This window comes from Hemicordylus capensis, chromosome 6 (assembly GCF_027244095.1).
Source record: "Hemicordylus capensis ecotype Gifberg chromosome 6, rHemCap1.1.pri, whole genome shotgun sequence".
Lineage (NCBI taxonomy): Eukaryota > Metazoa > Chordata > Lepidosauria > Squamata > Cordylidae > Hemicordylus > Hemicordylus capensis.
In genome coordinates, this window is record NC_069662.1 from 10,286,055 (window position 1) to 10,341,500 (window position 55,446).

Sequence of the window (55,446 nt, forward strand, 5' to 3'; positions counted from 1 at the left end):
CAACAACAGTTTGGAATGGGTCTAGATAATCAGTTTCCTCCAAGACCACCTGGAGCTGAGGGGCCTCCACCCTCTCAATTACCTTGCCCAGTCATGGGAGGTTGGAAACAGGCCTATAGTTGCTCAACTCTGAGGGATCTAATGCAGGCTTCTTTAGAAGAGGTCTAATAATTGCCTCCTTAAGACAAGGAGGCATCCTGTCCTCCCTCAGAGAAGCATTTATGATTTCTACCAGGCCTCTTGCAACAACCTCCCTGCTAGATCGAACAAGCCATGTTGGACAAGGGTCAAGAGAACAAGTGGTAGGCCTCACCATTCCAAGCAGCTTGTCCACGTCCTTGGAAGTCACAAACTGAAACCGGTCCAGTTTCAGTTGAACCACATAATCCAGGTGATCCAGTCAAACCACATAAGAGGAGTTGCTGGACACCTCCAGTTCAGATATCAAATTAATTGTGGAGTCTCCATCTAAGTTGGCCCAAACCCGAGAGATTTTATCTGCAAAAAATTCTTTAAACACATTGCAGCGGGTAATGGTGGCTCCAAATTCTGATTCAAGAAAGTGGGGGCACATACTAGCCCCCTCACAACCCTGAACAACTCCGCTGGATGTGAACTCGCAGATGCAATATGGGCAGAAAAGAACCACTTCTTAGCCACCCGTATTGCCTGAGCATAGATCTTTAAATGTGCTCTTTGTCGTAATCTGTCGGATTCGAGTCGAGTCTTTCTCCACTTGCGCTCCAGTCACCTACCTTGCTGCTTCTGCCCCCGTAGATCTTCCGTATACCAAGGGGCCTGTTTTGAAGTCGGTCGGAGGGGACGCTTAGGAGCAATCATATCTACTGCCCTGGTGAGCATGTTATTCCAGTTTTGCACCAGGGCATCAACAGGATCACCGGCAAAGCCAACATTAAATCCTTCCAAAGCTTCTTGGAATCCTATTGGATCCAATAAACTCTTCGGGTGGACCATTCTAATAGACCCCTCACCCCTGCAGAGATGGAAAGTGGTTGTAAGCCTAACCTTAACCAGATGGTGGTCCGTCCATGACAATGAGGAGATCACAGGAGTCCCCACCCATGGAACACCACTCTGATCAGAGTAAAATACCAACTCAAGTGTGTGACCTGCAATGATCATTGGTCTGGAGACCACTTGCGATAGGCCTATGGTTGTCATGGCTGCTATGAACTCCTGAGCTGCCCTGGACAAATTGGTCCCAAAATGAACATTGAAGTCCCCCAGCACCAAAAGTCTGGGAGACTCCAACGTACGTTCCGCGACCAAGTCCGAAAGCTCAGTAAAGGATCCTCCATTGGGCAATGGGACGATCGGTACACCAACAGAAGTCCCAATCTATCCCTGGTCCCCAAACATAGATACACATATTCAATATGGTCAGATATCTCGACAGGGACCCTGTTAAGGGAGATATTATCCTTATAGACAACAGCCACTCCACCTCCCAGCCCACGTCCCTTCACCTGCTCCCCTACAGAATACCATGGAGGAAGAAGCTTGGACCAAACTGAGCCACCAGCCTCCCTGCCAACCAAGTCCCAGTGATACACACCAGGTGAGCCCCTTCATCCATAATCAAATCATGGATGAGCTCGGGTTTATTGTGGACCAACCTGGCATTGCAGAGGAGCAAGGTAAGGCTATATGGGTTGTTGGCAGTGCTCCCCGAGGTCACAGAGCTGGCAGGACAGCCGGAATGGGAGACAGCTATTAAATTTCTGACTACCCTTCCCCTGGAACGGCCTGCTGACCTGCCAACATTACTTCGTCTATTCCCCACCACCACCAGAAGAGCTGCCCCACATTCAACCAATGCGCCCCCTGTCTCCCCATCTCTAGACAAACCCAAACACATTACAACTACTTCAACCCAATCTCACCAACAGTGAAGTGAGCAAGAATCTTCTATAGCCGTTCAAGTTAGTGTGTCAGCCACAGCGCTCAGTCCCACCTCTGAAGGCCGCCCCCTTTTCTCAGAAGCCCAATGGGTGTATCTCACAACCACACCAATCAGGCACTTTGGCCAGGTGCAGAGTATATCTGAACACAGTTAGAGTTAGTTGAGCCCCTGATAGCAAACAGGCTACAGCAAGGAGGACAAGAGCAAAGAAGAAGCCTTGGCCCTTCCCCACCCAGAGGAGAGCGGAGCGTAGAAGCCAGATAAGAACTCCTTACCCCTACAGCCATCTTCCAGTCACCCTTCTGCTTTCTCACCACCGTGTCACTTTCAGCACCGTAGTAGACCTCAGGGCTGTTCTTATGTTCAAATTTACCTTATATGGTAAGTGCATGCAAAGAATGAGGAGACCAGACTCGAACTATGGTTAAAGGGAACTGGCAAATAGCCTGTCCAACTTTTATTAATAGCAACAACAGAAATGTAAGTTAATGTAGCATGGTGTCTGGTGCAGATAAATACTTATTTTGCCAGGTGATGCACCACTGAGAGCCAGGGTATGAGGGGACAGGAGAGCTGGTGCAAACAAGGCCTATCCCCAGCACACCCCTCTGCAAAATTGGCAGAAAGTGTAACAAGATAAGAGTGACTCCCATTAATGGAATGGGAATCCTCCCAATTCAAAAAAAGGGGGAACAACTACTAAATTTAAACCCCAGCTGTCCTGAGCTTCCACTGCCACAGGAAGGCATGCAACTGAACAGCATCTGACCTGCCACTCAGATGCCCTGACAAAACAAGAGCAGACTGGCTATGTAAGCCCTGCCAACCAGCTGGAACATATGAATGCTGTCAGGACCAAAAAATTCACTTTGCACAAAGAGTCACTCAGGTTGTCGAATGAAAACATCCCAATACCCATAAAGTGTCTTGTCAAAATAACTCTAACCCAACAGGAGTCACGCGATATATGCTCAAATAAATGAATAATACACCGTGACTGAATATATTGAAAGAGGAATGCTCAAGACATAAACTAATCATCCCCCAATTCTTTAATATATTAGACATATCAGAGCTAAAGTAACATTCCCACTTGATGTAACAAAGTGCATGAAAATATAATCCAAAATTCTCAAACGGATGTATAGTTCAATAGGCACTTGGGTGGAAACAGTTATTATCTGAGCCATTTTTGGGAGGGCGGTATAGAAATAGAATTAATAATAATAATAATAATAATAATAATAATAATAATAATAAGCGGAAGAATGAAAAAAACCAAACAGTATCTGATCCAAAAATACCACCTAGATTCAAGGAAAATTAGAGAAGTCCTGGAAATAATAAAGCAGCAAATAACAAAGAAGATTAGCAGATATGAAGCCAGAATTACACAACACAGGCAGAATCTCCAATTCCAGTAGAATCAGAGGCGTTTCTACCAAAGCATAGAAGGAGAAACTGCAAGAAACATAGAAAAACCAAATAAAGAAGAAACAGTGCATTTATGGAGAAAATTATGGGATAATCCAATAGATTATAATAAAAAACCAGGCTGGATGAATGAGGTCAAAAAATGTAACCAACAAATGCAAGATCTAATAATAACACCAGAATTAATAAGTGAAAGAGCAAAGAAAATTAAAAATTGGACTGCTCCAGGTGATGATGAACTGCATGGCTTTTGGCTTAAACACCTAACAAGCTTTCATAAACAACTATCAAAACAGTTCAGTCACATTTTGCAAGGCGGTGATATTGAACAATGGCTAACAACTGGGAAAACTCATCTCATCATGAAAGACCCAGCAAAAGGTGCAGTTCCAAGTAATTATAGACCGATAACTTGCCTGCCAACCATGTTGAAATTATTAACTGGAATAATAGCAGATAAAGTCATGCAAAACTTATTAACTAAGAAACAGCTTCCAGTTGAACAGAAAGGAAATTGCCCGAACACCAGAGGCACAAAAGACCAGCTGCTGATTGACAAAATGATTTTAGAAAATTGCAAGAGAAGAAAAACCAATCTAAGTGTTGCATGGATTGACTACAAGAAAGCCTTTGATTCATTGCCTGACACATGGATACTAAAATGTTTAGAAACAACTGGTGTCAGCAAAAACATTCAGATATTTATTAAAAAAGCAATGAGCATGTGGAGTACACAGTTAACAATCAATGGCGAGGCACTTGGACAGGTTAGCATTAGAAGAGGCATTTTCCAAAGGGACTCACTATCCCCTCTGTTGTTTGTAATCGCAATGACCCCACTTTCACAAATACTAAACAAAACAGGCCCCAGATACCAAACATCTAAAACATCAAGTAAAATCAACCATCTGCTGTACATGGACGATCTGAAGTTGTTTGGAAAGTCCCAGTCAGAAATCGAATCACTGCTAAACACTGTCCGTATTTTCAGTAGCGATATAGCAATGGAGTTTGGACTAGACAAGTGTGCTGCATTAATAATGAAAAGAGGAAAAATAACAAAAACAGAAGGAATAGAACTGCCCAATGGAAGCAACATCAAGAAACTGGAAGAGAAAGAACGTTACAAATACTTGGGCATTCTCCAGGCTGATAACATCGCACACACTGAAGTTAAAAGAAAAATTGGAAGTGAATACATCAGGAGAGTTAGAAAAATTCTCAAGTCCAAACTCAATGGCGGGAACACCATACAAGCCATAAACACCTGGGCTATACCTGTTATCAGATACACTGCAGGAATAATAGACTGGACCCAGGCAGAGCTAGAGACGCTAGATCGTAAGACCAGGAAAATCATGACCATCAATCATGCTCTGCACCCCCGCAGTGATGTAGATAGGCTCTATCTCCCTCGCAGCTCAGGTAGAAGAGGAATGCTGCAAGTCCATCAAACAGTAGAGGAGGAGAAAACAGGCCTTGAAGACTATATCAAGGACAGTGAAGAAGATGCACTTAAAATGGTCAAGAACGAGAAACTATTCAACACCAATGAAAGAAAGCCGGCCTACAAGAAAGAACAAGTCAAGAACCGAGCAGAAAAATGGAGGAAAAAGCCCCTGCATGGTCAATAGTTGCACAATATAAGTGGAAAATCAGACATCACCAAGACCTGGCAATGGCTTAAGAATAGCAACTTGAAGAAAGAAACAGAGGGTTTAATACTGGCTGCACAAGAACAGGCACTAAGAACAAATGCAGTAAGAGCAAAAGTAGAAAAGTCAACAACAAACAGCAAGTGCCGCCTTTGTAAAGAAGCAGATGAAACAGTGGACCACTTGATCAGCTGTTGTAAGAAGATCGCACATGACAAGGTAGCAGGGATGATACACTGGAACATCTGCAAAAAATACAAGCTACCTGTAGCCAAAAATTGGTGGGACAATAAAATGAAGATGTAAAAATATTATGGGACTTCCGACTACAAACAGACAAACATCTGCCACACAATACACCAGATATAACTGTAGTTGAGAAGAAAGAAAAACAAGTCAAAATAATCGACATAGCAATACCAGGGGATAGCAGAATAGAAGAAAAAGAAATAGAAAAAATCACCAAATACAAAGATCTACAAATTGAAATTGAAAGGCTGTGGCAGAAAAAGACCAAAATAATCCCCGTGGTCATTGGCGCCCTGGGTGCAGTCCCAAAAGACCTTGAAGAGCACCTCAACACCACAGGGGCCACAGAAATCACCATCAGCCAATTACAAAAAGCAGCTTTACTGGGAACAGCCTATATTTTGCGACAATATCTATAATAACCAACAGTATTGATGATAAAATTTTGGCATCTCAGGTCCTTGGGAAGGACCCGATGTCTGGATAAAACAAACCAGTCAATAACACCTGTCTGACTGTGTAAACAAGAAATAATAATATCTTGTAGTTCAATACCAGTTGAATCCAATAGGGAGAAAACTTCTCATCATGACGTAATAGTGCATTCTCATTCTCAGTAAAGCATTCTCATTCTCAGTTTGTTCAAGATGGAGATAATATAAGTAATACAACTGTGCATTTTAGGGACCAAACAAGGTACAATATCCCAAACAATGTACAATATGAATAACGTACAGTATAACAAACAATGTACCATTACAGATTTTCCGGATACTGCATTGTATTATTGTTTTTTAAACAAAAACAGCCACCAACAAAGCCTGCCTAAAAATGACTTTGCCGAGTTGATTATTATTATTATTATTTCTTGTTTACACAGCCAGACAGGTGTTATTGACTGATTTGTTTTATCCAGACATCGAGTCCTTCCCAAGGACCTGGGATGGCTGAATTTTATTGTCAATGTTCTTGCTGTTGTTATAGATATCATCGCAGAATATTATTATTATTATTATTATTATTATTACTATTTTACATTTAGATCCCGCTCTTCCTCCAAGGAGCCCAGAGTGGTGTACTACATACTTGAGTTCCTCTTTCAAAACAACCCTGTGAAGTAGTTTAGGCTAAGAGAGAAGTGACTGGCCCAGAGTCACCCAGCTAGTTTTTTATGACTGAATGGGGATTTGAACTCGGGTCTCCCTGGTCCTAGTCCAGCACTCTAACCACAACACCACACTGGCTTTTTGTGAGCACTCTAACCACTAGTGCAGCCATTCTCCCCACATTCCATGTAAGGTCACTAAGTCAGCTGACTGATTTAACTGTCACTAAGTTTAGCTTAGCCTTTTGCTTGCAACAAATTAACCATTATGTGTATCAATCACCTCTGCTTCCCATGAGAAAGAAGGAAGAAAATGGTTCTTTGTTCTGTAAATGCAAGAGATAACAGACTGCACAAACATGTTATACTAAAAGCTCAGAGGGATCATGTATGCTAAAGAATGTTTGCCTATGTTTATCTAAGTGCTCCAAGACTAGCAGAAAGGGAGGGGGACTAACGGAGTACGATAAAGCTGAAACTTTGTGTAACTTCTCCTATATAACGCAGATGCTGAATTTGCTGGGTGTGCTTTGCTTTGGGGACAATCCCTGGCACTGATTGCTCTGTGCAGCATAAACTTTAAAAGATTTCCACCTCTGGCATGTTTATTGACGTTTTCATGCCAGGCAAGAACCAACTTTTTGGGACAACACTATTACTACAAGGCTATGCACACGATGGGAGGAAACAGGGCTAGCAGAGGTTCCTCCCATAGTGAGAACCACCGGGCTCGGCTGCGAGCCTTGTGGTTCTTAACCGGGTCACCTGCTTAAGTAGCCCTACAGTTAAACCAGGTTTGCAGAGCAACTGCTCCACAAACCAGGTTTTTCTGCTTGTGAGTTGTTGTGGTGTGGCTCCACGCCACGGCTACTCACGAGGAGACCACCGACCGGGAGGCTGAAAAGCAGCATCCCAGCTTGGGGGACTCTCCAGCATGCCCTTCACGCTCATGCTGGGCATGTTGGAGCTTCCAGGGGCCGCGCAGCCCCTGAACTCCCCAGCCCCTGACAGCTTCGAGACAGAGCCGGCAGTCATTTGGGCAGCCGCTGTGGCTGCTGGGACAGACTGACTGCTCGTCTGCGGGGAGAGCGGGCTTAGCCCGCTCTCCTCGCAACCCACACATGGTTCTTCTCACAAATTGTGAAAAGAGCCTCTACTTCTTCTTCCCCTACTGCTGCTGCTGCTGCTACTACTGCTACCGAGTCCACCACCACCACTACTAAATATAATAATCAGTTAAGCTATACAATTAAGACATAATACATGTCTTAACTGTAGACCAATCAGTGGGATACTCTCAGGGGCACAGGGCTTGTGCGGCCCTCTTCCCAACCCACTATGCTTCACAATACCTTAGAAGATAAAGAGCCAATCTGGCCAAAGCTCCCAGGTTCCAAAGCTCCCCGCCACCATCTGTTATGCAGAATGGGTTATTCAGAAATTATTCACCACAAGTAACGATGGTCCATGTTTGTGCTTCAAAAATGGTTTCCTTCTACTTTAAACAAGAATGCATGAGTCTTACCTAAAAATCTAACTACTTCTGCCTCTCCAGGGATGGTTCTGGTTAACATAGTTGCTCCTGCCGTCATTGAGGCAAGTCTCATGATCAGTGAGACCCACCTTCAGAGGGTTTGTGGGAAGATCCAGTGGGGCTGTGGGGACTGGAGGCAGCGTGGCCCCAAGAAGTTTCAAGATGACCCACATGAGCGCTTGGGGCATCCGGGAGAGACCAGCAGGGCCAGGAGGCTTTTTTCAGCCTTCCGGCAGAGGGTCTCCTCATGTGCTGTCATGGCGTGGAGCCGGGCCACGGCAATATATTATCCAAAAGACAGGGTTAGCGGAGCACCCGGCTAACCTCAGCTAAGGGGAGGGGGAATTAGGAGGGCTTGCTGCCGGGAGCAGTGTAGTTCCCATGGCAGCACACAATCCACCCAAAGCAGGCTAGGCTCCTTTAGCCCGCTTTTGGTGGATCATGAGTATCTCTTCATTATGAGGCTGCTTCCATTGGCACTGTCTTCCTGGCTGATGATAGCTTGGCACTTCACCTATCTGTTCAGCTTTGTCAGGATTTAGGTTTCCTGCAGCTACTCAACCTGCTATGCCAGACAAAAGACTAGTCAGTGGAGCTGTTTGTGGTTCAGAGCTGACTATGGCTATTTCTGCTGCATCCACTCTCCAGTCTACTCACTTTCATGAACAAGAAAACATAAAGGAATGATATTGTGGCTCTCACAAGCTCAAAGAAGGGTATCGAGGCTGTGACCAACTGCCAGCATCCCTATCCCCACAGCTTTGATGGTGTCAACCAAATCAAATAAGTTGAAAGAGGCTCCAGTGCGTTATGTACAACTTTATGTACAGCTCCAGTGCTTTATGTACAAATTCCCAAAATCTGTGTTTGGAAGTTAATGCAATCTATTCATTCATTTTGAACAGGCACTGCCTCTTTCATTGTGTAATGACAATTGCCAGCCAGGTTATAGAAGAGCAAAGAAGGAAGGGAAGCCACTGTGTTGCTATGATTGCCTTCCATGTACAGAGGGGAAGATTTCAAAACAGAAGGGTAAGAGCACTTCATTCAGGATTTTCTAATGATGATCATTGGTTACAGATCTGATTTCTAAAGAAAGTTTCCAAGTACTTAAAAATGCATTCAAGATTGGTTCTATTTCTAAAGACATCCAATTACTGGGTGACTGTATTTGTTCTGATTCCGTTGACTAGAAGATGAGTGGCTTAAATTTGAATTAGAAATAGTTTCAGTTAATGGGAGCCTGGGTTCTGTATTTCTTTTCCTGCATGTTAATTACTTTATAGCAAAATGTGACAAGAAAAGCAGTGTATAAGGTTTTTCTCCTCTAAAATAAAAGTAATAAACACCTTGTCCAGATCTGCACATTTTCTTTTCCAGATATGGATGACTGTGATCAATGTCCAGAAAATCATTATACAAATGATGATCAGGATTTATGCCTTCCCAAAGTGATCACTTTCTTGTCTTATGAAGAACCTTTGGGCACCAGTTTGGCCATTTTTGCTCTTTCCTTGTCTTGCATCACAGTTTTTGTGCTTGGGACTTTCATGAGGTATCACAACACTCCCATTGTCAAAGCCAACAACCGGAGTCTCTCCTACACTCTCCTCAGCTCCCTCCTGCTCTCCTTCCTTTGTGTTTTCCTCTTCATTGGTCGACCTGAGAAGTCGACCTGTCTTCTTCAGCAACCAGCCTTTAGCATCATTTTCTCTGTCGCTATTTCTTGCATGCTGGCCAAAACCATCACAGTGGTTCTAGCTTTCAAGGCCAAAGAGCCAGGATCCAGCAGGAGAAAGTGGGTAGGGAAAAGACTGTCCATTTCCCTTGTGCTTTCCTGCTTTCATCTTCAAGCAGGCATTTGTGCAATATGGTTAGGAACCTCTCCTCCATTCCCAGATTTTGACATGCAGTCCCTGACTAGGGAGATTATAGCAGAATGTAACCAAGGGTCTGTCTTCATGTTTTATCTTGTTCTGGGCTACATGGGACTTCTGTCCATCATCAGCTTCTCTGTGGCTTTCCTTGCCAGGAAGTTGCCAGACAGTTTTAACGAAGCCAAGTTCATCACCTTCAGCATGTTGTTGTTCTGCAGTGTTTGGTTGTCTTTTGTTCCTACCTACTTGAGCACCAAAGGGAAATATATGGTGGCTGTGGAGATCTTCTCCATCTTAGCTTCTAGTGCTGGGCTACTGGCTTTTATCTTTTTCCCCAAATGCTACATCATTTTGCTGAGGCCTGAACTGAACAAAAGGGGCCAGATGGTGAAGAGACAATATTGAAGGATGTTTGTCAGTCTTCTGCTAAGAGCTGTGCTTTAAACGTTTGTACATTCACCATAACTTTTCTTCTCTCAGAACCTAGTCTTACTATTAAGCCATGTGTAGTTATTATGTAGCAAGTTGCATACATATATGTAAATAAATACTATTTTCCAACCATTTTGTTCTTCATTCTTACATTATTACGAGCAAGGATTTATGCCCTTGGGTGATTTCCTTCAATTCAGCTGGAAATTTGGGGGAAATTGGCCTATATGTGAAGGAACTAATAGAACTCATTGAACATTCCTTTTCAGAGTGTCTTCAAAATCTTGATGCTTATTTGAAGTATCTCTAGTAGGGTTGTGCAAATTGAATTGAATTGAATCCAAATCCATTCAACTTAAATCTGGGTGAATTGGGTGATTCAAATCCACATCAAACCACCCCTTAACAGGCAATTAGATTCAAATGTGAAACAAATTTTTGAAATTCATTTTGAATTTCATTCCAGAGCCATATGGAATCTTTTTTTAAACCATTCAGCCCCCCGATTGGTAAAATGGTTTGCCAAAACAGGGTAGAATCAATTCAAATTTATTCACATTCAAAATTAATTTTTGAATTAGATTCAAATTCCTTTCAAATTCAATTTGAATTTCTAAAACCCTTTATTCTGTATATTCATGGACTCATATAAGCCAAAAAATTCAATCAAAGTAATGGTGCGCAAACTCCTGCAAATTTTTTTTCCAATTGGAAATGGCAGTTAAAACCAAAGTGAGTCCAAATTCTGAGAGTTGTATTTCCCCCCACGATTATTGTGAAAAGATAGAGCTCCAAAAACTAGAGCTCCAACTGAGTTCCAAAAAATGAGAAGATCCAATAGCCATAACATTCACTCCATGAGGGCATAAGATCTGATGCCCAGTCTGAGATATTGTATCGGCATGCAAAATCACAACCGTGGAAACACAAATTGGCTAGCTCCTACATATTTCCACTCCACTACCTGTGTATACTAGTAGCAACAACATAAGGGGCGGGGGGTAGTGTTACAGCAATGGTTAAGAACAAATTGTTGGTAGTCTAACATTTGCAGACAACTCTGTGGTGCAGCCCTGCTTTATACTGTATATTCCTAGATGCATATAATAAGTCAAGCAAAGTAATGGTGGGCATAAACTCTGGACTCTGTTTGGACTGGAAATGGCAATTAGAAGCAGAGGTATAGAACCTTCCAAATATGTTTTTTTTTTCCCCTTGAGAGTTTACAATTGTCCTCCTGTCCTCCTCCAACTCCAACTCCAACTCTTCTCTTCTTTTACTACATATGGTGAGATGGTATTTCCATGAGGCAGGGTGAGGCAGATGAATGCATAAGGCAGATGAACACATGGGTGCAGGCTGGGGCACAGGGGTGGCAATCTTCTCTCTGTACTCAGGCATGCGGTTCATTTCCCCCTTCCATTCAATTGGGGCACTCTTCTCCTCCCCCCCATAAGCTATGAACAGCCCTGCTGCCACTGCCTGGTTTGATGGCATAGTTTGAGGGTGGTTGTCAGAACCATGGCCTGAGAGTGCTGTACACCCATGCAGAGATGTATATTATCCTTCACCTCCAGTCGCAAAATATCTTCACACCAAAAGCTCAAGCTTGGGCAGCCCTAATTGCATAGATAAAAATAGTAGGACTCAACCACAGCATGTCCCTCCTAGGTGGCCTGGATTTTTTACCCACCCAGGGTAAAATGGTAAATGGTAAATGGCCGTGTGGATGCCCAGGCTGCACACAGTCTGAGCAGACACAGAACTGGGTGCTTAGAGTGCCAAATGCATAGGGGATCCCCCAATACAACATGTTCCTTGCATTGTGGGATTTTTGGAAACCAGACAGTGTTTCCCCAGCCTCTGGAATGCTGTGCTGCTTGCGAAAGCAGCAATCATGTGCACAGTGGTGCAGCAACAGATGATCATGTGAGGGAAAGTAGCTATAGTCCTGCATTCCCCCCAGCCCTCCCTAGCCACCAGGGATTTCAGTCACTGAATGACCTTAGTGTGTAGCAAACCTCAGGTAGAGGCAGTTTCAACAGGGGACAACTGCTTCCCCAATGTCAGACAAGCCAACTAGGCTTAGGCCCTGATACCAATAATAGGACTGCTCATGACTCTTCAAAGCCACACAGTTCACTCTGCAGAGGGAGGATTGCCTGAGTCACCACTCCAAAGCCCCAACACACTGAGTAGGGGAGGCAAGCAATCTTTCAAAGAAGTTCCATTCCCAGATTCCCCAGGCCCCCACACCCTGAGTGGCTGTTCCATGAAATTCCTTTGAAAATAACAAGTTGTTCTGGTAAGAACGTATCTGCCTACTTTCCATTTCCTATAATCTTAATTGATAATTAACAGCTTCACAAGTTAGCCCACTTCTGTCTCAAACATTCACATAATTGCCATCTTGAATTGGGATGGATGACTTCATCACAGACACCACTCACTGTTGAGGTGCCCCTGTGTGCCACTCACTACAACTGTAGCCAATTTGGTTCAAAACACTTAGGCAGTCCACTAGTTAGCCCACTTGCACCTCAAACGTTTGTGCATCTGCCATCTTGAAATGGGGTGGATGACATCATCATCAACAACAACAATGCCTTTGATGTGTCTCTATTTCTCCCTACAGCTGTAGCAAATTTGGTCCAAATTGGTTAGGTGGTTCACAGTGTAGCCCTCTTGTATCTCAAATGTTCATGGAGGTCACTAAAATAGGCTGGAGAAAGCCTGAACTGGTCCGGCAGCAGCCCAGGCTACTCTGGTGGAGGCCAGTGGGAGTGAAGGAAATGCCTGCTTCCCCCAACACCTTCCCCACAGCTGATCCTTCTTTATAAATACCTCTGACTCTCCTCTAGACCTAGGAAAGCTGCCCTGCCCCATTACTGGTAAAGGGGAATCCTCACCAGATTCCCCTTTACCAGTAGCCCCTGAACTGGTCTGTGAACTGGTTCAAACTGGTCCAGCAATAGAGCCAGACCTGGTTCAGTTCAACCAGAAGCAGAGTTGGCCTGGGCTAAATCACTTCGAATCCGGTTTGGATTCAAACCGAACTGGCAAAAGCAGTTCTGTGCACATCCCTAGCAACTGGTACAACTTTTTGCAAAAGTCCATATATATGCAAATAGATCATTCATTGCACAACTTGCATTAAGTGATCCCTCTTCCACTAGGGTACCACCATTTTGCAAGAATACGCAACCAAACTGCATAATATTTTGTGTGTGTGTGTGTCCGCTAGGGATCTGCGAAACGTTTCGGGTACAAAACGATTTTTACTCAAAAATGGCATTTCCGGGTGTTTTGTATACAAAGCAAAACACAGAAATCCAATTCCTAAGATTTTTGTATCCGAATCGAAATGAGCCAGTTTAGGATCCGAAAGTTTTGTATTTTGGAAAATTTTTGTTCTGTTCTGTTGTTTTGAGTGTAGGTTCTCTGGTAGCAGATGAGAATTTCAATGCGAAACCATGAATCCACTATCATATGCTACCAGAGATTCTACACTGAACACCTCAGAAATGGTAAAGCCCTGAAACCCATGGGTTAGCAACCCATGGGGGTGGTTGGCACCCTATGTGCACTACACCACCACTCACTCTGGGCCACCCTGGGGCCCCCCAAGTGGAGTTATGAGGCTGCTGAAACCTCCATTATTCCCTGTGGGGGAAAATCTTTAAGACACGTAAACGCCATTATTTCTTTAAAAATCAGCCCTTTGCCCAATTCCTTTGAAACAATTGTGGTAGCTTCCTTGCCCCCATTGGGCACTACCACCCCACTCTGGGACACCCCTTTCTTCCTGATGTGAAGCTATACTTTTGCTGAAACCTCCATTATTCCCTATGGGAAAAATCTTAAAGATGCACAAATTTCAAAAATTCACAAAAATTCATCCCTTTGCCCAATTCCCTTGATATGTGGGTGGTAACTTCCACCCATTGTGCACTACCACCTCCAGCCACTCTTTTTGCCATGGAACCCCCTTTTTAAATCCAAATCAATCCAGATTCAGATTATAAAAATTTGGATCAAAACCAAATTTAGGGTGATTCAGATTGATCTGATTCAGTCAAAAACTGAAATGGGGGTGTTTTGGATTTGGTCCAAATCAAAACACATGAAAAACAAAATGTAAACCCCTAGTATGTATATCAACTTCACTATCAGTTGGTGCTACTTAAAGAGCTCAGAAACTGATCCATCTTTTGTGGTAGAGCCTCTCTTGATGTCCAACTGCAGAGAACCAAAAGATATTTCTGCTCTACAGAGAGCAGATGTTTACTGAACGTAAACAGAATGTGTTTACTGGTGAAATACCATGGGCAACCTGTAATTCTGTAGAGGTGATTATATATCCCCTGAAAGTACCAATTTCAGAATGATTGCTTCTTCTCCTTTTCCAGTTCCCAAGAGAGTAGCAGTGGCCACTGCTAAACAATGAATCAAGACTTTAGGATGGACATAAATATAGCCTATTCCATTCAGAACTGGGACTAAACACAGAAAGGGTTTCAACAGTCTTCTCATTAGTACTTTCTCATTAGTCTTCTCATTAGTACTGTCTCTAGGTTAGAAATCAGCCAAGTGAGAAACCTTTCAAGACAGGCATTACTGTATTTTATGGACTATAAGACTCACTTTTTTCCTCAAAAAATATCCGCCAAAATTCAGGAGCGTCTTATATGTTTTAACAGTTTAATATGTTAAAACTCTGAAAAACTGGATTAAAATTAAGGTGCGTCTTATAGTCCGTAGCGTCTTATAGTCCGTAAAATACGGTATATGATATCCAGTAATCTTTTGTATTTAGTTGTTTGGATCATGGTCCCTGTGCAGAACCTGTAGAGAGTTTGAGGGAGGAGAGAGAAAGTAGAATGGAGGGGAAAGAGAAGGAGAAGATGGAGTTGTTGCTGAACAAATCTTAAGTTGAATCTTCATATGATTTCTTTGTGTATATGAGGGAAGCAGATAGAAAACAACAGGTTATGCTACTTTGGGTATGAGATCTTAGCTCAGAAGTACAGCATCTGCTTTGCATGCAGAGAAGGCTCCAGGTTCAATCTCTGGCAGCTCCAGGTATAGCTGGGAAAGAATTATTTGTGAAACCTTGGAGAGCCGCTGCCAGTTCAGTGTACATGGTACTGTGCTAGATGGACTAAGAGTCTGATTCAGTATAAAGTATCTTTCTATGTTGCTAGTCAAGTACACTTGAATTCAGACTGGATGTACTAAGAGGTGATTTCATGACTAAAGCAAAGATTTGTATGAAAGATGCTTGAATTTCTAATATTGGTAATGCTACTCCCTGACAGTGTTTGCAAGAGTCCTCTTGTTAAATGGAAAATGAGTCACCCTAGTCCAGTTCACCATAATTATTTTCAGTCAGGTGACCTCCTCATTGCTGGTATTATTTCTCTGATCTACAGCCTTTCGGATCCAGTAACGTACAGAAGACACCCTTCTGCGGAACTGGATGATGGGATCATGTAAGTTACTGGGTATTTTAACCATACCATTGTTGGTTTGTTTTGTAAATTTATAAACCACTTTCTCCCCAAGTGCTCAGATTGGTTTGCAACGATAAAAACAGCCAAATTGATATCAAAGTTAAAATTCCACAAAATGATCATCAGGCAAATGTCTGCCCCTAAATAGGTATCTATTTACTAGGTGGTGAATGAATATGTATTTGTGATAGTGGCTGAGATGCAGACTAATGAAGCACAAGTTCAAAGGTGCTGCAGACAGGATTGATTAACTCAATGCTGGCATACTTGTGGGTGGGAGAGTTAATTTCCATAACCTCCCCTTCCCTCAGAAGCCCTCTATGCCACTCTAAAATATGTCCCTATAGGGAATGCAGCCTTTGGGGACGTATTTTCAGGGTAAGGAAAGGTGTCAAAATTCATTCCCCACCTCTACTTTCACAAGTGCCCCTTCTGAGTTATTTTGGAACTCACATGTCACACTAGAATGTGTTCCACTGGCACTCTGTATGCAGGTCAGCCACAATTCTTAAACAGGTGTTTGTTTTGGTAAAGAGCCCTGCCTCCCACTATAGTAATGATGTTGATCGTAGTATTATAGTTATAGCAGGTGTAGCAGATGTAATCATCATAGTAGCAACAGTTGTAAATGCAGTCTGTATTCTGCAAGTATAGATTAATATTCTTACGAGAGAGCAACACACATTTAGACTTAAACACAAGTCTAATTTGAATGCGTAAATTAAAAGTGGAAATTCCAAGTCATAAGTTGGTTTTGCTTGCTCTGGACTTGAGTAGCCCAATACCATTCATTCATTCATTCATTCATTCATTCATTCACTATCATCATGATATTAAGAGTGGAAATACAATTCCCAGCAGTCCCCAGAAGAACCACTGCTCTAGTGAAAAGAAGCTTTCCATACCCAAGTTTTGAGGGTCAGATGTAAATATATTGGCCTTTTTAGATTTTTCTACAAATCACGAAGGTGGAGTTTTCCATGGGAAAAAAAATACCATTTTTGAAATCCCATTGAGTCATAATTGTTTGATGCTTGTTTTGAACATAGTACATGTGTGTTTTGCTTCCAAAGAAATGCCTTATTGGTCTGATGTTCAGATAAGTTGTATTTCTAGATATGTCTGCCAATGCTTCTTCACTCTTCCCTGGATTAGCAGCATGAAGTCTATCTTCAGTGCAGTATGGCCAACAAAAACATATTAATCAGAAATGCAATTGATGTCATATTCTGAATGTGGGGAAATGCACCGTAACACAAGAAGTAAATGTCATTGCAGGATGCTGACTCAGAACTACCAGCATATCCTGGCCTTCGCATTTGCTGTCAAGGAGATCAATAAACACCCCCAGCTTTTGCCCAATGTCACACTGGGTTTCAAGATCTCTGATAACTATTATAGTCAGAGATTGAGCTTCCAAGACTCTATGGAATTTCTCTCAACATGGGGAAAATTGATCCCTAACTATGTGTGTGACACCCAGAACAATCTAATGGCCATCATTGGGGGACCTTACACTAACATCTGTCTGGACATGGCAGCCATTCTGAACATCTACAAGATTCCACAAGTAAGTTGGACACATGGAAGTTTAAAAATTTGAGCTGGAGAAAGAAAGAAGGGTGATTGTAATACATAATCTGCATGCTGCTTAGAGGTTGACTCCTGAGCAAGAAAAATTCCCAATGTTCTGTTGTACATACAAAAGTCATAAAGGAAATGGTTTTGATTTTTCATATGCATTGCCTGTGATATGAGAGCAGAGAGCATCCCCATTTTCCTACTCATGGAAAGATGTAATACCATTCCTTCTGTGCTTGTGCTTGTAAATGTGGCTTCCATGTTTCTGTATGTAAACCGCTTTGGGAACTTTGGTTGAAAAGCGATATATAAATATCTGTCGTATTCGTATTCCATGTCCTCTTAATGAACATCACAGTGAACATTAAAGTTAGATCTTTTTGAGGCTGGTTTCCTACATTGGCTGCCTTCATGTGTCTTTTGTAATGAAAGTAACCAGTCAGACTGCAAAATTAAATCAAGTATTTTTTAAATGACCACATTTGAGGACAATAAATGTAGGCACAGAAGCAAAATGAACATTGTTGAGACTGATGCAGGAGAGTATAAAGTACCATATTTCCCTCCAGTTCTTTCCTGTTAAATAAAGGTGGTGGTTTGGGGGGTCATCTTCAGTTGAGAGTCCTCTTTCTCTTTGGTAAATATAAGTATAGCTATCTTTTAAGTCATCGAGGCAAATCTCACGATCAGTGAGACTCACCAAAATGAGGTCTGCGGGGAGAGGGGGCTTAGCCTGCTCTCCCCTCAGACGATCACCCGCGCAGGCAGATTGCCCGCCCACATGACTGCCAGCTCTGGTGGCGGCTGTGGGGATAGGGGGCTGTGTGGCTCTGGAAGTTCCAGGATGCCCCATGCAAGTGCGCAGGGCATTCTGGAGAGACCTCCAAGCTCGAGCTTGCAACCTCCCGGTGGGGGTCTACTCATATGTTGCCACAGCGTGGAACCGTGCCGTGGCAGCACATGATCCGGAAGCCCGGGTTAGCGGAGCGCTCGGAGGGAAGCCCTTGACCTGGGCTAAGTGAAGGGGTACTTAAGAGGCCTAGCTGCTGCGAGCCACATGGCTCCCGTTGCAGCACACCATCGCCCAAAAGCGGGCAGGGCTCCCTTAGCCCACCCTTGGGCGATCGTGAGAATCGCCTCATCATCTTACATTCAGAGTTGCCTTCTATTCAGGTAAAATCAGTACAATAAACACTTCAAATTACAGTTTAATTTCACTATTTTTTTTTAAAAAAAAAGTTTCAGAAAGTGATATGAAAAGAAGGTAAGGGAGTGTTTTATGTTATTAGATGGAAGCCATGGAGCAATCTTTGGACCTTTGCAAGCTGCTGCTTAGAGGTTAAATCATCCAGCTTCATGATCACAGAAGTGCCCACCATCACAGATATGGGGCTTCCCTTTTCAGACAAAAGCTGCTAAAGCATGAGTTGGACAACATTTGTCTGTGAATAATGGGTCAGGGGTAAGACTTCTGACCTGTTTGTGCCTCTGTATATGATTACACACTTTTAAACATCTACAGAGGGCTCAAGACTCAGTGACCTTCCATCTCCTTTCCACATGTGCCTCAGATATCTTCTGCTTCAGAGAGTCATGGCTCCCTTATTGAAGAATGAGCATTAAAAGAAAGAAATCAGCATATATTCAAGCACTGTGCCTCTAACATTTGATCACAGTCACAGAAACTGTGAGCACTCTGTACCCCTCTAGATCAAACTTACTGAAAACCTAAACAGAAATGGATTTCAGTTGAGCACTATCCAGACACTGAGGCTGTTCTCAAGAGCAACCAAGTTCCCACGAGCAGCCGTGAGAACCTCTGGGATCCACGCAGATCCTGGTGCTGCCGCAACACCCAACCCAGTACTGAAGCCCAGCCATTAATCCAGGCTAAGGGATTGTGTGACCACATGGGGTGCTTGCCACCTACACAGTCCCAGAGATGGATGCCTGGAATGCCCATCTCCTGGGAGAGAAACCCAATGCAGCGCACTCAATGCACTTTGCATTGTGGGATTCCTGGAGGCTAGGACAAGAGTCCTGGCTTCAGATCCACCCTGTACTGTGGTGAACAGAGCAAGGCTGATTGTGTAGGAAAGCGGAGCTTGCTCCTATCAAGCAGTGATAGGTCATCTGGTGGGGAAGGCCTGGTTTGTGAAGCCTTCCCTCTGCCCATCCACCCACAGTATGTCATGTGAAAGGCCCCATTAAGTTTTAAGACTGTACTTATGCCCGTACATTTGTATACATTTTTCTGTGAATGACTGTACCTGTGTTCATTTAAAAAAGAGAACCTTAGTACAGGTCTCTCAAATGCATGGTGCAAATAGGAAGTGTTGAACCTATGTTCAAGATAACATGTGAATAACTGTACTGTGTAAACAGAATAATTGTATGAGAGTTCAAAATACTGTGTGACTAGGGTGGATGTTTGCAACCAACATCATGTGCATTAGAAAAGTATTTTTCAACCCTATTTTTTTCTTTGAAAATATGTCTTGCTGTATCTTTATTATCTTCTTCTTCTACTAAATATACAGTCTTCTTCTCCTGAATATACAGACAGTGTTTAGCAGTGATTCGATTTCTGATGGGGACTTTCCATACAATTTCTAATCGTCCATGAAGAGCAGATGGTTTATTTTACTTGATGTTTTAGATGTTTGGTATCTGAGGCCTGTTTTGTTTAGTATTTGTGCAAGTAGAGTCATGGCGATTACAAAGAACATTGGGGATAGTGAGTCCCCTTGGAAAATACCTCTTCTGATGCTAACCTTTCCAACTGTCTCGCCATTGATTGTTAACTGTGTACTCCACATGCTCATTGCTTTCTTAAAAATAAATATCTGAATGTTTTTGCTGACACCAGTTGTTTCTAAACATTTTAGTATCCATGTATGAGGCAATGAGTCAAAGGCCTTCTTGTAGTCAATTCATGCAACATTCAGATTTGTTTTCCTTCTCTTGCAATTTTCTAAAATCATTTTGTCAATCAGCAGCTGGTTTTTTGTGCCTCTGGTGTTTGGGCAATTTCCTTTCTGTTCAACTGGAAGCTATTTATTAGTTAATAAGTGTTGCATTACTTCATCTGCTATTATTCCAGTTAATAATTTGAACATGGTTGGCAGGCAGGTTATCAGTCTATAAAGAAGAGCCCCTGGTGGCGCAGTGGTAAAACTGCCGCCCTGTAACCAGAAGGTTACAAGTTCGATCCTGACCAGGGGCTCAAGGTTGACTCAGCCTTCCATCCTTCTGAGGTTGGTAAAATGAGTACCCAGAATGTTGGGGGGCAATATGCTAAATCATTGTAAACCGCTTAAAGAGCTTCCAGCTATAGAGCGGTATGTAAGTGCTATTGCTATTGCTATAATTACTTCGAACTGCACCTTTTGCGCGGTCTTTCATTATGAGGTGAGTTTTCCCAGTTGTTAACCATTGTTAACATTATTATTGTTGTTTATACCGTCAGACAGGTGTTATTGACTGGTTTGTTTTATCCAGACATTGAGTCCTTCCCAAGGACCTGGGATTCCGGAATTTTGTTATCACTATTGTTGCTGTTATTATTATAGATATCGTCACAGAATATAGGCTGTTCCCAGTAAAGTTGCTATTTGTAATTGGCTGATAGTGATTTCTGTGGCTCCTATGCTGTTGACTTGCTCTTCAAGGTGTTTTGGAATTGCACCTAGGGTGCCAATTACTACTGGGATTATTTTGGTCTTCTTCTGCCACACCCTTTCAATTTCAATGTGTAGATCTTTGTATTTTGTGATTTTTTCTATTTCTTTTTCTTTTATTCTGCTATCACCTGTTATTGCTATGTCAATTATTTTAACTTGTTTTTCTTTCTTCTCGACTACAATTATATCTGGTGTATTGTGTGGAAGATGTCTGGTGTATTGTGTGGAAGTGTAGAAGAGAACGTTATTAATTATTATTACTATTACTATTACTATTACTATTATTTTCCTCTTTACTCATTTCTTCAATCTTTTCACTCTTTTTAGCTCTCATATAATTTTGCTCCAGAAACAAACAACAAAGCCCAAGTTGTGTTCTCCCACTGAACGTTTCCAAATGCAACCTGTCAACAATGGGGAATCCTTCAGCTACTGCTACATTTCAGGTGGAAATTAATTGGGGTGATGGATTTCAGTGTTATCAAAATGGAGATGTTTCTGCAGAATATGCTTCTGACGTTTTCACGGAGTGGTATCTGCTTTGACTTCATTAAGAAATTACCAGTGGTAACTTTTTCCAATCAGCTTGAGAACATAATTGGCGTGGCCTCTGAAATATTCCATGCAGTCATGGAAAGCAGAGCCAATGCAGTGGTCATACATGGCGGAATTCACATCATAATATATTTGAGAGCTGCTTTTCGGTTGTTAGTATTTGAAGGCCTACAATGGAGTGAAAAAGGTAAAGTGTGGATTATGACAGCTGAGATGGATTTCACATCTCTTCCCTTTCAAAGAGGATTTGATCTAGACTTCCTCCATGGTGCTTTATCCTTTGCAATTCACTCAGAGGATATATTAGGATTCCAGACCTTTCTACAGGTGAGAACCCCTGCCAAAGAAAAAGGAGACGGCTTTCTCAAGGATTTCTGGGAACAGGCATTTAATTGCTTGTTCCCCAGTTCAAAAGCAGATGAGGAGAATGAAGAAGCTTGCACTGGGAAGGAGAAACTGGAGACTCTCCCTGGGTCTGTATTTGAAATGCGCATGACTGGCCACAGTTATAGCCTCTACAATGCTATCTATGCTGTGGCACATGCTTTGCATGCCATGCATTCATCCATTTCCAAGCACAGAACAGTGATTCATGGAGGGGGATGGAGACTTTGGAATCTTCAGCCATGGCAGGTAACCTCCTAAGGACAGAAGAGAGGAGAACTTGCACTTGTTCTGGGTGGAACATAAAGGCTTAGGGTGGAACATCCAGGGTCATAGCCACCATTGTGCAAACAGGTTCAAAGACCATGGGCCGCCAATGGTAGGAGATGCCGAAGCCCCCAAGAGGGCATGGATTGGGATCTGGGAAAGAGCCCCGAACATACTCCCCCTGCTCATGCCTGGGCTACTAAGAGCCCCGATCCAGCGCTTGCCTGTCCTTTTCAGGCAGCATTTGCTCCCTGAAAACAACCTATTCTCCTTTCTCTTCCTCCAGAGAGGGTTAGAAAGGGAGAATAGATGCTTTTAGGCAGCAATCACTTCCTGAAAAGAAAGGGAAGCATGGGCTCTGGCTCTTCGGGGGTCGAGGCCATGCCCCCTTTGTGCATGACCTCGAACTCTGAAGAGCCCGAGTGAGACCTTCCCTGTCATTTCAGGCAGCACTTGCTGCCTGAAAACATCTATTCTCCCTTTCTCCCCCTCTCTGGAGGAAGAGAAAGGAGAATGGGTTATTTTCAGGGAGCAAATGCTGCCTGAAAAGGACAGGCAAGCGTTGGCGGGGCTCAGGCATGCCCCGTGCATGTGACATCACGTGCATGGGATGTTGTCAGAGGCGCTTCCAGGCAGGGCCAGACCCAGGCCACCACTCAGCTGGCTCCGCTGCTCGGCTGGCCCCGTGCCTGGGAACATCAGCATTTAGGGTGTCAAGAAATCCCCCCCCCCGAAGAAAAAGCTGGGGTTTGGGCATCAAGGTGCTAGATCCCTTATAGGGTTCCATTTTCAGCCTACCCCCTGGTGCCCCAGAATACACTGGAGTATTTGTGACATGCCCAGGGGCATAGCTAGGGGAGGAGGGACATGGTCACCCCTCTCCCCAGCGGCCCTTTGGAGTGAGGTATATAACGAAGAAAATAAGAAGGAGTGGAGCTGGGACCCCTTGGTTCTTTGAACACATCTGCTCAATTATAGCTACACCCCTGGTTGTGCCAAATGACTACAACCCAAGATCACATCTCTTATAGCACAATATGTAGATGTTTCTGGGTTAGACTGGGCAAGCTGTTTAATGTACATTCTTTGTTCTAATTTTCTATGATTGGTTAACGGAAGAAAAAAACATGGCTTTGGAGGGAAGGGGGAGTGGAGAAGGTGTTCAGTCAGACCAGTGATCCTTCCCCCACATGGCTAGCCTGAGCTATTTTAGGTTTTGCAAAAGCCTGAAGTTGTCTTGAGATTTATGTTTTGAAATGGGGGAGGGATTGTATGGGGATGAGAAATAGCCCCTAAAACCCCTTCAGATCACATTTTTCTTTCCAGGCGCTGACAGTGGTCATTTCTTCTCTCATTATTCCTCCCTAGAGTGGATGCAGAAATCATGATGTAGCACCATGTAGAGATCATGTAGTACCATGTTGAAAACAAAGAGAGTTAAGGGCTATGCTTCTGGCATTCCTTCTATGGGAGATATGTGAGATTGGAAATGGTAATAAACATAAATTATAATAATAAACTATATTGGTTAATTGCCCCATAACAAATTGTTTTCTGGGTGCTCACAACACAGCACTAAACATCAAATTCACACACAAACACACATACACATTAAATCATAACAGACCAAAGTGGGGGGAGGTTTGATAAAAAAAAAAACAACAAAGCAATTCTTTTATAATCCATTCAAAAATACAATTTAAAAGTCAAAAGATAAAAGTGAACAAAAAAGTGTTTATTCCTGGCGTCTAAAGGAAAAAAATTATGAAGCCAGGTGAACCTCATGGGGGGGTGGTATTCCATAAATTGGGTGCAATTATCAATAAGGCCTTCTACCTAGTAGGCACCTGCCTCACCTCATTTGGCAGGGGTACTCAGAGGAGGGCCTCCGGAGAAGATCTTAGGCACATTGACATCTCATGTGCCCCCTGAAAGTTCCCCCAAATATCTCTAATCTGAAAATCCCACAAATGGAATGGTCATATTCTTTCTCAACATTTCAATTCAGTTCTACTTTTTAAAGAAACATGTGCTTGTGCCACATGATGAGGCTTTTCTCACCACCAGCCTAACCTCCTGCCTAACCCCCTTAATAAACCTGACTTTTAGCCGAGGTTAAGGGTGCTCCTGATCCTTAATCACATAGACAGGTGCTTAGAGCATGTGCCGCACATTGCTTCACGGAGCTGCATGGAGCAGGGTGGTCCATGTGGAAGGCACACCGAAGCTGACCTGCTTGGTCATCTGGAAGGAAGGTAAATGGAAAGCAGTCTTCCCCCTGCACACTCCCCGCTTGCTCAGGGCAATCCTTATTATCACCCCCAGGTATCACATGAGCAAAACAAATGATAAACTCAGCATACATATTGCTTCCTTGTTATATTGACTCAAGACCGATTAATCTGTGGGATGGTGGTGGTTACCATTACTTTGGTTTGTTTTTCTAAAAAATCATGCAAAAAACTTAAGATATCTATGTCATTAGTTATTAATTAGAAAATGAAGTGATACAGATATTTTACCCATTTTATCCTTCCTTCCTTCCTTCCTTCCTTCCTTCCTTCCTTCCTTCCTTCCTTCCTTCCTTCCTTCCTTCCTACCACTCTGCATACAAGTATGTTCTGGATCCCAGAAGATACAGTCCGACACTGCAGAATATTGTTTATTCCCAATGTCCATTTTAGATAATAAGATCAGAGGATTTTGCCTATGAAACTCTAGAAGACATCAGTGCACACATCAGCAGCAGCAACAGCAGCTGCAGCTACAGCATTCCTATGCACATAATTAGTATAATTACGAGCACAAATATTAACCAGCATAAAGCTTTTAAGGGACCACAAGAGCCATAGACCTTATGAGAAAGATGATTATCAGAACAGAACAGAACTTTATTATGGTCGTAGACCAATATACAAGAAATACAAACAATGCATCATGTAAATAAAATTTACAAGAAGAGAAAAATATATAAACTACTTATGAAGAAAGATGATCATCCAAAAAGCTATGTTTGCTTATCATTGTTGCAGCTCCTTTCCATTCTTCTTGCTTTGTTTTTAGCTCTTTCACTTCTTGAGAAGAGTCGCATTTAACAATAATGCTGAGGAAACAGTTTCTTTTGACAAAAATGGAGAATTGGTGGGTGGATTTGATGTTATCAACTGGATCACATTCCCAAACAAGTCTTTCCTTCGAGTCAAAATTGGAAGAGCAGACCCACATGCTCCCCCAGACAAAGCATTCACCATTTCTGAGGATACCATTGTGTGGCCCAGCAGGTTTAACCAGGTAGGTCTGCAGAACATTTCAAAATGTTTTCATTTCTTGAATGCTCAAGGGGTTATTTGCTACCCAGGCTAATTATTGTCAGATTTTGTCATTTGAACTGGAACAGATTTTAAGTGTTATTGTTCCAAACATAATCCATTCAATAATTCAAAAACAGCATTATACATAAGAGAAGCGGAAGATATTTCTCAGATACAAATTTAATATGTCTGATGGCTATAGGCTAACTCCATCCTGAGAGGCACAGTGCCTCTAAATACCCATTGCAGGGGAGCAGCAGTAGGAGAGAAGGCATTCCCTCATCTCTTGCACCTGGTGGGCCACTGTGATGAATAGCATGCTGGACTAGACAGGCCTTGGTCCTGATCCAGCAGGCTGTTCTTTTTTAATGTTCTCACTGTACTTTAAGTCTCCTGCTCAAATCCTTCACATCTTTTCCCCTGCCCCCCCTCCCCGCTCTCTCAGCTGCCCTGGAATATTAGCCTCCTGTTTCTGAGTTGGGCTCTTTTAGAATCCCTGTACAAATCCCAGCACTTTCTTCTGTTTATATGGATGCTTATTTGGAGACCTGCTCTCTGATAGATTAACCATGCAGGTTACTTAGCAAGACAAAGAGAAGGAAATAAAGGGTTGTCTGACTTACAGACCAAGACATCACTGCATGCTTCCTTAATTGGCAGTGTGATGTGTGGGGCATCATATGACATGCAGGTGTCCCCAAAGAGAACTTCAAGATCAGGGATCCTCAGCCCCTCCCACTGCCAGTTTCTGTTCAGGCCCCCTTGCACATCTGTCTTTCTATCTATCTATCTGTCTGTCTGTCTGTCTGTCTATCACATTTGTACACCGCCCCAAACTTTCGTCTCTGGGTGGTTAACAATAGCATAAAACAAGTGAAAATATATACAAAAACTTAAAACAATTTAACAATTTAAAAATCATCCACAAATAAAAACCTTAAAATTTTAAAGAATGGAAGAAGCTTCGTTGAAGAGGTGGGTTTTCCCTCTCTCATAACCTCCATGGGTGGAGGGATTTATTGATTTATTTATTTTACATTTTATATCCCGCTCTTCCTCCAAGGAGCCGAGAGCGTTGTACTACATACTTAAATTTCTCCTCACAACAACCCTGTGAAGTAGGTTAGGCTGAGAGAGAAGTGACTGGCCCAGAGTCACCCAGCATGTCTCATGGCTGAACGGGGATTTGAACTCGGGTCTGCTCGTTCCTAGTCCAGCACTCTAACCACTATAGCAAGCTGGATCTGTGGCCATCAACAACCTCCCTGCCAAAGAGTAGAAGCCATGTTGGACAAGGGTCAAGAGGACAGGTGGTAGGCCGCACTGCTCCAAGCAGCTTGTCAGCATCCTCAGGAGTGACAAACTGGAACTGATGCAGCCTAACCACATAAGAGGAGTTGCTGGACCCCTCCGATTCAGACACTGCAGTAATTGTGGGATCTGAGTCTATGTCAGCCTGAATAAGAGAGATTCATTAGAGAAAACAAAGAACTCATTTAAAACGTCAGCACAGGTAATTGATAGTTCCAAATTCTCATTCAAGGCGGACGGGCATGTACTAGCGCCCTCACAACAACCGTGAACAACTCAACTGGATGTGAACTTGCAGATGCAAATAAAAAAGAATAACTTCTTTGCCACATGTATTGCCAGAGCATTGGTCCATGTTGTAATCTGTTGCATTCAAGTCTTTCTCCACTTGCGCTCCAGTCATCTACCTGGCTTCGGCTCCCACAGATCTTCGGGATACCAAGGGGCCAGCTTTGAAGTGGGTCAGAGAGGACGATTAGGAGCCAGGGACGTTGCTAGGGGAGAGGGGGCCTGTGTTCATCCCTCTCGCTGGCGGTCCCCCAGAGTGAGGGAGATAATGAAGAAAATAGGGAGGGAGGGAGCTGGAGGGCCCTCAGGAGCTGGGGGCCCATGTTCTTTGAACCCTTTTGCTCAGTTATAGCTATGCCCCTGTTAGGAGCGATCAGGTCTACTGCCCTAGTGAGTTGGCAATTCCACTTCTCAACCAGGGCATCAACAGGATCACTGGCAGAGCCGACACTAAATCCTTCCAAGGCTTCTTGGAATCCTATTGGATCTAATCACCTTTTCAGGCACACCACTATAATATTTATTTATTTATTTGAATTTTATACTGCCCTTCCAAAATGGCTCAGGGCGGTTTACAATTAAAACAGAAAACATTAAAAACAATTAAAACAGAGATACGTGTATAAATACCAATTTAAACCAACTTAAAAAACAATTAAACTATCAAAATAATTAAAACCCTGAAAACCAGGTTAACATTAAAACAATTAAAAACTGATTAAAATCCTTGAAAGGCCAGGCTCTCTTGAAGGACAATAAAGAATCAAGATTACGAATTTCTGCATTCCACAGTCCAGGAGCAGCTACAGAGAAGGCCCGCCTCTGAGTCGCCACCAAACGAACCGGTGACAACTGGAGACGGACCTCCCCAGATCACCTTAACGTGCGGTGGGGATCAATCCTGCTAACTGGGCAAAGAGGCATCTTTTACCATGGTGATTCTCTTTATTTAGCAGGGGGATGATGATGATGATGATGATGATGATGATTACTATGTAAAAGAAGGCGCTCTCTAAGATATCTTGGACCCAAGCTGTTCAGGGCTTTAAAGGTAATAACCAGCACTTTGTATTTTGCCCGGAAACATATTGGCAACCAGTGTAACTGTTTCAAAACAGGCATCATATGGTCTCTCCGGGTTGCCCCAGAGACCAATCTGGCTTCCGCATTCTGGACTAACTGAAGTTTCCAGACTACGTACAAAGGCAGCCCCACATAGAGCGCGTTGCAATAGTCAAGCCGGGAGGTTACCAGCTGATGCACCACTGTTTTGAGGTCATCCTCTTTGAGGAATGGGCGCAGCTGTCGAATCAGACGAAGCTGATAGAAAGCACTCCTGGCCATGGCCTCCACCTGAGATACTAGGGAGAGGCCTGGGTCCAGGAGTACTCCCAAGCTGCGCACCTGCTCCTTCTGGGGGAGTGTAACCCCATCCAGCACAGGGAGATCTAACTCACCCCTCAGATTTTGAGCCCCCACAATGAGCACCTCCGTCTTGCTTGGATTTAGCTTCAATTTGTTCTCACTCATCCAGCCCATTACTGCCTGTAGGCAGGCATTTAAAGAGTGAGTGCCATTTCCTGGGGATGAAAAGGAGAAGTAGATTTGGGTGTCATCAGCATACTGATAACCCATATTGATAACACGCAGCATACTGATTACACCCACCAATAGGCATGCCGATCATGCCTTCACATAGGACAGGCATGAGCGGAGATAATCCAAGTGCGGAGATATGGATGCCCTCCGATAATGCCCACATGCAGATACCCTGCCCGCCACAAGGATGCCGCCATGCCTTCTGCTACATAAGAAGCTGTGGTGCAGGCTGCCTTCAGGAGCCTTGCAAGGGTCTGTTTTGAAAGGGGGTTGGCCCCCCACCAGGGTTAGAGGGCAAGGCAGTATGCAGTACCTTGCCTCAGGTGCTGGAATGCCTGGGCCACCCCTGCATGGTTTTTGCCTCGGCCATCCTACATGCAACATTCATACATGTTGCAGACCTACGTCTCTAAAGCTTAATAACAGCAGGGCCTGAGTTCTAATCCATGCATGCAACACGTCCCACCTCTTAGCTGTGGATCCCTGAGGAGACCAGACTCAAACTATGGGTAAAGGGAACTGGCAAATAGCCTGTCCAACTTTTTATTAATAGCAACAACGGAAATGTAAGTTAATGTAACATGGCATCTGATGCAGATCAATACTTATTTTGCCAGGTGATGCACCACTGAGAGCCGGGGTATGAGGGGACAGGGGAGCTGGAGCAAACAAGGCCTATCCCCAGCACACCCCCAGCTAAGAGTGACTCCCATTAATGGAATGGGAAGCCCCCCTATTGAAAAAAGGGGGGAAACAACTACTAAATTTAAACCCCAGCTGCCCCAAGCGTCCACCGCAACAGGAAGGCATGCAACTGAACAGCATCTGACCCGCCACTCAAATGCCCAGACAAAACAAGAGCAATGCCTGCCTTCAGACTGGCTGTGGAAGCCCTGCCACCCAGCTGGGACAAATGAATGCTGTTAGGACCAAAAAATTCACTTTGCACAAAGAGTTACTCAGGTTGTCGAACGAAAACATCCCCATGCCCGCAAAGTATCTTGGCCACCTCAGCATTCATCTTCCTCGCGGGTTAAGAGCAGCCACATCTGAGGCAACCATCCAATTGATGCAAGGTAACATCTCTACAATAGTGAGAACAGTCCTAGGGCATAAGCCCAAGACCTCATTTAAGACCCTTGCAATGAAGGGCAAACACTGCCAACTGGAAACTTGGGCCAAAACATTTTCTTCAAGATACAAGGTCAGAAAACCAGGACAGCGAGGATTCCATGGCAGGCTCAAGATCACTCCAATGCACTTGTTGTCAGATGCCCAGGGGTGAGGTGGGCTCCTAGCCCTTCTTGAACTCCAGCAGAATGACTGGGTAAGCACACACACAAAAAGTGGGGGTTAGGAGGTTAGTATGTCACCGGTATCGTCCTCCTGGCTTGCTGCATTCAGCCTATTCCCTCTCCTGGAGAACTCCTGGTTCCCATACTCACAAGCAGCTCCTCCTCATCAGCTGCGTTGTCTTCAAATACCCCAGTGCAGAGCTGAGAGGGCTTCAAGCCTACTTCCAGCCCCGTCCCCTTTCTGACCTTGCTTCCTGTTTCCTGCCTGACCCAACCTAGCTGTCTCCCTGGAGCTGTTTCCTGTAACTCTCCCTGCCTTCCTCTCTCAACCCCACTGGGATGTGACTAGCCTGAACCCTTCTCATCCCTACTGCCTCCTGAAGGGAACAAAAGCCCCACAGGATGGATGCCACACCCTTCTCCAGACTCCACAGGGTCACCCAAGCAACCAGGTAAAATGGCATCCCGACTCTTGTACTACGACAAGCCCAGTATTTGTCAGCTCCCCGCCAGAAGCCCAGGTGAGGATCCTTGCAGAGCTGTGAAGCCCACAAAGGAGTGCTCTGACCCACAATCCAGACTGAGGAGAATCTGAGAAGATAAGGAAATTACAATCAGACATGGGGGCGGGGGTGGGGGCTGTTGCATGAACTAATTAAGACCCTTTTGGACATACGACTTATAGGCCTGAGATGATCATCTGCTGATCTGCCTTAAAGCATTTCCCCCCCACTTCCCTGGTGGCCAGCACAGAAATGGCCCCGATGCTAAAGGAGTGTGTGTTCCAAAATGGTCCAAGGGGAGACCAGCCACCAACAAAGACTGCCTCAAAATGACTTTGCACAGGCAATGATGGGATTCACCTACTACTAATGATGAGCCAGGATGCAGCCATTCTCCCCACCTCCCATGGAAGGTCACTAAGTCAGATGACTGCTTTAACTGCCAGCTTAGCTTAGCCTTTCGCTTGCAACAAATTAACCATTACGTGTATCAATCACGTCTGCTTCCCATGAGAAAGAAGGAAGAAAATGGTTCATTGTTCCTTGTTCTTTGTTCTGTAAATGCTAGAGATAACAGACTACACAAAGAGGTTACACTAAAAGCTGAGAGGGAAAAGCATCCTCCCAGCTTGGGGGCCTCTCCAGCATGCACAGGGCATGCTGGAGCTTCCGCTGGCCCCGGGACAAAGCTGGCAGTTGTGTGGGCAGCCGCTGCGGCCACTGGGGCAGTCTGACTGCTCGTCTGTGGGGAGAGCGCGTCTGTGGGGAGATCCCCTCATGGATCGTGAGAAGAGCCTCTACATCTTCTCCTGCTGCTGCTGCTACTACTGCTACCGCCACCACTACTCAATATAATAATCAGTTAAGCTATACAGTTAAAACATAATGCATCTCTTAACTGTAGACCAATCAGTGGGATACTCTCAGGGGCACAGGGCTTGTGCGGCCCTCTTCCCACCCCACTATGCTTCACAATGACTTAGACGATAAAAAGCCAATCTGGCCAAAGCTCCCAGGTTCCAAAGCTCCCTGCCACCATCTGTAATGCAGAATGGGTTATTCAGAAATTATTCACCACAAGTAACGATGGTCCATGTTTGTGCTCCAAGAATGGTTTCCTTCTACTTAAAACAAGAATGCATGAGTCTTACCTAAAAATCTAATTACTTCTGCCTCTCCAGGGATGGTTTTGGTTAACGTGGTTGCTCCTGCAGTCATTGAGGCGAGTCTCATGATTGGTGAGACATGTCTTCGGAGGGTTTGTGGGGAGATCCGGTGGGGCTGTGGGGATTGGGGGCAGTGTGGCCTCCAGAACTTTCAAGATGACCCACCTGAGCACTTTGGGCATCTGGGAGAGACCCCCAGGGCCAGGAGGCTTGTTTCAGCCTCCCAGCGGAGGGTCTCCTCATGTGCCACCATGGTGTGGAGCATGATCCAAAAGACAGGGTTAACGGAGCACTCACTCCGCTAACCTTGGCTAAGGGGAGGGGGAATTAAGAGGGTTTGCTGCTGGGAGCGGCACAGCTCCCATGGCAGCACACGAGCCACCAAAACTGGGCTAGGTTCCCTTAGCCCACTTTTGGTGGATCATGAGTATCTCTTCATTATGTGGCTGCTTCCATTGTCACTGGCTTCCTGGCTGATGATAGCTTGGCACTTCCCCTATCTGTTCAGCTTTGTCAGGATTTAGGTTTCCTGCAGCTACGAAACCTGCTATGCCAGACAAAAGACTAGTCAGTGGAGCTGTTTGTGGTTCAGAGCTGACTATGGCTATTTCTGCTGCATCCACTCTCCAGTCTACTCACTTTCATGAACAAGAAAACATAAAGGAATGATATTGTGGCTCTCACAAGCTCAAAGAAGGGTATCGAGGCTGTGACCAACTGCCAGCATACCTATCCCCACAGCTTTGATGGTGTCAACCAAATCAAATAAGTTGAAAGAGGCTCCAGTGCGTTATGTACAGCTTTATGTACAGCTCCAGTGCTTTATGTACAAATTCCCAAAATCTGTGTTTGGATGTTAATGCAATCTCTTCATTCATTTTGAACAGGCACTGCCTCTTTCATTGTGTAATGACAATTGCCATCCAGGTTATAGAAGAGCAAAGAAGGAAGGGAAGCCATTTTGTTGCTATGATTGCCTTCCATGTACAGAAGGGAAGATTTCAAAACAGAAGGGTAAGAGCCGTTCATTCAGGATTTTCTAATAATGACCATTGATTACAGATTTGATTTCTAAATGAAGTTCCCAAGTACTTAAAAATGCATTCAGGATTGGTTCTATTTCTAAAGACATCCAGGACTGGGTGACTGTATTTGTTCTGATTCCATTGACTAGAAGATGACTGGTTTAAATTTGAATTAGAAATAGTTTCAGTTAATGGGAGCCTGGGTTCTGTATTTCTTTTCGTGCATGTTAATTACTTTATAGCAAAATGTGACAAGAAAAGCAGTGTATAAGGTTTTTCTCCTCTAAAATAAAAGTAATAAACATCTTGTCCAGATCTGCACATTTTCTTTTCCAGATATGGATGACTGTGATCAATGTCCAGAAGATCATTATACAAATGATGAACAGGATTTATGCCTTCCCAAAGTGATCACTTTCTTGTCTTATGAAGAACTTTTGGGCACAATTTTGGCCATTTTTGCTCTTTCCTTGTCTTGCATCACAGTTTTTGTGCTTGGGACTTTCATGAGGTATCACAACACACCCATTGTCAAAGCCAACAACCGCAGTCTCTCCTACACTCTCCTCATCTCCCTCCTGCTCTCCTTCCTTTGTGTTTTCCTCTTCATTGGTCGACCTGAGAAGATGACCTGTCTTCTTCGACAACCGGCCTTCAGCATCATTTTCTCGGTTGCTATTTCTTGCATGCTGGCCAAAACCATCACAGTGATTCTAGCTTTCATGGCCAAAGAGCCAGGGTCCACTAGGAGAAGGTGGGTAGGGAAAAGACTCTCCATCTCCCTTGTCCTTTCCTGCTCTCATCTTCAAGCAGGCATTTGTGCGATATGGTTAGGAACCTCTCCTCCATTCCTGGATTTTGACATGCAGTCCCTGACTAGGGAGATTGTAGCAGAATGTAACCAAGGGTCCGTCTTCATGTTTTATCTTGTTCTGGGCTACATGGGACTTCTGTCCATCATCAGCTTCTCTGTGGCTTTCCTTGCCAGGAAGTTGCCAGACAGCTTTAATGAAGCCAAGTTTATCACCTTCAGCATGTTGTTGTTCTGCAGTGTTTGGTTGTCTTTTGTTCCTACCTACTTGAGCACCAAAGGGAAATATATGGTGGCTGTGGAGATCTTCTCCATCTTAGCTTCTGGTGCTGGGCTACTGGCTTTTATCTTTTTCCCCAAATGCTACATCATTTTGCTGAGGCCTGAACTGAACAAAAGGGACCAGCTAGTAAAGAGAACATATTGAGGATGTTTGTGTCTTTTACTATGAGCTGTGCTAAAAAGCTTTTCTCAATTAATCTAGCTTTACTATTATGTCATATGGAATGACCTGTCGACCTCATACCTCCAATTTTATTGTGAACCACCCAGAGACGTAAGTTTTGGTGTGGTATAGAAATTTGTCAAACAAACAAACCAATAAAATAAAATAAATTTTCTGTCATTGTTTCTCATTATTACATTTTGATGACAATGGGTGTAAGCTCTTTGGATGCTTCCCGACAAGGCTGTATGACACTTGCTTTCATAATCAAAAAACCTGGCCTGTAATGGAATACACTTTTGTCCTTTGCTCTTCTGTGAGTTTCCCCCAGAAACAGAGTTGCAAAGAGTATTGCAACTTGATATTTTCTGTTACCAATTTCTTTTGACACCTCAATGGGAGGCTATCAGCTATTTTACCATTGCAAAGCTTAACAAAAACAAATGGTGGGGTTGTTAAGTTGATAATACAAAAGAGTGAGAAATGTTTTTGTATCCAGACCCCAATAACAGACAAGACACATGCAAAACCGCCCTGAGACCTTGGGTTAGGGCGGTATAAAAATGTGCTAAATAAATAAATAAAAATGATGAATCACAAAATGATGAATCACATGCAGTGACTCACAGGCTTCACTTTATTAACTATCTACAAGAACTACAGTGGCATAACATAACAGAGCCAGTGTGGTATAGTGGTTAGAGTGCTAGACTAGGCCCAGGGAGACTAGGGTTCAAATCCCCATTCAGCCATGATTCTTGCTGGGTGACTCTGGGCCAGTCACTTCTCTCTCAGCCTAACCTACATCACAGGGTTGTTGTGAAGAGAAACTTAAATATGTAGTACACCGCTCTGGGCTCCTTGGAGGAAGAGCGGGATATAAAATATAAAAAGATAAATAAAATAAAATAATTTAGAATGCGGGTAATACCAATAACTCCACAGGGTAATTAGCCTCATACGTGATGACTTCCTTCCCCACTGTTGGGCAATACAACTGAGCTTGAAATCCATTAGAAATCTCATGACTGCTCAGACTTCTTCAAAGCCACACAGCTTGCTAAGTCGAGGGAGGGTTGCCTGAGTAATTCCTCTTCCTGAGCCCCAAAGCTCAACCCCTAACCAAACAAATCCCCAAAGGGGTTCCATTGCCAGACACCCTCCAAAACCCTGTGGGCTTTTCCATGGAGTTCCCCTTTCACCCTAAAAATGCCTCTGCTTGAAGACAAGTAGTTTAACTTAATCCCCTATACCTGCACTGACCTACCAGTGTTCCTGGGATTTCACTACTTACTGCCATCACCATTAACGTCACCAGTGCCCACAGTATAGTAAAAAATAGCCACTATAAGCCAAAAAGGTGGAGATTTAAAAATTCTTACTTGGTCCTAGATATGACCAGCTAAGGACTCTCTGAGTAGGTGCTAAGCTAACATTGGACTGTGAAGGACAAGAGATTCAAAGGCAACTGCTGTGCTTCCTGTCAGTTGGTCATTTCATCTCAGGACAGCATCTCAAACATGTCTAACCTCTGCATGAGGTTGGGTGCAACCTGCCCACCCCACACCATATTGGGAGCTAGGGTAGGAGAGGCATTCCACCTATTAATTGGTATTTCCATGTAAATTTTAGTGTATTCCACTTCTGAAAACGCAATTCCAGTTTGTGCTATGTTAAAAAAATTATGCCATCTCTAGAAATACAGAACTTGCAAAACTGGTCCTTCTTTTGTGGTTAAGTTTTCTTTCTTGGGGATTCCATTTTCTGCTGGTTTTTCTTCTTGTGGGTAACTACAAGTATATGTCTCTTGGTTCCTCTGGGCAAAGTTCAGGCAACGCTCCTGTTGAGATGTGATGAATGTGTTTTATTTGGCATTTCAACAGCAGCCCATAGCTCAGTAGGTGATTATCTGAGCTGTAACTATCAAATTAACAATGATTACTACTACTTCTCCCAAGAGAGTTTCAGTGGCCACACACAAAACATCTAAGCAATATTGAATGATGCTATGAATATATGGCTCATGCCACTCAGAGCTGTTATTAGGGAAAGACAGGGCTCTGTCAGGCTGTTCACGAATACTTCACACTGTACAGTCTTGAATTCCTATCAATCAGATGGGTGATCATTCAACTCAAATTGTGCTAATCCCCAACATAAAAATGGCTACCAAGCAACCTGCGAACTGAATGATTGAATGAGTGAGTGAATGAATGAATGATGTCCTACCGAGCTGCACACACAGATTCCCCAATCTTCCTCCCACCTAATTATTTGCTCACATAGAAGTAACAATTGGGAGAATGCACAGCTCTCAAACTGGTCAGGGCACTTGTCCTACGTAGTTCGTGGTTGTGTGAACTTCCTTATTGTCTTTCACCAGTGGTAGCAAAGTGTAACGGATCACCCCTGATGCTGAGCCTTGGGAGACGGTTCAAAATAGCACATGTTTTCCAGCTGTCCGGTGCTTTCTCTCACTTTAGAGGGCACTTCGACTTTCACTTTTGACTTTTCAAACATTCTCTGCACACTTCTGTGATCTCCCCCTGATAAAGAGTTGAATCAGTCTGACAGCTTCACTCCTTCTCAACCAATTGGGGCTGCATGCTCATGTGACCAGAACGATCTTGGATAAAGAGTTAGAACATAAGAACAGCCTTGCTGGATCAGGCCCAAGGCCCATCTAGTCCAGTTTCCTGTTTTGCACAGTGGCCCACCAGATGCCCCTGGGAAGCCCACAGGCAAGAGCTGAGAGCATGCCCTCTCTCCTACTGCTACTCCCCTGCAACTGGTATTTAGAGGCATCATGCCTCTGAGGCTGGAGGGGGCCTATAGCCACCAGACTAGTAGCCATTGATAGACCTGTCCTCCATGAATGTATCTAAACCCCCTCTTAACGCTATCCAGGCTATTGGCTGTCACCATAACTAGAGGCAGAGAATTATGTGTTTTGTGAAAACATAATTCCTTTTGTCACTCCTAATTGTTTTGGCAAACAGTTTCATGGGATGACCACTGGTTCTAGTGTTGTGAGAAAGGGAGGAAAATTACTCTTTGTCCACTCTATTTCCCTATATCATGTCTCCCTGTAGCCACCTCTTTTCCAGACTAAAGAGTCCCGGATGCTGTAGCCTTGCCTAATAAGGAAGCTGCTCCCGGCCCCTGATCATCTTGACCGGCCTCTTACGGACCTTTTCCAGTTCTCCAATGTCCTTCTTAAAATATGGCATCCAGAACTGTCCCCAGCAGTGTTGTTGTGGCTACCCTTGCCAAGGTTGGCCCAGCATTATGTGCCCCAAAGGCACAGCTCAGGCCACGATCTGACCCTGCTATATTGAGAGACCAATCAATACCTGGACTGTGAGTCAATTGTGCCAAGTATGAGAAACCGATTGAAACGTGTTTGTTTCTTGCTCAAGGATTTAGACCTTGATGGGAGCAGAAGAGGACGAGTTCGTATACTCTTTCCCTGGCCTTGTTATGTTCATGCATCTTTTCTTTGCCAAATGTAATCCTGATATCTGCTTCTGAAATGGTGTATATAAAAAACAAATCATATTAAGAAGGCTTTGGGGGGGACACACATAGATAATTGCACCTACATACTTTACGGGTGTACTGTACTTAAGGATAATTTTCTTGTATGTCAAACCATTTTCTGGGACCAAAGGCACCTCAGGTCTGCTTATACAGGTCTGCTTTAAACTGTTTTGAGATTATTTTAATGAAAAGTGGTATATAAACTGAACAATGAATGAATGAATGAATGAATGAAGTCCTACTGAGCTGCAGCTTCACACACAGACTCCCCAATCCTCCTGCCTAGTTCTTTGCTCACATAGAGGCAACAATTGGGAGAATGCACAGCTCTCAAACTGGTTAGGAAACTAGTCCTACTCAGTTCGTGGTTGTGTGAACTGCCTTATTGTCTTTCACCAGTGGTAGCCAGCTTTCTGGCTAGCCCGCAATCATAGAGAGGGTGGCCCAGACCTTCCCAAAGATGTGGTAGCTCTATTCACTCCACAGTTCTTGATGGCTGCCTCTTGGCCAATGTGCCACATTCCCGCCATCCTCAACTCTCTTCCCTATTCTGCCTGGCAAAACTGATGGTTAGTAAATTAAAGTGTGCCGTCGAGTCGATGTCGACTCCTGGTGACCACATAGCCCTGTAGTTGACCTTGGTTACTGAGTTTTAAAATATGCACAACCCTTTCGGCTATTCCTGGCTTTCTGTCACTGTCAGGGGGGACTGGATGGCTGTGCCCCCCCCAGAAGACAGATGCACATGTCTCACTCCTCCATTCCATTCAGAAACACAGGTGCACACAACATAGTGCTGCACTGCAATACCACACCCCTGCAGGCTCCCCTCTAATCAATTGCAGAGCTCCACAAAAATCCATTTGTACTTTTGTCCCTAACACAACCATGCCCTTCACAGGACTACCCATCCCTTTTTCCCTCCCACACCCAACATAAGCAGCCTGGCATAGGAAAGGTACTACCTGCTGTACAGGTGCGCATCAACAGCAGTCACCGTTGCCAGGGTCCAAGGCAGATGGAAGGTGGTAAGCATGGGATGTCAATGTACCCACAGCAAGGCCTCTCTTTCCCAGGAGCAGAACAGAAGACTTGCTGCTGCTAGAAGCCAGGGGCACAGGTGGATCTTGCTGTGCTCCCCCTGCAGCATCTCCTAATCAGTATTCTGTTGTCAAAGTGCTACCTGGCCAAAGTGAGGCAACTGAATTACAGTGAGCTGCTGCCATGGGGGTGAGCAGTTTAATTCACTCTACATTGGAGTGCATCTGGGCATTGGTGAAAAGACCACAATGGGGGAGGATGCCCCCTTCACACAGCCGCCACACCACCCATTGTCCTCCACATGCATGAACCTCACAATTGTGAAGAAGGTTGCTTATTAACTTCTGAACCAGTGGGGATGCTTGGATGAGGGGCTTGATGTGTGAGAGGAACCTTGTCCTGGTCCAAGGATAGGGCACAGATGTTGAGCGAGGGGCCTTCCAAGGCTGCACTTAACCATGCTTATGCCCCCACCTTCTTCCTCCTTACAAGCACTTGATGAATCTGTCATTGATACCCACACCAGTTCTCCTTGGCTGTATCTACTGCCCTGCAGCTGTCACTTTGTTTTATGTGCTCTAGTGCACTATCAGGATGGTTGCATGGTGGTTGGTGTTCTGGGGTGGGGGGCAATGTGGGGTGTGCTGCCCAAAATGGGTGATGGTGTGGGTGTGCTAATCCCATGTTTGGGAGTGTGTGAGGGGGTTGAACTTCTGGGGGCCTTGCAGCTCCCAATCCCCGCAGCCCCTGCCATCTCCATGGGACCAAAGTGGGGTGGAGACCTCCCCACTTGGGACCAGAGTGGGGTGGAGGGGTGCACGTGTAAGGTGCATTAGGCCATAGTGCAAGGGGGCCTGGCACAGCCACACTCATGCCTGGACTGTCCAGAGGCAAAAGGGAAAGCAGGAGAAACAGAGGAGATGTCCATGAACAGGCCATTGCTTCCCAAGAACAGGGAAGTGGGGATTCTGAAGAAACCCCCACCCAATCTCCCCCATCATGTAGGCTTGACATTGCACCTCTGAGTATGTGCCCCAGAGCAGGATGTTGCCATGTAGCAGGCATATCGTCACCCCACCTTGTGTTTTGAAGCTACTCAACTTTAGATATAGACCCCCCCAGAAGTTTGCAAACCCAGAAATCTAAAGCTTTCAAGCCTGCACAGAGTTTCCATAGCAATGCCCACACCCACTTATTAAAAATCCCGGGGTTTGTTGTTCTCCTCTCAAAAGTTAACAAAGAGGATGCTGTCTCTGTGTTCCTTTGAATAAAGTCTGTTCCTTTGTTCTTAAAACTGTTCACTTTTATCATACAGCGCCCAAATCCATTGCCAGCGGCCAAAGGGAAAGGGGGTTCCTGTCCATATCAATAGGGGGCAGCACTGATAAAATTTATTTTATTTATTGTTAAATTTATATACCACCTTTCATTAAAACAATCCCATAAAATGTATGCCAATGACAGCATACAAGGTTTTTTAGGGCACCCCAGAAGGTATCAAAGAAGAAGCATGGACCTGCCAACAATATCCTGAAGGGATTCTTGGGGAAAACAGAAAAGGGAGGCAGGCTTGAACCTTCCACCTATCAAGGTTACAGAGGCTCCCCTGCCAAGGAGAGAATCTAAGTCTGTTTTTTAATTTGGTGCATGGGGGAGAAAGGGGGCCCACAGACAGCCAATGACAAGAGGGTCTGCAACCTCCAAAAACCAAGTAGGGTACGCAGGAAGGGTGCCAAAAATGCATCTTATGGTTACAAAGCTGGAAGGAGGCTGTGGAGCAGCTGTCCGAATCCAGATGCAGCTGTCCAAAACCATGCCCCAGACAGGGCACAAAGAATAGAAGTCCCCTCCCACCATGGAACACGGCCCCTTTGTTCCTGGGGCTGAGTGAGTTAGGTGGGTGGGCAATCCCTTCCATCACCACCTCTCTGGATATCTCGAGCAGGTGGCATGCAAAACTGAAGCTGCCATGAGGGCATGCACCATCCTTTGACCTCCCACACAGCAAGAGAGTAAAAGCTTTGCCATGGTGGGCACAGCACCCAGCATCACAGTCCACACCATGGTGCAGATGGTCTTCCATACCTTGGAGGAGGAAGCAAGACACAGAGCCCAGCAAAGGAGTTGCTTGCTGTGGGTACTGCGGCATTTGGGGCATGTGGGTGCAGCAACTGCCCATGGAGAGGCTGCAAGGTTCTTCATGGTCTCCAGGAGATCTGAGGAACTCACAGCGCACTCCAGGGCAGCCGTCGAAACAGCCCAGAGACATGCATGGCTCTCACCACTGCTTCCCATGCCCTGCAGGAAAATTGGGCAGCGGAAAGGAAGTGGGTTCTTCCAAGGTACTACAGACCCTGGAGGTCGATGGAGGATGTGGATGAGTGGGATGATGAGTGCTTTCAGGGCAGCTTCAGGATGTCTGGGGAGACCTTTTACTTCCTGGCAAGCGAGATGGAGCCCATGCTCTGCTGGCAGGACACCGTGATGTGCCACACAAGTAGCTTTCCATAACTATTTACAAGCTGGACTCCAATGTGAACTACCTGGCCTTGAGCAACCTGTTTGCAGTTGGCACATCCATTATTTATTATTTTTATTTATTTATTCGATTTCTATACCACCCTTCCAAAAATGGCTCAGGGCAGTTTACACAGAGAAATAATAAATAAATAAGATGGATCCCTGTCCCCAAAGGCCTCACAGTCTAAAAAAGACTGCGAGATAGTCTAAGAAGTGGTGGACAACTTGGTGGAAATGTTCCTGGAGGTTGTGTTCCGCATGAGCAACCCACTGGTAGTGACATTGGGGTTCCCGGTAAGGGGTTTCTGGGCATCATGGGGTTTATAGACAGGACACACATGGAGATTTTAGAGCCCCACCCGATAACACTATGAGTGGGTGGGAGATTACACCATGACACTGCAAGTGTGGTAGACTCAAGAGGCTGGTTCATGGACATATGCAGGGTTGTCAGGCAGAAGCTATGACATGGCCATTTTCTGGACCTCCCCACTTGCCTCCAAGCTCCGCAGTGATACTAGTTGAACTTTGCTCCTGTGGAGGTAGGTAGGGTGAGATCGGTGATATTCAGGGACCAGAGATAGCCTGTAGGAGTGGATGGTCACCCGCTATGGTGCACCCAGAGATGCCCTGGAGAGGTACTTCAACTTCAAGTGAAGCAGCAGGATCGTGGTGGAGCAGGCATTTTGGAGGCTGAAGGCCCTGTGGTGCACCTTCTACACCTTGCTAGATGTGGAGGAGGATCTTGCGCCCAAGGTGTTCATGGCCTGCTGCATTCCTTCACTACATATGTAAGTCAAGGGGAGACATCCTGCTGGACCCAGCCTCATCGTGAGGGGAGTGATGGAGGGGAGCCCGGCATAGATGGAGATGCTCTACTGGTGGATCCCACAGCCCCACTCCTGTGTCGGTATATGGGTCCCCAGTTTCAGAGAACAGAAGGTGCAAAGGGAGAGGAAGCCAAGTTATTTGGCAATCATGAAGAGGGGAATGGCTCCCCTCCCCTGGGCTCCCCACCCCAATGCCACTGGCATCCAGCAAATAGGACATCAGACAACAAAGCTAGAGTGAGCCAAGCACGGTCAACACTCTCCCTTTTGAATCTTGGACAATGGCGTCTGCCTCGACTACATGCTGATGCCCTGCCATCAGTCCAGCAATGTGAACTGCGCATGCGTCTCTGGGATACGGCCCCAGTGGCCGAGGAGCAGGAAGGGGTCACCCTTCCCTGAAACCATAGGTTGTTGAACCACGGTTGGACAAATGTCTGCTATACAAATAGCAATAGCAATAGCAATAGCACTTACATTTATATACCGCTCTATAGCCGGAGCTCTCTAAGCGGTTTACAATGATTTAGCATATTGCCCCCAACATTCTGGGTACTCATTTGACCGACCTCGGAAGGATGGAAGGCTGAGTCAACCTTGAGCCCCTGGTCAGGATCGAACTTGTAACCTTCTGGTTACAGGGCGGCAGTTTTACCACTGCGCCACCAGGGGCTCACTGGTTTCACGATTTCTAATTGAAACCATGGGTTTGTCTACCTCTGGTTTCACATTACGTGTGAATGCAGACAATATTTCATTAACGGTCTAAAAATAGAACAAACAAACAAACAAATAAATAAATAAATTAACTGAACGTCTTCTCCAATATTACAAGTGATGTGTCTGTCTAGCTAGGCTATATAGTAATGCTTTTTTGTTACCATTGTTTGGTCAAGGAAGTTGCTATTCACATTCTCTTAGCATATACAGCCATCATTACCAGTGAATCGTGAACAACTGCTTTTGAAAAGAACGGGAAATTTGAGGCTCACAGCCAACATACTGATAAATCTAACAGCTCTTACCATTCTCATCCGAAATCTTCCCTTTTGGACATGTAAGACAATTATAGCAGCAAAATGGTTTCCCTTCTTCCTTTGCTTTTCTGTAACCTGGATGGCAATTGTCATTACATATAGAAAGAGGAAGAGCCTGTCCAGAAATAAAAGGGATACTATTTTAACATTTAAAAAGTATATTTCGAGAGCTTGTATCCCATAGGTTGACTTGCATGTAAGAAATGATTATATTTATAATAAAAAGCTGTTTTGGCCCCACTGATTGACTGACATGAAACTCTCAGACAAAACCACTAAAGTTAGAGATAGGCTGTTTTGGTAGGTAGGTTCCAGATCTCTCCCAGACCACCAAATAAAATAAATAATAATAAAAAAAAATTGCAAAGCCCCAGAAAAATTCATTACTTTCTGGGGGAAAGTGAACAAACACTCCCATTGAAACAATGGGGAAATAGACCTGATTGAGATCCACAAAGACTACAGTCACAGATGCCCTCTGGAGGCCAGCTTAAAATCTCTTTTTAGTATACATCTATAAAACAAAGATGCTTGGACCTCACTGACTGACATAAAACTCCCAGATGACTACTACTATTACAAAAATTTATATACTGCTTTTCAACAAAAATTATAAAGTGATTTACATAGGGAAATAATAACTAAATAAATTAGATGGCTCCCTGTTCCCAAAGGGCTCACAATCTTTTTTAAAAAACAACAACAACAAGAGATATACCCTCAATAATCACTGAGGGGATACTTTGCTATAGATGGATAGGGCCACTTGACCTCCCACTGCTATATAAAGAGAATTACAATTTTAACAAAGGTGCCCCTTTGCCCAGTTAGCAGGGAACCAAACCACATTTATAAAGACTACCTGTCATTTTTTGCAGATACATTTCAGACCTCATCTAGAATACAAAAATAAAAATCTAAAAGACAAATTTCATTAATGCCCTGAAAATGCAGAAAAACTGTCCCATTGCAAAGCATGGATAGTCAAACCTCATAGGGTGGTGAGGGTGGGGGGAAATACTTGCAAAATATGGCGAACATCACTGCCACTAACACACAGTATCTCTCTTCCCCCTCCCTCCATCCCATGGGCCTCCTGGGTTTCCTGAAGGATACTGTGTGTTAGTGGCAGTGATGTTCGCCATATTTTGCAAGTATTGTGTTTATGTTGTTAAAAGTGTTTATGTTTTTAAAAGTGCAAACAGAACCCTATACAAATATTTTTTGGTCCCGGAAGGATGCTGTTAATCAAAAAGAATATTATAAATGTATTATTGGTTAACAAACAGAAATATGACCTGTAAGATTTTTCAACTTCTGCCTTCTTCAGTTGCTCTGGTCTATCTATCTATCTATCTATCTATCTATCTATCTATCTATCTATCTATCTATCTGGCATGCTAAAAAGAGAGAGAGAGAAAGACAAAAGAGTTCCAATGCTGTATACAGTACAGAGAATTCCATAACTTCTAGAGTGTACTTGGCATATCATATGCTGCTAGATCCTATAATGGGAGTATTTCATCCACATGAAAAAAGCTTCAGGAAATTGTACCCACCATTACCTATGAGAACATTTGACAGTCTCAGTCATTTGCTGGTGTTCCTGTGGAAACAGACATATGCTGATTCAGAGGTCATAAGTAAACACAAAATACTTGCTGTCTCAGGTAAACACAATTAACGGCTCCTGATTAACTGTAATGAGCACAGTTGTGCAAGCGCATGTTTTACGCTAGTATAGCTGCACTAAATAACCCAGCTATTTGCACAATTGTGCAAAAATCCCATTATTGAACAAATGAAACATGCTACAGTTGTGCACTATTGTGCAACTGCAAGCATATTTGTGATAGAGCAATGCCAGTCTGGAAAACAAGCTCCAGACTTACTTCAAGTAGTAGCTAGCACAACAGCTTTGGAATAGTGTGTCATCCTTCGGCAAGCCCTTTCTTAGTGAGGATGTTGGCCACTGTAAAGGAAATTACAGGATACATCCCAGAATGTGCCCAGAGCCTACCTGGTTAAAGCGTCTAGTCCATATACAATGGCATCCTCAGAAATGGAGAGCTGTTTATCTTCAGAAGCTGTGGGGTCCACCTTTCCCACTCTCACTCTAAGAAAGGATTGATTTGGGTATGTCACCCAGCTGATAATATCAAAACCCGCAACTCAGTCTCCATTTTCATCAAAGGAAATCTCTTCCCTGGCACTGTTGTTAAATGAGACACTTCTCAGAAAGTGGTGGAGCTAAAGTGAGGAAGAAGCAGTGGATGAAGATGATGATGATGATGATGATGATTTTAAGTTACAGCATAGTGAGATTCTTCCATACTTTAGAGCAGGGGTAGCAGCCTGTGGCATGGGAGCCAAAATGGGCATGCAAAATGCCAATTGTACTGCTAGTACAATTAAGGGCACTGAGCTCTGGGGGTGGTTTTCAGGGTCTACATGCTGGAAACTGGTGTCAGAGAGAAGGAGGGCAAATCCCATGGGGGACCTTTTGACCCTCCAAGCCACCTGTTTGGGGTTGCCCTGTCCCCCCTGCCCTCAATTTACAGCATGCAGACCCTAAAAGCTAACCCTGAAGCTGAGTCAGACAGAATTTCTCCCTAACTTGGCTCTGGGGGTGGTTTAGAGGGGCTGCAAGCTGGAATTTGAAGATGGAGGAGCTTGGCAACCCCTCACAGGGGTTTGAATCCATAGGTTCAAAATCTAAACATTAACTCATATTACTAGCATATGAAACCTTAAATTAGGGATGTGTGAAATGTTTCGGGTACAGAACGATCTGTATCCGAAACTGCCTGTTTTGGGTGATTTGTTGCCAAAACAAATCACCTTTTTGCCCTCCCAAAATGTTTTGGACCCGAAACAAATCACCTCCATTTCAGCTCCGAATTATTTGTAGTTTCGGCCCTCCATTTTGTGGCCAATTAAGTCCTCCTTCCTTCTTCCTCCTCCTCCATTTCAAGTTCTGACATCTATTTGAATTTCCCGCCTTTTTGCCTCCCGTTGACTTCAATGCAAAAAGGTCAGATCTGACATCTACTTGAATTTTGGGTCCCAGGGCCAAAAGAGTGAGGTGCGGTGGTAGATTTCAGAGGGATTGGGCAAAGCACTGATTTTTGGTGAATTGTTGAAGTTTTAGTGTCTTTGGGGCAGATTTGGGGTATAAAGTGGGATCTGGGGCAGAAGAGTGGGGTGGGTTGGTAGTGGCTAATGGGTGGAGGCTACCACCCAAATTGCAGAGGGATTGGGCAAAGAGCTGATTTTTGGTGAATTGTTGAAGTTTACGCATCTTTAAGGTTTCCCCCCATAAGGTATAATGGAGGTGTAGCGCTTCATGTCAGGGGGAAAGGGATGGCCTAGAGTGGTGTGAAGTTAGTGGTAGTACCCAAGGGGGGCAAGGAAGCTACCAGAATTTTTTCAAAGGATTTGGGCAGAGGACTGGTTTTTGGTGATTTGTTGAAGTTTACGTGTCTTTAAGGTTTTTCCTCATAAGGTATAATGGAGGTTTCAGCAGCCCCATAACTGCACTTGGGGGGTGCTGGATTGGCCCAGAGCGAGTGGTGGTTTAGAGCACATACGGCACAACCACACTGTGAGGTTTAGAGCACATAGGGCACAACCACATTTAGAGCACATAGAGCACAACCACCCCCATGGTTTGCTAACCCATGGGTTTCAGGGTTCTGTTGTTTCTGGGGTGTTCTGAGTGTAGACTCTCTGGTAGCAAATGAGATTTTCAGTACAAACCATGAATCCACTCTCATGTTGGGGCTGTCACCAAACTGTTCTGTGCACTCACAAGGCTCAGCTAATCCATCTGACTCCAATACTGGCAAAACCCTTTCTTGCAACAATTTCTCATGACAGGGGCTACTCCTGCCTCTGCGGAAGCCAACTTTGGAACCTGGCTCTTCCAGGATTCTTCCTCCTCTGCTGTCAAGGCAGAGACAACTTGGCTGGCGTGCCAAGCTCGTATCAATTTCTGCTGCAACAATTCCTCAGTGACAAGGGCTACTCCTGCCTCTGCCTTTGCAGAAACCAGCTTGGGAACCTGACTCTTGCAGGAGTCCTCCTCCTCTGCTGTCAAGGCAGAGACAACTAGGCTGGTGTCCCAAGCTCCTATTAATTTCTCATTCTGTGTTTTGCTGGTTAATGACAATGTAATAATAATAAAAAACTTATATCTATCACTCTTTCTGTGTTGGTGTGGTGGAACTGTCATCAGTCTCGGCCACATCCGGTTTCCAAGGCTCCTCTGTGCTATGTTCATTCTGATCCCAAGAATCCCCCACCACCACCACCAAAGACGCCACGCTTCTTGGCTTTGCTCAACTTTACCTTCCCTGCTGTCGGGGCACCTCTATAGGGTAAAGGTGGGAAGGGGAGGAGGATATGTCCCTCTTGTCTGCACCCTCCTCTGGGGTTGCATCCTGTAGCTGACTCCGGCTACTGTGGTGAATAGGTTGTGGTGTCAAGAATGGGTGTCAAGAATGCAGGCGGGGGTGCTGTCTGATTGTTAACTAACATTTGTGGATGGGTTGGGGCCACCTGTGCCCCCTCGGTTATGGCTGCAATTGAAGCAGGCTGTGCGGAAGCGTGCTGTGATCTCTCAAGCGCCTCCACCTTACTTAGGATCTTATTTAGGGTTTAGATAGGTTGGAGTCACAAGATCCAATAGTTTCTCTAACTGCCTGCACTGCCCTTCCCCTTTCCTGTTGGATCTCTGATGGTGGTTAGTGGAGGGGACCTCTGGCAATTAATTCTTCCACTCGTCCCTTGATGGCTGCAGTTTCTGCTTTATGCCATTTGTTCATATCCTCTCCCAGTTCCTCAAGTTTCCACCAGAAACTTGTATTCTCTCTGTGGGCTGCTTGCTGTTTGGATTCTTTCCCTACCTGTTAGAGTTTTGACTTTCCTTCTGTCTTGGGGTAACTCCTCCTTTGTTACTTTAGTTTACAGTTTTAGTGACCGCTGCCACTTTGTGGTGGGCAAGCCTTTCTGTTCCCTCTGGATCAAAACCATATTGGGTAGTCACTCTCTGAGCTAGGTCTAGAATAGCCTCAAAAGTTACTGGCTCATTCTCTCTTAAAAGACCCAATTTATCCCTATATCAAGGTAGAAGACCCCGTAAGAGAGCCTTTAGGTCTCTCATATTCCATTGTGAACCAGCGAAACTAGGGGCTCCATGTGGCACAATCAGTAAACTAGCTAAAAATCTTCCCATGGCTGCTCTGACTGGAGAAGAAACTGACTGAATCCTCCCCAGGTTTTTGCTTTTGATTTTTTTTCGCAGTGACCTTTTTCAGTCACTGCTTTTTCCTGCATTGCTCCAGCTGGCAGTACTACTGAGCACATGAGAACCACCCAAATGAGATTTCCAATGAGACACCATGAATCCGCTCTAATATGCTATCATAGAATCCACACTCAATACCTCAGAAACAAGAGAACCCTGTACCCCATGGGTTAGAAACCGATGGGGGTGGTGGCACCCTATGTGCACTACACCACCACTCGCTCTGGGCCACCCCAGCACCCCCCAAGTGCACTTATGGGGCTGCTGAAAGCTCCATTATAACTTATTATGAGGAAAAACCTTAAAGACGCGTAAACTTCAACAATTCACCAAAAATCAGCCCTCTGCCCCATCAAGTTTTGTGGAGAGGTAGGAGAGATGTAAATGCATTTCTCAATCCCCACATCTTACTTGTGGAATCTTGTAGCTGCAGAGAAGTGTTGCCATGTTGAGGCTGATGTAAGAATTAGGTCCACCGATGATGGCTACCAGATTATTCTTGGAGTCACACTTGTAGTTAGGGATGAATCTGCCCTGAGTGGAGAGAAGTTCCATTGAGGCAAGGTAGGTCGCTCTTGCACTGAATTGGCTATTACATATGTGAAATTGAACAGAGGTTTAAAGGGTTGGAAAAAAAAAATCTTGACTGAGGAAGTGCTATTTAAATAATTTTGCAGTCTATTTGCATAATTTCAGTCTTTAGACTGCATGCCAGAAAAGTGCCTTTTGTATATCCCCCTGGGACAGAATTGATTATTATATAATTGATCCCCAATGTTGGGTTTTAAGAGGCAGAAAAAAGCATTTTAGTGCCTACAGAGTCTGTGTAGTAGCAAGTAGGGGTGTGCACGGAATCGGCTGGCCCGGTTCGGTTTGAGTCTGGACTGGATTCGAACCAGACAGGCCAAGTTCAGTCCAGCCCCCATCCCCCCCCCAAAAAATCCGGTCCAGTCTGGGGGGCTCCATGATTTTATTTTTTATTTTTAAAAAGGAATAGAATTAAAACACTTGTAGCCCCTTTGGGGGGCTTCCTGTAGGCTGCGTGGGGGGGGGGGTCCATGAAGGTTCCCCCTCCCCTCCCCCTGCCAGCCTTTCAAATCACTGCCACGGCTGGGTAAATGGAGTATTTTTGGCCCTTTCAGGCCTCCGTAATGCAGACGATGGCCATTTTGGCCATTGCTGTGCATGTGTACATGGCTTCTGCGAGGCCTGGCATGGCCTACAGGCCCGTAGAGCTCATTTGCACATGCACAGCAGCCATTATGTTTTTTCCCAAAAATGGCTGCTGCACACGCGCAATGACTTCTGCAAGGTCATAGGCCATGCCAGACCTTGCAGAGACCATGTACGCATGGGCAGCAGTGGCCAAAATGGCCACCATGCTCCATTACGGAGGCCCAAAAGGGCCTCTAATACTCCATTTTCATGGCTGTGGTAGTGATTTGAGAGACCGGCAGTGGGAGGGGGAACCTTTGTGGACAGGAAGCCCTCCGAAGGGGCTACAGGTATTTTAATTCTTTTTATTATTATTTTTAAATTGCAGATCTGTCTGGAGGTTCGGTTTCCGGTCCGGACGGAACTGGGGTGGTGGTGGTTCGGTTCGATCCCAAACCCCCAAACCTCTGGACCAAACCTCTGGACCCCCAAACCTCCAGACTGGTACGCACATCCTTAGTAGCAAGATTGAGGTTACAGTGCCCATCGTGCTGACCATAATAAACATGGTGACGGATTCACCGCTCTGCCCTTCAAGCTGCCCTGACCCTGCTGCTCACTGTCCCGACCCTGCTATCCGCTCCTGATGCACCTGCCTGCCTCTTCCATTCCGCCACACACCACTCACCCATTCCAACACATGCCTCACCCCAGCCTCTGGCCCCTGGCCCTTGAAAGCCAGAATTCCCTGCTGGGTTCCCTGAACTCCACCTCCAGGGCTCAGATGACCTCCATGCATATGCAGATTCTGCGCATGCGCAGATGCCATCTCAGTCCGGGGGGCAGGGCAGCCAGCAGGGAACAGGTGATGGGTGATGGGGTCTATGTCTGAGCGTGGGTTGGTGTGCATGTGTGCACACATGTACGTGTGTGTCTGTGTCTGTGTGAATGTGTGCATGTCCCTCTGTCTGTGTGTGCATGCCTGTGTGCACCTGTGTGTGCCTATGTCTGTGTATGTGAATGTCTATGTCACTTGTATACAACCTTTACACTATTTTGCTAATAGGAGAGGATGAGGGAGGATGTGATGGCTGCTAGCCTAGCTGGACCCCCTTCATCCTCCGCCTATGCCCTTCTCAGTGCAAACTCTGTCCAGGTTGAGACTGAGGAGGAGCAGGAGGAAGTAATTCTTGTTAAGCTTGCACTTTTTCATCCCCAGACAGAAGGCAGTGGGGATGCTGCTGGTGGCCAACCAGCAGGCTCAGTAGCACTGCCATCACCCAAATGGTCCAGGACCAATCCAGGTGTATGCACAAATCAAGTTATGTGATTCAATTTGAGATTCAATTGAATCACAGGCCCCCTAATTGATTTGCCGAATCACACTTGATTTGACTTGAATCAATCCAGGTGATTCAGGTGTCATTTTGAGGCCTCTTTTGCTGGGTAAATGGTCCTCAAAATGGTGCTACTTTCTGGGAAAAGCTGGTCTTCTAATTGGGATCAGGGGGCAGACCAGCTCTTCAAGTTGGGCTGATGCACTAAATCCAGAGTGGAGGGTTGGTCTACCCACCAAACCCAATTGGTAGACTGGCTCTCTCTGGAAAACCAGGAGAGCTGGTCTAGCAGTTGGGATTGGCGGACCACCATATGGGACCACATTGAGCACTGCCAAGGTTAACAGGTCAGCAGAGGCATGGATACCAAGCATCTTGGGATGTTGTTGATGTGGAGGCACTGTTGAAACTGCCTCGAAGGTGATTGGCCTGCACGCTGTAGTTCGGGTGAACGTGGGGAATTTAGCACAAAAGGGGAGACAGTTCCAAACAGCCTTAATTTGTGCAAGCGTATGGACTCAAGAAAATCAGCTTGAGAGAGAGGTTTGAATTAAATCAAAAAGGTGTTTATTTAAAGCAAAAATAAGACTAAGTAAAGTAGAAGCAATGCAAATATGTTTAGAAATAGACTATTGTAAGACACATCTTTATATTTATTTCTCTAAGACATACTGTACCCATGGCTAATCCCATGCGTGGCAGCTCTGGCGAGAGTTCACGAGCAGAAGCACCTGATTAGACAGTGGAGATTCCATATTCAGATAGGGTGGAGGAGCCTGTGAGGGCAGAACAATCTTGGTGATTGGGCGGTGTGGATTTCATATGCGGATAGGGAGGAGGAGCCTGTTATGGTTAAGGTCAGTTGGAATGCAACTGTTACTGGTTGGAAGATGTTCTATCTTGATTGTAGAGGAAAGGAATATATGTATATGTATATGTATATGTATATGTATATGTATATGTATATGTATATGTAAATAGATAGATAGATAGATAGATAGATAGATAGATAGATAGATAGATAGATAGATAGATAGCAGGGGTCTGAGAAGAGAGGGGTCATGAGGGAGGAAAGAGTCCCTTCAGGAGAAGAAGGCTACTGTTGTGTGAATTAGATGAGGAAACAAGATGAACAAGTTCTGTTAACTCAGTAAGGGAGAGAGAGAGAGAGAGAGAGAGAGAGAAAGGGAGGGGAAGAAAGACAGAGGTAAATAGCAACTGGAGGAGAGAGAAAGAGAGAAAAAGAAGAGAGAGGAAGAGAGAAAGAAGGAAGGGCAAGGGATGGGCCCAAGCATGTCAGCAGCCTGAGGGGAATGAGCAGCCATGGCGGTGGCAGCAGCAAGGAAGGGTCCAAGGAAGTGGCAGCAAGTAAGGGTAGATCACCAGTCAACCACTGCTGATATTTGGGGCTACCAAGGCCATTGGGGGAGGGAGGCAGGCAGGCAAGGGAAGGGCCTAGGCCTGTCAGCAGCCTGAGGGGAACGAGCAGCCATGGCAGTGGTGGCAGCAAGGAAGGGCCCAGTCAACCGCTGCTGCTGCTCTTGTGGGGAGGAGCAGGAGCAGGGCTCAGAGGGTAGGGAGGTCTCTGGAGAGAGGGGGCTGCAGCTTGGCCTGTAGGCACAACTAAAAGGGGTGAGATGGGTCAAGTAAAATGATGGAGGAGGAGGAGCAGGAGTGTGAATCGGGTGAGGGTGGAGAGAACTCTGAGGTGATGGGGGCTGTGGCAGGGGGTGAGGGGAGCAATCAAGTACTAGTGCACAGATGCTCTGCACGGGTAAAGCTAGTTTAGCTTAAAGTTCCAAATTATGTGTGAATTCCCAGGAGGGCTAGAGAGAGGTACTAGAGATCCCAGGAGGGCTAGAGATTCCCAGGAGGGCTAGAGAGAGGTACTAGAGATCCTCTGTCTTATAGGATCAAGATTTCAGAAATAAGAGAAAGGGGTAGGTTCAGCCCTGAAGAAGTTGGGCAAGAGGCTATATCACCTGGCCTGAAGAGGAACACCAAGGTGGTCTGCTGGAGTCTCTTGTTGTAGTCTGCTGGGGTCCAGAGTGAGAGGTACAAGGGAACACTGAGATGTTGCACACTGGGAGTTCCAGGTGTAGTAATACATGACGAAGCACACTGGCTCATGGAATTAGGGATACTTATATCCCAAAACGTGCCTTGAGGGCACTTGTCTTTAGTCCTGCTCTGCTGAACAGGGGAGCACAGACAACTTTTTTTAAAATGGATTGTGTCTTAGTCTTTCCTGGGTAGGAATGTGTGTGAATCACCTATGGCATTCAAGGCTGATTGTGAGGACAATTGGAGTGTGCAGGTGCATTTAAAGAATATCTTGTGCTGGGAAGGGTTTCCCAATAATTCTATCAAGAGTTTGGATGGGCACCTCTTCAAAGTTACATCACCAACTCATCCCTATTTTAATGCAGTCTGTTGTTGCCCTTCTTAGCTGCCTTTCCTTCCAGGCCTGAGTGCTTAGTTAACAGCAGGTGTTATCTCTCTTTGCGAGAGGAAGAGGGGAGTTTAGCTTTCATTCCAAGGCAGAAATGATCTTGAATGCCAGACACTTGCAGTAGCCAGTTCTGAAGTCTGCTTAACCAGGGCCCCCTCACAGAGAGGTAGTGTGGATCTAATCCCCTTTCCAATTTATGGGGCCTGTTGCCAAATCTAGGGGTGACCAGTCCACTGCCAACTAAGTGACTTGTCCCCATGTATAACATAGAATGGGAGCTCACTTTGCAGTGCAGCTCCTGAGCATATCAAAAGTGCAATCTCCAAGCCCGGAGATGCAGTTGCAACCAGGGAGGCTTCTGGGAGCAGGCAGAATAAGCGTAGCTGGTAACAGCACCTTGAATGTCATCATCCAGGTACCCATGCTCCTGCTGACAGTGGTAAGCCACCTGCTGTGCCCTTGACTAGCATTGGCAAGGCATGTGCTTCTGCTCTCAAGCATGGGACGTTGCCCGTCACACAATGGGTGCAGTCAGTGGGCAAACGGTCTGGTCGCCCAGAGGCATGACTCATATCCTCGGCCATTGGAGACATAATGACTCTGGAGGATCAACCATTCCAGATTCCAATCTTAGTGTTTATATTAGCCAGTTAGGAACAGCCAGCTGAGAGCCCTGCCTACTTCATTCAGGTCTTGAGCAGCCCCTTTTACCTTGTTTCAGGAATATCTCCTCTAGATGTCTTGACCATTATTATACACGTTGTTACTCATGTTTCATTTTGAATTGTTATGTTTGGTTCAATTACTAATTTTCTTACCATTGTAAGAAATAAGAAATTATCTTACTATTGTCCTACTGATTAATCAATACATATTTCTAATTGGTTTTTTTGCAATATATGACTTTTATACATCTCTGTCTTAGTCATGTTTGTTAACCAGCAGCAAGGCAAAAAGGAACTGGGGAAGGGAGCGAGGGAGAGAGCGAGAGTGCAAAGGAATACCAGAAGGAAGGAATGCCAAAGAGGAAGCCCAGGCAATGGGCTGCAATATGGCGGGCTTGTTGCCTTGTTTGTGGGCAGAAAAAAGCATGGGAGGAGCGGAGGAGAGCTGTGCATGCGCGGGGGGGGGGCAATTGTTAGAGGACATTGATTATTATTAAAGCCTCATCGAGGTGGAGGAGGAAGAGCAGGAGTAGGGGTGAACCCAGAGAAGAAAAAAGAAGTGGGGCTCAGAGGTACTGGGGGGCGTCTGACACCCGTGTTGCAAACCCACCGGCAAAGGGAACTTCCATCTGAATTGATCATGTACGTGATGTGCGGTTCCAAACTGCACCAGCCAATGAGAACTGGACGGGACAAGGATGGGGAGGAGCCGAGGCAAAAGGGTGGAGTGGAGATGGGGAAAGGAGGGAGGGAGTACTCACTGGAGAGACAGAGAGAATACAGCGTGGAAGCGGAATGGATTTGAATACGGATTACTGAAGGAACTGGGCACTGGCTGGGGAGTCTGAGTCATCATGTGACTTGCCTCGGGGGAGGGCCTCAATGCAGTGGGCCCCAAGACAAATGTCTGCCCTTGCCCAGTTGTAGTTACGCCACTGCTCTCATCGTTGGCTGTTAGTGGCTACTCGAATTCTTCATGGATTTGGAAAAGCAATAGAATAAATCATGGTTAATTGGTAATTGTTGGAGAAATAACCACCTAATCAGCATTATAGGTTCTGTGCAGCATTTCTAGGGTGGGGGCATATTGATCACACCTCAGCAGAAGTCTTATCTGGTTCTTCTCTGGGGCAGCAAAAGATTCCTAGGCTTAATGATCCACAGAAAGAAAAAGCCAGCAGAAAAAAACGAGGCCTTAAGAAAGAACAGCAAATCCAGTTGGCAACATATTTATTTGTAGAGATTGCATCAGATTGCACATCTTGGTTTTTGAAATTCATTGGGAAACTCCATCATCATGAAATCAATCAACGCAGTGGCTCACATACTATTCAATAGAATGGCAAAGGGAGAGAGATGCATCCGTGCTATTGTGGAGGTGGGCTGCCTAAGCATTGCCTAACCACAACTGCGAATATACAAGACTGTACAAAGTCTTTATCACTTATATGGTGTAGAAGTCAAGAAGGGGTTTTGGATGACTGAATACTATTATAATTTGAAATGAAGGCCTGCCTAAGGGATTCCAGTGAAATAAGAAAAGAAACGTGTTGGTTCCCTGCATTGTGTATTATGATATGTGGAGGATATTATTATGATCACCTGAGCTGCATT

At 44.8% G+C, this 55,446-nt stretch overlaps 2 protein-coding genes across 2 annotated transcripts in view; both read left to right on the forward strand.

Annotated features, from left to right (window-relative positions):
- LOC128329748 (vomeronasal type-2 receptor 26-like) overlaps positions 1-10,183 on the forward strand; it is a 17,618-nt gene extending 7,435 nt beyond the window's left edge. Inside the window, exons 4-5 of the mRNA XM_053261362.1 lie at positions 8,807-8,933; positions 9,282-10,183. Coding sequence (XP_053117337.1) covers positions 8,807-8,933; positions 9,282-10,183 — 1,029 coding nt within the window. The remainder of the gene's footprint in view (positions 1-8,806; positions 8,934-9,281) is intronic.
- An 11,269-nt stretch (positions 10,184-21,452) lies between these two features.
- Positions 21,453-33,929, forward strand: LOC128329751 (vomeronasal type-2 receptor 26-like). Its single transcript, XM_053261375.1, has 4 exons — positions 21,453-22,175; positions 25,257-25,484; positions 32,554-32,680; positions 33,028-33,929. The coding sequence occupies exons 1-4, from the start codon at positions 21,453-21,455 to the stop codon at positions 33,927-33,929; spliced, it is 1,980 nt and encodes a 659-aa protein (XP_053117350.1).
- The last annotated feature ends 21,517 nt before the right edge of the window (positions 33,930-55,446 follow it).

Excerpts from the sequence above, each read along its gene's own strand:
- LOC128329751 (XM_053261375.1), top strand. The coding sequence starts at position 21,453 with ATGGATTTCAGTGTTATCAAAATGGAGATGTTTCTGCAGAATATGCTT. Across the intron at positions 22,176-25,256 it reads GGAATCTTCAGCCATGGCAG|CTCTTTCACTTCTTGAGAAG; the intron begins GTAACCTCCTAA and ends CTTTGTTTTTAG. Across the intron at positions 32,681-33,027 it reads GAAGATTTCAAAACAGAAGG|ATATGGATGACTGTGATCAA; the intron begins GTAAGAGCCGTT and ends TTTCTTTTCCAG.